Raw genomic sequence first — 70,317 nt, forward strand, 5'->3', positions numbered from 1 at the left:
ATAGAAATAACCTCCTAGGAGACGTCAAAATGTGAATCATAAACAAATTTTTTCAAACAGAAAAAAAAAAATGTTTTGGTACGGAAAGTCGAAGTTCGAGAATTTCACAATTAAAGTCACACCAGTTCAAAAAATTTGAATGGTGAAAACAAAAATTTAGCTTGAGAAAAAAGATTGAATATCATGCACTCACTGTGCCTCAACGCATATAAAATGCTCTGTATGTCTGTCTGGGTCTTGATGTGAGTAGAGTCCGATAACCGGATGAATTTTGAATGTATTTAATTTAGTTAGGAACTTTGACAAACGAGTAGTCAGGAATGTGAAAAATAGGAAGTTGCGCCTTGAAGATCGTCCATAAAAATCTATTCTATACTAATAAAGTTGAAGAGTTTGTTTGAACGCGCTAAACTGTTGTTGTTGTCGTGTGCCAGCTATGCTGGCAATTTGGGGTGCGCTGCTTCACTTTTCCAACTGTACAGTGTGAAGTCCGACTTCTACAGTACACAAATGCCATAAGGACCCGTTTATAGGGTAGGCAACCATTCACAGCACAGCAACACACTCACACAAAGGAAGGAGAGGAGAGAGAAAGTACTTATATGCCCGAGCCGGGATTCGAACCCGGACCTTCCTGTCACAGTCAGACATCTATGACCACTAGACAAGGCTGGTGACAACGCGCCAAACTACTGGTTCCAATTGAACAATTCTTTTTGTGTTGCATAGCCTAGTCTTCCATTTATTGAGGAAGACTAGGCTATACAACATTTCTCTGTAACTAATAGGCGTGGAGCAGCAATAAACTGAAATTTAATCAATAATAATCATGATGCATTTTTTGTTGCAGCTCGAACATTTGTTGCCCGAATAGCTCAGTCGGTAAAGCGCTAGACCACTAGGGTCTCGAGTTCGAACCCGACTGCGGGCGGGAAGATTTTCAGCATTTACTACCCAGCTCATTTAAAAATTAATAAATTTATAAATAAAGGGGGTTCAAATATTTTTTATTGAATTTGTTTGTCTTTTTTTTTTTTTTTTTCGATTTTCTTATTGAACGGAAAACATGGATGCGGATAAGGGTGTGAAATTTTTAAATTTTTATTAGGGTGTCCCAAAAACACGAAAGTCAGTTTTTCAAGTCGCAAAGCCTCTAATATTTTTCTTTTTGGTCAAAAGAATTGTAAAGAACGTTTCATATAATTTGAACAACGGCAAACCCTTGAGCTTAAACTTCATGTTGATACAACGTTGCCACTATAGCCCCACATGTACCCACAAAAATATTTATCCCCCCCCCAAAAAAAAAATATTGCATTTAGGTATCCAGCAGGAGGTCTAAAAATTTGTAATTTTCTTCAAAAAATGATTTTTTTTCCTATATATATTTTTTAAAAATTTAAGGTAAATTTTAAGAAGTTATAAAGCTGAAAAATATAAACTGTAGAGTCAACAATCATCGTTAAATAGCAATTTTTACTCTCTTGCAATATTTAAGTCCCCCACATGGTACTCAAAATACGGATGTTTTCAATTTTAAGTAAAATTTTTCATTTTAAATTTGTTATTTTTTTTTTATTATTCATTGAGTTATTGTGTGCATAATTCATCAAAATCTTAAGAAAAACGTGAATTAAGCTGTTTGATTTGCATCTATTACCACTCACTTGCTCTCAAAACCAGCCTTAGCAAAATTTTGTAATTTTTTTTGCTGCCGTTAAAAATCCTATGGCTTTTACTTGACGTTTTTTTTTTGCTCCCCCCCCCCTTTTTAGTTCTAATCGCCACTTCTGCTCATCCTACTTATGATCACTTTCATCCTAGTGTGACTGTTAAATAATTAAAAAAAAAACAAAACAAAAACAAAACCACATGTTCCTTGAGAAAAAAAACCCTCCTCATTACACAATTATTATCATGTAATGTTTTTATTCAGGTATTCAGGTCAAGATTGTGAAAACACTGCATATTTATACTTATAAATTAAAATAACTGATACTGATGAAGAAACTACCTAAAGTTGTTGTGCTTCAATTTTCGATTTTTCGCCACCGGTGAACAAATTAAAAATACCTATAAAAAGCATGGGCGGATCCAGACTATGGATTTGGGAGGGAAACTTTTCTAGCAAGTATGTTTATGGGGGTGGGGGAGTTATATGAAATTACTCATTAAAAATAACCATAAATATTGAGTTTTACAACCTATCTACTGCTTCTTAATGCCTCTTATGAAAAAAATGTATTCATTACAAATTCTAAAAGTACAATTCTTAAATAATTAGTTTAAAAAGTTTGTTCATTTTTCTATTTGTATGTGCTTAAAGGAAATAATATTTGCACCAGTGGTTCAGCCACAAAAGTTTTATAGAGGGTGCACTTTTAAAATTTTCACCATCTAATAGGGCGCTTGTTGAAAAAAAATGTTGAAATTTTAGTCTTAAGGACGCAGTTTTAGACGACCTCTGGTGATGTTGCGAAAAAGAAAGGTTTGGGGGCCGCCTGCGGAAATTAAAGTTTTAAAAACGCAATTATAGGCGATATTTATTGACGGTAGGGTCAGAGATAAGATTTTTTTTGGGGGGGGGGGGGCTGCCTCCGTTTTTTTGTAAAATAGATTTAAATCGAAAATCCCTCCGCTAAATTTTCTGAAATTGAATTTCCAAAAACGCAGTTACAGACTAACTTTGACAATACTTCGAGCAGTACGGTTCTGGGGCTTTTCCCAAAAAATGTTTCGAAATTGAAGTCCTAGAAAACGAAGTTTTTGAGCGATATTCGGTGATAAAGGATTTAAACGCTTTCCCCATTAAATTTTTCAAAACCTTAATTTTTTAATGTTCAGATTTTCTACAGGAGCATTCGGACCCTTGTCCGGAAATTTTTCGTTATCGACATCTTAAAAAAATGACTGTAGACCATATTTGGTAACGTCAGGGGTTTGGCAATTTTTCAAAATTGAAGCTCCAAAAAAGCAATTTTAAACGATTCTCGATGTTATTAGAATGCGAGATGTTAGGTAGTTCCCCCCTTTAAAATTTTCAAAATTGAAGTCCTGAAAACAAGATTTGAGACGCGCTTTAAAGGTATTAGCAGAGGAAGCGGACTTCCGACATTATGAAGACTTTCTTATTTTTAGACCGACTAAAAAAGGCGACTGTTTCCAAGGTACGTTCTATTGTTCTCTTTAATTATAGGAAATGTTTTACAAAAACATTCTACTCGGCCTTCTGGGGGATCACGGATCCTGTCGCCCTGTGTCCCCCCCCCCCCTCCAGCCTCCACCTCTAATAGCGCCACTGAATTGCAGTAGCTTTAAATATAATGATCAATCCTTCACCAAATAAATGCAAAAAACAGTTTCAACAGGTTTGTCTTTATTTATTTATTTATTTTTATGCAGGGAAGAGGGGAACATTCTCCAGTTCTCCTCTTTAGATCTGCTTTTGCAATTCTCTCCTATCTTTTTCTTGCGCCTTTCTTCAAGCAAAAGTTCTATATAACTGGAGAACTTCGCTGTAATACGTTGTGAAAATTTTTAGGTACATATGAGAATTTAGAGGAAGGGGAACGTTCCCCCAGTTCCCTTCCAGGGATCCGCCTCTGCTATTGTTTGATCGAATTTTCTGGAGCTTTTCCTCGAGTTTTAAGTTCTATAAAACAGAAGATTTTTTCTACACTCTATTGTGAAAATTTTTAGGTATATATGGGGGTTTTGAGGGGAGGAGAAGGTTCCTCCAGTTCCCTCCATGGATCCGTTTCTGTTGTTGCCTAATTGCTTTTCCTGGTGCCTTAGTTAACGTTCTAAAGTGTGTGTGTGTAGGGGGGGGGGGGGACATTCCAGCAGTTCCTCTTTTTAGATCCGCTTTTGTAATTCTCTCCTTACTTTTTCTGGCGCCTTTCTTATAGTTCAAGTTTTGAAAAACGGAATTATTTTCCCGTACTCTCTTTTGAAAAATTTTAGGTACACTTGGGATTTTGGAGGGGGAACGTTCCCCCAGTTCTCCTCCCGTGGATCCGCGCCTGATAAAAAGAAACAACATTCCTGTGGAGAAATAAATATCAACAGTGAAAAATGAAAACTAATTTAAAGTCAAGATTAGAAAAGGTAAAAATACATCAAATGCTTGTAAACAGTAAAAGAGCAAAGGAATGAACGTGCAAGTACTTATACCAGTACAAGAAATCAAAATATGAAAAGAAAATCCATGAAACTAGTTTATCAATAATTAACGCGTTCAGGGGAATGAAGAAAAGAAAAAGCGGTCAACTATGTACACTTATCTATTGGAGTTTAGGGCTAATTCACTCAGACAAGTAGGTTTCGTTTTTATCCTATTGACAGCGCAGGAGTGCACCGTGGTGTCCGTTACTAACCAGGCACGTAGCTAGAAATTTGTTAAGGGGGGGGGGTCCAAGGTTGAGCGAGCTTCAAAAGAGGAAGCATGCTAAAGCAAAATTAGTAGCTCATATTCACGTTAAAAAATAAATCCAATCAAAACTAATTATTAAAATATGATAATTAACTAAAATTAATTAAATAATTGAAATTGATGGAGCAATTGTTAAAATTAGTAAACAAAAATTTTACATTAAGTGGCAAAGAAATTATTGTCAGTTTATAAAATTAACGTTAAACTAAAAGTTATCCCATACTAAGTTTCCAAACATGGATAGAAAAATTCCATCACATAAGCTTCCTCTGTTCTGATGCTTTGAAAATGAGGGATATAATAATTCCTATTAATAAAAAAGTCACAATAAAAAAAAATCGGAAAACGAAAACTGTTCTAGGGATTACTTGGAAAATGCAGGTGAAAATTTAATAAAATATTAAAGCTTTGTAATATATTTCAACAAAATATGTACGAGTCATTTTATTTGAAAAAATAAAGATATCTATATCTATCGCGTCGAATGTATAACTGTATGAATGCTAAATAACGTAATTCCGCCACCCTGCCCGATTTGATCAAGATTTCTGGCAAAATTCAACCACCCTCTCGACGAAAATATTAGCAAGGTTTCATTTAAAAAGCTTGAACTAGTTCTTTATTTATCTACGTTTATAACATTCTTTTAATAATACGAAATTGAATGAAATTTCTAATTTTATCCGTTTTCTAATTATCATTTCTAACCATCATTTAAAATCTTGAACAAACAATTGTATCTCTTTGATGGACGGAGACTTTCTTTGCTGGTATCATTTTTTTAAAAAAAGGCGTATTGCCGTTTCTTTTTTTTTTTTAATCGTTATTATTATTTTTTTTTTTGCAACGAATTGGTAAAATAAGCTATCTTAGGATCCGCTATGGTATTATTTTTTCTAATGGGGCTTCGTTAAGAGGCTTTAGCCTTTTCGGACCTAGTGCGAACCACCGATGTGGCATCTAGTCTTTCAAATGCTACCATTAAGGTGCAGATGTGACTGGCACAAGAAATTTTGATGCCGAGTTTCCACCAGATGGAGACTTGAGCTCTCTTCGATGCGAAACTGCACTAGGCGTTCAATTTTGTCAAGCCAAACGAATACCTGAGAGATCTTTTAACTCTCGAGTAATGGAATGTATAATGAATGAAACTAAGCATATGTGTATTTTTATTTTAACAACATTTTGGAAAAAATGCAAATGATTGCTTTTTATAAATGTTTTTCATAAGGTCATGAATGATTTGAACATTATTGGCGATTTTCCTCTGATGTTTTCAATTTGATGCTTCATTTAAAAGATCAAGAGGAGGCATCGCACCCACCTATCTCACCACCAAACACGAGTTCTGTTTATTCTGCTGATACAAAACAACTTCTGTACAAATCAGTCTTTTTCAAATTAAAAATATAATTGTAAACAACTACAGGGAAAATGGCAATACGCTCTATTACGAATTATCGTGACAATATTTGATTATAACCAGGTTACTTTACTGTCTTTATTAGCAGTAAGCAAGTGTCAGACTCGAAAATTTCATAATTTGGAGTCAAACGTCAAATTTTGATCATTAAGGTAATCTTCGTCCCGTTTGAGATTGCGATAATACCGTAACATTAACTTAGATACATTTTCAACTATATGCAATATGAATAAAGCTAGCCAATTTTTGGAATCAAAACTTATAAGTTTCTTATAGCCTCTGTTTGTAAATTTTTTGCTCCTCAGTCATCTGATGTTCCAAAATCTAAAGACAATCTTTTGTAAAAAATTCTTAGAATGATTGTGGTTAAAAATCCAGTAATGATTTAAATCTACCTTCCAAAATTCATATAACAATAATAACACTTCTGATTCTTTCATTTTCAAATTGGTATAACTTCCATTTTAGAAGCAATTTTGTAATCATCCTGTATTCTCAAAAGCATATCATATTTTATAACGTAGGTATTGACTTTTTTTTTTCTTTCTTTTATGTCATGTTAGTAAAACATATTCTATTGCAAGAAATAGCAAAAAAAAAATTTTTACTTGAAGAAATTAAGAGTTAAAAAGAAATCTAATATAGAAGTGAAAAACACAAGAAAATTTACCTCGCATTCACCTTTTTTTAATTATTTGCTTGTAACTCAGTAAATAGCAGAAATTTTCACCAAGTAATTTATAGTTAAATGCACATGTCCGTTTTTTGTTACATTTAATGCTACCATCGCAATTTACTACAATGGCGGTAAATAACGATCAAATAATTTATTCCAATGAAGCAAATACAAATATGCTTCTCTTGAAAAACGGAACAACATCGAAGAAAGATTTTTTTTCTTCAGTTAAAAATGACTAACGGCTCTTCTCTTGGGACCATAGACTCACAATTCAGTAAGATTTAAAAGTACGAATTTCAAATAACTACTTTTAAATTACATGTGTTAATATGGCCGAACTTGCAATTTCATAAACCGATCACAGTAAAATATTTGAGTAATTTTCAGTTTCATTCTTTGCTTTATAAAATTTTGATACAGCGAAAAGTAATTTCGTTGCAACAACTTCAAATTTTATTTATTCACTTATTTTACCTTCAAACACAAATACTTTTTGGACATTTAATATGTTTCACGATCATGTTTAAATATTAAGTGGAAAAACATCCGTAAAAATCTAGTTTGTGCTAAAAATAAAACACAAATGTTCAAAAAAAAAAAAGAAAAAAAATTCAGGATTACAGTTTAAAAGTTGTAAGCTTCCGGGGAGATAATTAATCTATTATTGTTAAAAATAAACTAAAAGTTTAAATAAGATTATTAATCAACTAGCAAAAGTACCCGGCGTTGCCTGGGTCAGTAATAATTATTAGAAAAAATCGTTATTTGCTTTTATTTTCTGTTTTAAGTGAAAGAATTTAAAACACATCTTTTTGACGTGATTAAAAATCGAGTTTCTTCCTTACCCATAAAACTAAAATAGCAATAAGTATAAAGAACAAAGTAGTATTGATTTAGAACCGAAAGCACTATATTTAAGCATATACAAATTTAAAAAACATGAAATTAATCTTCTCATGTTTAAAAAGATTAATCTGTTGATACTTTTTTTTTAACATGGAGTCTAAAACCTTCTCTGTATGGCTAATGAAGTACGAAGTGATTAAAAAAAAGTAGCTGCGCTCGTAATCCCCTTATACTTGCTTTAGTTATTTCGGGAAATTTCAATCATTGTGGCTCTTGGTGCGATTTTGCCGAATTTGCGAAAGTCGTTTCGAGGTACCTTCGATGATGCTCCCCCATTCTTTCCTTACTTTATAAAACGGTATGATATTAATTTTCGTTACAGAGATATCGTCGCCAGATGCTGAGATATTTTTGGTCACCATAAAATGGCGCTAAACAGTTTCATCCGAAATGTTACCAAAATAAGTAATAAAATTTGGTGATTGTTTGAAATTGTGCAAAAAGAAAAATTAATGGAAGTTTTTGCGCTGTTTATGGATTTGCCTAATTTAGTTGCTGGATTATTTAACACAGTAAAAAAAGTCTTTTGAAAATTCTTTGATTGGCGATATTTCGTTTACATGGTGAAAGCTGAGAAACATTATGACGTAGTCTTCGGCTGCAAAAACAGCAACGTTGAAAAAGCTGCCAAATGCATCAGCTACGGAAATCTTTCTGCAAAAATTTTGGCGATCTGCTGGTTGTTTGGATAATGAGTAAGTGTTCAATCAGCATAAATAATAATAAAAACTATTAATTACATTAAAGTTCCGTTTAAATGGAAAATCATCAGCCAAATCATGTTTTATTTGCCAATCTTGTGCAAAAATCTTACTTCAAGATTTGACTTGAGAAAAGCCTTGAACAATCACGAAAAGCAAAGAAAGTCAACAATACAACAATTGTCGCTATCGACAGGGAGTTGAGATGATACACTAAATACTGTATTGAGTTGAGGAAAGCCTTCGAACATGGATCTAAAAAGCTCATAACTCGTTTTTTATTCTACTTAGAAATTTCGAACAGGTGCCATCTTCAGCAGAAAAATCAGAGCTTTCGATGGACATATAATGTAAATATGTGCAAGTATTTTTTCATCCCAATATTAGAGAATTTATACAAAAATTGTGTTTTATTGCCCCCCTAAGGGGATTTTGCCCCCCATAACGGGACGAAAACTACCCTATGTGTTATTCTGATGCATAAGCTATATTATTGTAAAGTTTCATCAAAATCCGTTCAGTAGTTTTTGCGTGAAAGAGTAACAAACATCCATACATCCATCCATACATCCATACATCCATCCATACAGACAAACTTTCGCATATATAATATTAGTAAGAAATATAAAATAAATCTGAAATGAATCATACCAAAAATATAAAGAACAAAAATTAATTAATTAATAATTAATGTTTATTTTTTTCTCATCCTCAAACACGCGAAATGTGTAGAATTTCTTTTTCGTTGCTGTCTGAACTTAGTTTTTAAATGGGAAAACAAATTAACACATAAAATTGCTCGTATTGTTAAGAAAACTTTAAAAGGAAACACTACAACTTACCTAGTTTGTGTAAACTTAATTTTATTCTGATTACAATTTCGTTCAAGATATGTTTCCTGTAAGTGTGTGGTAGAAAGATACTGTGTGTTAAAACAGAAAATAATAGGAATTTCAATTACTGATTCACCAGGGATGCACCTCACTCTGGCTGTCCTTCGTGCAGCATGTGTCTGGGAAATCAATTCCAAACGGGAAAAGAGTCGAAAAAAAAAAAAAAAAAGAAAGAAAGAAAGAAAACCACCCCAAAGAGACTGAGGAATGTTTGTTGACAATTACTTTGCCGATGGCAATCTGGTGGACTGAGGGAAAGGGGACAAATTTCAAGTTCACAACCCTGCTGGGTTGAAAGAATACGGAAATTCTTCGTTTTCGGACGCAGTACGCAACACAGTAAAAGACAGGCGGCAACTGGGAACCTACAGTTATTGCACGAGGTTCTCGTGTTCTGAATTGACTCGGATGCGGGAAAACTGCTGATTAATGGGAATATTTAAGGGGAAAATACCGGGTTTCATAAAATTTCTCTCTTTGGAAAATTTTTGTTGACATGAAGTGCAACAACCGAGAAAAAGCAGACAATGTTCTTTCGGGAAGGGGGGGGGGGGGTCCGGACCCCATGGACCCCCCCCCCCCTGGCTACGTCCTTGTTACTAACACCACGGTTTTGGTCGATTATACTTATTCCGCACCCTTCTTTTTTTTTTTCTGCAGCGTTTTCGTCTAGCTCTACTTTTGAGCAAGATTTCGTGAGCAAAATTAAGAAATTAACACAAGCATTTGCTGCCAGACACACACTCATGTTTAGGTTTTAATTTTAAAATTACATTTGGCGCGATTGCACAATTAAAAGAACAGCTTTAAGCATTAGGCCTCTCCTCTTAACTGTGAAATCCAAAAAAAGCTTTCATGACAATTTCATTGCCACATTTCTTTTTCTTTCTAACTTAAGATATAAAAATTTCAAGTTTTCTCATTGGATTTTGTAAGGAACAATATCGTTCACAATTTTGTTTCAACTTTAACCGTGACTATTTCAAATTACGGGAGGGGGGGAGGGGGAAGGAATAAAATTTTCATCTTCATCGCTATCGTCTGTTTTTTTTTCCGCTATGGCCGACGAAGGTAGTGCTTCATTTTCGTATTGCATTATAGAATTAACGTTACTTTTTTGTTGTAAATTAAGAAAACATTTGTTACTACTCAATAATTTAGAAGTTATTCAAATGTATTTCAAACTACGGGTTTCTCATTTCATGTTTTCTCTATAACATTGTTTAATGCAGATTTCAATTGTAACATAATTTTTACTGTGATCAAAATTTGAAATTTTTATATTTGTGTTGACGGGAGAGAAGACGGAATTTTAAAAACTTTTTTCGCTTCGAGAATCGTTTTGAGACTTTCCCAAAAATCTCTTTCGTAGTGATTTTTTTAAGACTTTAATATTCTTACCTTTTTTTACTCCCCTGTAATTTAGATTGCAAGAACATTTTGTTCGAAGGTTTTTTTTGAATGTGGGAAACAATTCGTACTTTTTGCTTTATTGCGGTAACATTTGGAGTGAGAGGAGAGGCCCAATTTTAATTGCTAAATTTACAAATTAGACTTCATAAAATAAACTAAATATACAATCGAACATGTCTATCGCGAATTTCACGGGTCGGAAGAGAAATTGAAATAAAGAGGGGGGTGCAGAGGATTTAATATTGTTTTTAAAATTAGCCATCCGAAAAAATCGAAGAATTAACACATTCATTAGATCAGAACTCTTAATTTGCAATAATATTAATGACCTTATTGCTGTACAATTTAACAGTTTATTGTGCAATCATAATTTCACATTTTACTAATTTTTTGAAATTACATCGAAAACAAGTTTACATACCTTCAGGGAAAAATTTATCTTTCAATGATTGTCTCTCAAAAATGTTGAAATTCTTATTTTATTCTTCATAGAAAGAATTTAAGCACTTAAACAGCATACATCCTAAGAACACAACAAAGTAAAACTTAAATTAACTACCCTTCATCCATGTACCTCCTTCCCCCATTTTTTGAATGTTTAGAAAACTTGCTCCTTGTAACATTGTTTCCTGGGTTCCATTGTTCCTCAATTATCAGAAATAATAAGATCTTCATATAGGGATTTTGAAATATTTGTTTCAGAAAATGTTGACTTTATGCTACAAGTGATGGAAATTTAAGAATATTCGTGATAAACTGGTTCGTCTATTGAAATGTCAGTGCCATGTTGCATTTTAAAAACTCGGATAAGTTTTATGTTATTCTTGAGTATTAGCATTTATATTTACTTATTAATGTTTTATGTGAAGTGTTCCAAAACTTATTAGTTAATTTTAACTATCAGATCACATCAAATGAAAATGAATTTCATTCCAAGTCAAATAAATTTTAACACTATATGGGACAACAAATCTGGAATGCTTTGATTGTAAATTTTTGGTATTTTAGATCCTGATTCGAATAGTTGAAATTATCTTTATGCGCAATATGTGACTTAGTTTTCAAAAGTTTCCAATGTTTGTGGCTAATTACTCCCCCCCCCCTTTATTAATCTCATTGAAAGCATACTTTGGCATGCTAAAAAAAGTCCAAGATAAATGCTGCAGTAATCTGCGGATGTTGCTATGCACCACGAAATATGCTAAATCAATACATTAAATAAATTTAATTTCTACTAAAAAAAGAATTGTAGCTTTGTTCAATGTTCTTGTATTGTACACCTATGAGAAATAAAAAGAAGTATTGTAAACCGAAAGCAGATGCTAAAAGATTGCAATACAATCACAACAAGATGCTGATATGCATAATAGAAGGCATGGAAGAAATGTAAAAATAAGTTGTAATTATTGTCTTCAATAAGTAATCGTAGAAATGTAGATTTTGAATATTTAATGTGTAAAAAAGAAAAGCTTTTAAACTTAATGGAAAAAGTTTTGGATTTCAGAATTTGAACTATAATACATTCCATACTGTATACTTATTTTCAAAGTCTGACAAAAATTATAAACACTTAAGAACTAAATTTTTTTATATACGCTATGCATAAGAAATATTTTTTAGAGTTAAAAATCATTTAATTAACCCTTTAGAGAAAAAGTTTGGCATGTCTTGGCTTGTCTATGCATTATTTTGAAATAAACAACTTGTCTATTAAAGATTAGGATTGATAAAACTTGATAAAAAAAGTAAAATCCTTACCTGAAAATATTTAAATGCAACACTTTTTCTGAGATCTTGAATAATAAAAAAAACTCAATCTAAAACTCTAAAAAAGTTTTTCTTGTTCAGTTCAGAACGCTTTGAAAGATATTAGACATACTACAGTTAAATACGAAAAAGAACTATTATGTTTTCTTGTAAATTGACTAGTTTTAGTTAGTGGCTGAATGCATGGGTGCAAGACCTTCCGTCTCAGGACGGATTTCTGTCTTGGACAAAATTTCCGAGACGGAGATCGGGACGGAAAGAAATTCGATGACTTTCTTCCAGTTTTTACTTAAAAAAGAAAAATTGAGTGTTTGAAAAATATGCTTTAATATATTACAGGGTTCGTACGGGTCATGGAAATCCTGGAAAGTCATGGAAAAAAGATTGACAAATTTCAGACCTGGAAAAGTCATGGAAAATTAATATTTTCATCAAAAGTCATGGAAATTTATTTTAAGTCATGGAAAAATGTTTTGGGCAGCAATAAAGTAACAACAGCTAAAAGAGCATTAGAAATCTTGAGTGATTTAACAGTAGTGCATGTAAAAGCTGTTAATACTTGAAAAATGAACATTCCCAAAAACAAATCTGAGTTTAGGAATCTTATTGCATCTTCTTCTGTGTTACAGCCACTCGTCTTTTTCGTAATGTAATTTTACTGCCGGGACATCACTAATTTTGTAATTCAACATTATTTTCAGCACTTCTTACATGTTATATTCTGTAGTAGTAGACTTGCATGTTCTTGATTTTTCCAACACCCATTCAGAAAACGTAATTCAATTACATCCGAGTTTATTTCAACCACTTGTAAAAAAAAATAATAAAAAAAACATTAAATTTATCAGAGTTTCTCTTAATCATTTAAAAGCTTTCCAAAGTAAAGACTTTAGTCATAGAAATAGGGATATTCTAATAGTCAAGCAGTGATGCCTAACATACAGCTCTCAAAACTGACCCCCCCCCCCCCCCCCCATGTGGCCAGCTGAAATATCTGATTTAGAAAAATGAATTTATTGACACTGTGGCTTTACTCCAATGAACAAAAATGGTACTGTCAAGTTACATGGATGATTAGAAGCACTATTGATACCAAAGGGCAATATTTTATGAAGTAAATTTATTATTGGAAACTTAATAATGACTCTCAAACTTTGTCCTATTCATTACTTTTTATATAATTGCCATATTTATTAAATATCTGTTAGGCAGTTAAACATCAGTATATTGTTTCACTATATTTTTACTTTGCTTAAATTTATATAATAAAGACAAAAAAGAATAGTTTATTAGTTTCTGCAGTGTGCACTGATATGTTTTCAGTCACAAGTAAGTGCTTCGATGAAGTAGTTGTAGTCATGTAAAAGTTTTGCTAATGCTCATTTCCGAAAAAAATTGGCAAGTTTGACATTAAATAGTACTATTCTCTTTGTGTAACAAGGTCATGAAAATTTTTATGAAGTCATGAAAAAATCTTGGAAAAGTCATGGAATTTCTTCATCCGAATAGAGTATGAACCCTGATATTACTTGACCGTTCCATAACCACGAATTTACATCGACATTCTCTCGGTTTTCCACCATGGGCTTGTTTTGCTTGCAACGTGCTTTTGAAGGAGTGCCTTTTAGACTAGCGCCCGTTTGATTTTTTTTAGGTATAGCTCTGTTATTTCCAACTCACTGCATTGCAGACCGAGGAGTTGCTCGCTATTTTCCCTGATTTTTCAAAATAAACGGCTCTAATTGAAAATTTAGCTTTTCTCATGCTATTTTTGATCATCCTTTCGTTTTTTTCATTTGCGGTTTTTTTTTGAAAACTTTACACGCATAAATGAAAATTATGTACGCTCTTAAAATGTCTTGAGTTGAATCTGAATCACCGATTGAGATCAAAGGACGTCCACATGACAGGTAAAACGGAAACTATCAGAGATTTTGAAGATTTTAATGAAAACGGGAATTTTGGAAATAATCGGGGGGGGGGGGGGGGGGATTTTAAGCTGGTTGGAAACGCCGATGGGCGAACATTCTTGCATTTTTGACAAAGACTTGAGGAATCACTAAATTCCAATGTCAATGAATTAACTTAACATTCGCTAGAATGGAAATATGGGGTGGGGGGGGGGGGAAGAAGGAAAGGAGGCAGCACGAGTTTGCGAAGAAATGATGCTCTTGCAAAGAGGGTAAGTCAGCAAATTAACCCACGATACTGAGGTCTCAAAACGTTTACATCTTGGACAATCTAAGAGGGGGCGGGGGACTACTCAAGGGGGGGATCCAGTATAAAATATCGAAAAACTGAATTGAAAGCCATTTTTGAAGCTAGGAGTGATTTGATATTTCTCCTCTGCAAACTCTTAAAAATTTTAAAGTCAAAAAGTTTTAGGCTGTCTTTAATGATGTAAAAGTGAGGAGGTTTTAAAAAAAATCGAAAACTGGAGTCTTAAAAACACTAATTTAGGCAATCTTTGGTGAATTAATGAGAGATGGTATTGGTGTTCTAACATGAAAATGTTTTGTAGCTGATGTATTTAAAACTATTTGAGGCTATACTTAACTGACGTAAGTAAAAGGGCATTTGGGACCCTCTCCCAAAAAGGGCTGAAAATATTTTCCGTCTTGAACGCATCACCAAACTTGCACCCATGGCTGAATGATAAAATGTATCTATTCTTCCTGGAATTAGTTGGACCCTGCTATTTTATAAACTAATTTAAAATTTTCTGCTTTTTAGCCTACTTTCCCAATAAAAGTCAGAAAAAGAAGAAAAAAGCATGAAAGAAGGCTTAATGCATCTTAAAAATATCGCAAAAAACAAAAAAAAAGTCAAAAATAAATAAAATAATTAAATAAATATTGAAAAATTAAAAATTGGAAAGTAGGGTATTGAGATAGGGAAAAAAGTCTGTCAGTCTGTCTGTCCCCCCCTTCCCCCAATAACTTTTGAACGAATGGTCCGATTTGAAAAAACTTTTTTTTGTTCGAAAGATCTCAACGAGGACACCTCATTCCCATATTTCACTTTTTGATTTGAACTATTTTTTGTTCAATTTTGAACAGTTCAAAAAACTTAACATTAGCGCCTACAGGGAAATTCAAGGCAATTCCGAGCTGTGAGGCGAATTTGCTTCAAACAAACTTTGTAGGAAAAAGCTTTTGATGAAAAACTTGTATATAAAATATCTTTTTGATTTGAACAATTTTCGTTCAATTTTGAACTGTTCAAATCCCTTAACATTAGCGCCTACGGGGAAACTGAAGGTCAATGTAGATTCCGTACTTGAAGGCGGATTTACTTCAAACAAATTTTGTTTGAAATAGCTCTTGACGCCAAAGTCCAGACATCGACTTCAAGAATTTAGGGGCACCTGTGCCCGATAATTAATCGGATTCCGACTCCCCGACTTCGACTCTGACTTTGTAGCTTTGGCAAAAATTTATACACGGAGGACAAATGACTGACTCCGATTCTTCAATATTCAACTCCGACTCCTTTACCCCAAAATGAGATTGACTCCGACTCCGCAGCTATAGTTTTGACTGTAAAATAATTATTATTGATGTGACTTGTTTTTATTTTTACGCTAAAGTTTTAATTTAGGTATTCAGTTTTCAGCGAATAAACTCGAAGTCATTTATGTTTCTACATAAAGATATGTGCAGATGATTTTTATTTTTTTGACAATGAAAATTATTTCTTTAAGTTGACATTTTATTGTTTTTATTTATTTTGGTAAGTGCATTAATTAATTTAAAAAATTGTTTTTGGCAACAGGGGAAAAAGAAACTTTTTTTTTGATATGATGTATTTATTTTAATGAGCTTATTAATTTTAATTATTGTTTTTTCATTTTGAAAGCTGTTAAAGATTTTTTTAATGGGAAAAAGAGTATTAGCTGCTTTGTTTAAAAGTTGCTATTTTATTTTTTATTTATTTTTTTTTTGTACGCATCTAATTTTTTTTAGGCGAGTGAGGAATATTTTATTCCTAGAAATCAGCTTAAAGTATTTTGAAAATATGTTTGAAAACATTTGCGATTTTAGCTATTTTTGAGAATATTGATCAGGTACTAGAAAGTAGTACGGGTATACTGGAAAGTAGGCTCGTCTAGTTCTAGACAGCACTTCTTCTTGTTTATTTGCTAAGTAGTTCCTCCTGGGTTTTATTATTGAATGAATAAAATGCAGTGTGCTGTGTTTCAAATGTTTAAGTGTGATACTAATTTCTAATTTGGATTAGAAATTTGCTGACTGGAAGCAAACAGTACATTATAGGACTCCAAATCCAGAATGCTCGTTACTGCGACCTTTCTGGATTTTGGATTCTGACTAAAAAACAGTGCGAACTCTCCTGTCGTGGAAGCTTTTGCCTATGTTCACGTTAAATTTCTTTTACTTTGTAATCAATCTGAATAGAAGTTTACTTCATTATGCTAAAACGAAAGTCGAGAAAAATTTGCAAAAGCATAGTGTCCACGAATGTTGCTTGAGCTGATCAATACAATAAATAAATCATATTTTTATCAAAAAAAAATTTGGTACTTTTGTTCAATAGCTTTGTATTGCATACTTGTGGAAAAAAAAATCATTAACCAAAAATGGATTTTAAAAGATTGCTGCAAAATTTCAGCAACGCTTATTTACGCGTAAAACGCGACATCAAGAAAACATGAAAGAAAAACTGAACTGAAAGTACGGTGTTTTCAATAAGCAATTACCGAAGGTTAACAATTTTCAACTTTTAAAAATGAAAAAAAAAATTTTATTTAAAGGAAAAAGTTCTGAATGGTCTCATGTAATTGTAGTGGACGTTATTCTAAATGGAGTGATGGTTTGAGTGGGGTTCCTCAAGAATCAGTTTTAGGGCCTGTTTTGTTATTTCTATAAATGATATTCATGAAGATATTTGTGGAAAATAAGAACTGTTTTGCTGACAACTTCAAAGTTATGGAGATTGTAGAAAATGAAGAATAAGTAAAACAGTTGTAAGAGGATTTAAATCATGTTATTAAGTGTGTAAATAAGTGGGGTATGGCAGTTAATGTTGAGAAATGTAACAATTTTCTAAGCTCAAAATTTAAAACCAATCCAAAAAAGTTTAAATTTGATTGATTTACGTGAGCTTCCTCGTATGAGCTTTCAAAAATTTCACTGTCTGCAGAAAATGTTGCTTGAAATATCATTGATGGTTTCTTTAAAAAATTTTTTTTTGACACCCTTTGGTTCTAAAAAGTCAAAGTGACAGCAGATGTGTGTCTCTGAATCTTTCCTAACTCCTCAGAGATAATGGAAGGTCATCTCTCACCTACTCTTTTAAAGAAACATGCCTGGATTTGCTTTGACACAACGAGCCGTTTCTGAAAAGATGAATCTTTTACTTCAAAAATGTTCAACATATCAAGGTTTTGAATGAAAACTATTTAAGATAAGAACTAAGAATAATATTATAGACTTGAATTTAAATTGTAAAATCGAGGCAACAAAGAATTTTTCATCATATTGAGTTTTTTGAAATATTGAGAGCACTGTATAAGTTTAAGGAAACAAGCTTGGCTTGGATTAACCAGAAACTCAGACAAGCTAAGTTCAACTTTAGGGTTCTTCTGTACATATATTAATTATGTGTAAATGGCAGAGATATATATAAACTTTAAACTTTTATTGTTTTGAAAGAACATTTTTCTTTCAGGGGCATCATCAAGCAGTACTTCTTATGATGAAGTAAGTTATAGTAATTTCAAATACCTCTTTAAGTATTTTTTATCTGTAATCAAAGTATACAGTCAATGAAAAGAAATTACTTTGCATTGTTGCTCAAAATATGCAGTTAGTAAAAAGAAATTACTTTACGTTGTTGCTCAAAATATGCACAGTGATATCACTCTTGGTTAGCCATGATTAGTTCTTCTGAAAAAAAAAAAAAAAAATCATAATTATTATGTGAAAATAAGGGTGCTTTTAAGTTATATGTATGTATGCCACTTGGCTTGGCGACTTGTTTAATTTCTACCTTTGCAAAAATAGAAAATGCAGCGGCAAATACTATGATAGCCATACAGTTGTTGAATGTCTCTGACTATAAAGTTTTTTTTGCAACATTCATAAATGCATCACAAGCAACAAGATTAAGAGTAGATTATACACTCTAACATGGGGTTGCCATCATTTTAAGTAGTTGTTAGTTCGATTACTTGTGTGTCATTTAGTTATTTATTGAATATTTAAATAATATGGGGGGGGGGGGGGGCATGTTAAACCATGTAGCTGAAAAATTTTAATTGATGCATTATTATTTAGGTAATTATTATAAATCTTTAGTTTTTTTCAGTTTTTATTTTCTGTAAGAACTTTTTAAAAAATTTAAATGAAGCCTTTTCTTGTTTTTTGTTGTTCTAGGTTGAAGAGCAACAAGAATGTCAACCACCTTCAAGCTCATCTAGTAAGTATTTATCTATGCCATGTTTATAAATATGACCTTCTTTGAAATTTTCATATGTTGTAGACTTCAGCCCTGTAGCTTGAAACAAAACAAACAGCAACACTGAAATAAATGAAAATGTAGGAAAAAAATACTTAAACACATTTGGCCTAGCAGAAAAACAACTTTTGCATACTTCAATCTATCATTTTCAGGTTTAAAGAAAAATATTTTTTAATCTATAAAAGCTCAACAATGATAGTTCTGATAAAAGGTGAGACATACACACAGAAAGATTTCCCTCTAGGTCAACAGTTCCCAACCCATGGGCCGCAGGCAGTGGTGTGCTAGGCCTAGTGATGTAAAATACCCTAGTAATACATCACTAGCTAGGCCGTACATGCTGTTTGAGATTCAAGACAAATCTTGGAAGTCTAGTATCAGTTTTTCGGGATGATCCACTTGTGAGATGGTTCAAGCTCTACGTTGACCACTGTCAGTAAGAAAGACTAGCCGGACAGGGTCTTTCCCTGAGTTAAAGTTGTCAAGTAATGAACTGACTGCCACCTCTGATCTCACCGTCTGGGAATTTTTTTAGTTACTTAATGCTCAGTCCAACTTGTTGGAAAATAGCAAGGAAAGTAAAAACATTTTTGTAAATATGATCCTGGTTTTTTAAAATGTGGGTTTGTTTTTTCTGGTTCTGAGCAAGAGCCTATGACTCAGCGTGTGATTTGTTTTGAAATATCGTTCAGTGATTGTGACTAAATCCACTATGAAAAAGTCTTCAAAACAGAACAAACTATGACAAAGTTTCTTACTAGCTATATTTGTTAATTGCATAGACGGGGTCAACTCGCACCCCCCAGCTGCAGAAAAAATAATCAGTACTGAAATTTGATGAAATTTTTTCAAAAAAAAAAGTTATCAAGTTCAGCCATGATATTTTTCGCAGCAGCTTGATGACAGTGCTAACATTGTTTGCCTGACCAGTTTACCGGTTTTTGATCATTTTAATGGTAGTGTGGAAGAACTATCGTCTTTTATGTCCTTGTCTACAGAAACAACTGGCGAAGAAATTTTCAAATCTTTTGACAATTTTATAAAGGAAAGTGGAATAGATTGGTCAAAGTGTGTAGGTTTGGCAATTGATAGGGAATGTACTATATGTAGAATTCATTTTGGTTTAGTCGCCAGAATTTGCTTTGTTTCAACCTTCATTCAGTTAATCCAAGATAGGATATATACAGAGACTTCTAGTAATGTTGTAAAAATTGTTGACTTTGTCAAGGAAATGTGCAGAGACTCCAGGTGTCTGATGAAATGGGCAGTCAGTGCAAACAGCTTCAACTTCACTAAAAGATTCTTTGGATGCCCAGAGGTAAAAAGTTGACAAGTTTGTGATTCAGTTCAGTGTTTCTTATGAGCCGAGATTATGATGGAAAACTTACCTATATTACTTCTGTATTCATTGTATGATATTCATTATCCGTGTATTGATCATCTTCACAAAAAGTTATTTTGTAAGAGAGATTTGCTCCCAGAGGACCTTATAAAAGACACTAATTTGTGAACGACACTTACACCACAAGAAAAGTTGAAAACTTGCTGACCCCTTTCAAATTTGCAAGGTGCTGTGCGTTTAGTGAGCAGAAATAAACTGCACTTGGCCAAACACTGGCTTTTGTTGTCATACTTCAAATTACGTTTCAGCATGAACTGATTTTCACCTTGAATGGCTCCGAAAGTACAAACTGAGTTTTCAGGTTAGAACTTGTGAAAGTAGTTTTTTTAAACCGAAAACAGCAGTGTGAAAAATATTCTAACTGATGTTGAGAAAAACATTTCGTTGTAACGAATTTTCAAACAAAAATCCCTTGGTTAAACACGATTTTTTATAAATTATCTTAATGGGTTTTAAAACGAGATCAAACGTTTTGTTTTTTGTAAAGGATGTTTCATTGTATCAGTATTGGTTGCAATGGGATTTCACTGTATAAGATTAATATAATATAAGACAATAAAGTGTGCCAGTAAAAAGAAAAACAGCGTTCAAACTAAATGCATTTACATTACTTATGGTTGTTTGAGTTCCATTTTAATTGGTATCTCAATTGAATCTGGTTAAAACATGTTGTTTAAATGTGTTAGTTTTGAGCATTAGCTATTTAGTGAATGTTACAATTTTGATAGTATTATAAAAAATATTTCTTGCATTTTAGGTTTCACCCCTTACACATCTAATGATAGTTGCACTAATGTAAGCAGTTCAGCCCATGTATCGTCTGGGGCGCAAGGTAAGGCTGCACTATTGATGAATTTATAAATTAAGTTCTCAGGGGTCTGTCCAGGATTTTTCACAGGGTCCGTTTTTTGTGAAAAATCAAATAATTTTGTGAAAAATGAATTAATTTTGTGAAAAATCAAATAACTTCGCAAAAAAAAAAAAATTTTTTTTTGTTAAAACGAAATTTTAGAATTTAGAGATGGCACGAACTGCATCAATTCAACTTAAAGTTAAGTGTTTTCCTCTTCTATGTCGAGAAAATCATTCTGGAGTGTTTTTCCGATATTTGGCCAGGGGGGGGGGGGGGGGCATCGCCCTTTCAAGTATCAATATTTATCTACCCTTCTACATTATGTCAAATTATACTAGAAATATTTCTGTACAGCATTTAAAATAATTGTAACAAAAAGATAAGTAAATAACATAAAGTTCAGAATAGGGGGTTCAGCATTTAATTTTTTGACCCAAGACACTCTTAAAAAGCACAGAATTTCGTTTAAAACTTATAAATTCCTTGATTTTAACAAAAATAAAAGGATATTTTAATTGTTTACCTCTTAACAAAGCGTAATAATCATCAAAAATTCGAAAAATCGGATTCCCATAGCGGATGCAAAGAAATCACAATTCTCAAAGTGAAGGCATCAAAAGTATAAAAACGGCTTGTAAAAAAATATTTTTGATAAAATTATTTTAAAATTGCATTTTAGAGACCTATGATAAACATTTCATTAATATCTGTGGACACAGTTGACGAAAAAAAAAAATAAATAAATAAATGAAATAAAATAAACCATCTATTCATCATTTTAAATTTTGACTCATAACAGAAAATGGAATTTTGCTTTACAAATTTGAAATGAGAGTTCTAACAGAAATAAAGAGTTTGTGAAAGATCCGATCTTGTTTATCAGAATTTTGTGAAGGGTCCGTTTTGTTTGATCGGGATTTTGTGAAAGGTCCGTTTTGTTTGACCGGGATTTTGTGAAAGGTCCGTTTTGGTTGATCGGATTTTTGTGAAGGGTCCGTTAACGGACCCAAATATCCTCTGGCCAGACCCCTGGTTCTATTTATTGAATCTTTATATTCAAATTTATTATGTATAAATAATGCAATAAAATAATAATTTTCAACAGCAATTTCAACAATGATAGCTGAGATGTCAACAATAATGATGTCTCAGATTTTGAGAATTTTCTTTGGTTTATTGTTTGTTGCTTTGTCGGTGCACATCACTGTGGTATTGATCCCGGAGCACCTTGCTATGCTCACTAAGCTCTAAAGAGAGAGAGAGAATACTTATTCTTCAGTTTTGATTGATGTTTGTAGTTATTTTTTTAAAATTATTTTATGCCCTTATCAGGTAAGGGTTAATTCACTCGGTTGTCAAAGTTGCATTCGATATGTTGACCAATTTTATTGTTTTGGTTTTTCAATTTTTATAATATTGATAAATGTATTAGTTCAGGGCTTGCCAATTGACATTTTTAAGTGCTAGTCAGGCACATAAGGATGTCAGTAAGATCAACTTTTAGGTAGACAAATGTCCCCTGGATCTGCTAGTACTACAAAGAGATCAATCAGTAACAAGTTGGAGCCTTTTCTTTTGGAAGGATATATTGTAGAGTAGATGTTGACGAAAACAATCTTAATAAAACCTCTTATGTGAAAATATTTCAAACAAGGACAAATGTAACTAAAGCACATTGTCTAGAAATCATTCTGCGGTTGACTTGTTGCCCAGTTCTGTATTGGAGCAATATTAATTAATCAGCACAACAGCATTGTTAAAGAATTAAAAGGGGGTCTTTCCCCTGCCAAGTTTTCTGAAATCAAAAAAGTGGTCATTGAAGAGAAGATTGACATTTTAGCCGTCCAAGAAGCTAATATTTCCGAGGAAAAAATTAAATACTTTAATTTAAAAGGCTTTTCTACCCACGCCCTGAATGCTGCTCATCTCCACTCCTGCTCGAAACTTGACCCAACTGGTCAAAAGTTACTTGGAAAGCTTTATTGGTCTGCAAGGTCTATCATGGACTCCCTGAGATGACTTTCTCTTTATTTCTGCTACAATTGTAAAATCCTCTACCTTACAAATTTCTTTTTGATTTTAAATTTTTTACTTTTTTTATATGTTCAATTGTTTATTGTAGTTGCTTTTTCTGTTCTTGGCTGCCTTTTACATGGATTAATATCTTCCTAAATAAAGCCATATAACAAGAATTAAAAAAGTAAAATTATAAGTTATTTTTTCAGTTTGTATGGCATTGAATTGTGTAAAGATATCTTACCTAACTTTTCATGTCAAATTTCTCTAAGTTAAGAAAACTTACTTCTCTTAGTAAAGAGTAAGAAATGGTAAGTAGCAATTTTCTTCAACTAAGTATTCTAAGTCTCTGATACTTAGTCTCAGATGATAAGCCGGACTGATGAGTGCAAATAAGCACGAAACTGCAGTCCTTGGCTGGAATGACCGAGTTGGCGGTGTATTTCATGTATGAAGCTATTTTGTTGAAATATAGAATACTGCAGTTAACCAGGTGTGCCCCCCTAAGAGCAAGGGTGCACCCATCCCAAAAAACCAAGGGCACCCCCCAAAAAAAATGAGAAAAATACCTGTCAAAACAGCTCCCCTAAAAATTTCAATGCCGCAGTCTGCGCCATGACCCTCCTTAGGTTTGCTCCCCTGCAATTAACAAACAAGGAAAAGGCGCATCTATAAATATTATTGTGTATTTTTTAAAAAATTATTTATTATGTTTTATAAGTATGCTTTTTTCTATTCTAAAATTTTCTTCAGAATTCATTTGGGACTTCGTTGTTTAACAATATGGCCGTTTTTTGCTACATATACACTGAACTGGCACAGAAACAAATTTTACCAAGTTTGTTTATTTTTCTTGGTGTAACGTAATATGAGCTTGCCTAGAAGACTTGAACTTTTTTTTAGTCAAGCACTTAAGAAACAAGTACTTTTCACATTTAATTATGCGTTTGTATTATAGTTCATGTCCAGATTTCAGCTATACTATTTTATAGAACAAAATCTGTGTCAACATGGCTACCGTATAAAAGAAAAAATTGTCTTAAATGCTCTACATCAGTGGTGCTCAACCTACAGCCCACGGGCCAAATGGGACCCTTGAAACTGACCCATGTGGCCTGTCGTTGTGTTCAGTGTTTCAAAACGAAAACTATATTCTAGAACCTTTCAAAACTACTAACCATCTTTTTTTGGTGTTATGAATTTTGAAGCCAAATAATCATTGAATTCTAAATACAGATGCAATAAAATAAGCATGTAGTAATAATTACAGCAATTTTTGTTTGAAATTATCTTTCCTTTCCCTTGTTTTCCCATGCATGGTTTCTATCTAGCAAAATTTAAATCATAGAAATAATACAGTAAACTCCCGATTATCGGCAGTCGGTTTATCCGCGGCTCGGATTATCCGCGGGTCTTTTCACTATTTCTTTTCAATAGTCATTAAATGTTTTTTAAACTTTTGATTGGGTTATTGTTCGTTTTAAACTTTTACATGTGTATATTTTTTATATCCCATATTAGTAGATGGAATATAGCAATGTTTTTAGCTATAATTTAAATGTTTATGTGAGTGTTTTTCATATTTTTTAGCTATTGCATACAGTAGTAACATTTTTTACCTATTATTCGGATTATCCGCGGTTTTCGCTTAACCGCGGTCACCGTGCCACCCTATTCCGCGGATAATCGGGAGTTTACTGTATTATATTTGTTCTGGCCTGCGAGTTTCCTATTAATGTGAGTTGTAGCCCGCAGGTAAAAAAAGGTTATTTTCCACTGCCCTTCAATCCTACATATATAGCTAACATGATTACAAAAATAATTTTTTCTAGTACAACAGTTGTACCAGAGGGTATACGTTAATGGCATTATACCAAAAAAAGAAAAAAAAAAGCAGTAAAATTAGCAAAGGAAAATCATGGAATGTTCTGGAACTGAATTTCTATATGACTTGGCAGTATAGAGCGTATTATTGAATTTATAGCTTTCTTAGTCAAGGACTCAATATTCATCACCATCAGTGTTACAATCCATGATGGGCCAAGGCTTTTTCAGAGCATTCGTCTGTTCCAGTACTAGATCTAGGGAAGAGCAAGCCAGGGCCCTTTACTCAGGCGGCAACTTCTATATCGTTATTCACCCTATTTCTTGTTTTTTCCCCTCGTAGAAACCCAATATAATAAAAGGGGTAAGGGAGGCGGTTTCAAGTTCAAGTCTCGAACAATAGGAGATCTGCCTCTGTTCTGTCTATTGCTGGCCGGGTTCTTCCACTTTTTGACATTGACTGTTTCAGAATCATTCTTTACATAGTTTAACTATCTTAATTTTCCTCAAGTTTTGTATCTTTTGGTTTGTAATTGAAATTTTTTCCTGTAGTTGATTTCTCTGTGTTCATTGTTGAAATCCGACTTTTCTCCCAAACTTTGTACCTTTCATCATGAATTTATCTCTGCTTCTGGAGCCCTTGGACTGGTATACTATAGTTGGTGCAATCCTAAACTGGCAGCATCGCAATGTTGTGATTAGGATCTGCATAGCCTTCACTATGCTGCTAACTTAGGTTTGCCCCAACTAAAGTTACCTTTTTAAGAGACTTTTAAGCCTTTTAGTCTATACTTTGTTGATGAGCATTACGACAGCCCAGAAAAATGCTTGTCATTTTGCTGAATCAACAGATTGTTGTAAGTTGTTGTCAGTCATCTTGGGAAAGAGTGCAATATTTATAGGTTTTATTTGAAGATGATAGTCTTATTTGCAGGTTGCTTAGTTCTATGTTTTAAATTTTATTTGTTTTGAATGTGATTATCAATGAACAATTGAGACAGTGAGACACGAAGGGATGTAAGTGGTCATTTTAAAGGTTTGAGTAAAACCCGCGCTTAAAGTTCCGGTCCTATGCAGGCTTTCATTAAAACTTTTCTAAATCATGCTGTATAGTAGAACACCCCAGGGCTACCAGTACAATCTCTTGCACCAAAACAGAGGAGACGTTCACTTACTATTTTCTTTGATTATCTCTAAATTCTTAATTTTGTTACTTACATCCCTTTGCTTTTCACTGTCTCAATTTTCTGATTGTATTTAAGTGTCAACTTGTTGTTTTTAGCCTTTAACTATGGGTGAGTATGAAGTTACTCTGCGTTTTATTTATGATTTATTGTTGATAACAACTTTAAAAGATTATGAAGAACTATTTCCAACATTTTTCTTTATAAATCTACTTTATGAATTAGATAGCTTTATAAACATATTTTTTCATTAATTTTTTTTAGGAATTGTTGGCATGTCTCGTTTAACATACAATCCATTTGCAATTAAAACTTCTACGCCAACTAGAAGTATTGCTGATAGCACTGATAATAAAGGTATGTATTAAAAATATCATTTCTAGTTATTTTAGTGTTTCTATTTTATTTTAAACTGTATTATAATTTTTAGTATTATTAGTTAACAGTATTTATTTTATTTTTTAGAATCAAGGCCTCTCGTTGCTCCTCCAACATTAAAATTAGGAAATTCTGGTAATATAATCTTTTACACTTTATATTACATTTTTAGAAACTTCAATGAATTTCATTTTATGTCTTTGATGTTTCAGATGCTAGTGGTATATCTACTTCAGCTCCAAAAATAATTCTTAGACCTTCTGCTTTATCAGTACAAACAGACAAATTAAAATTAATGAACAAACATGAATCTGGTAATATATATTATAGTTGCTCTTACTCTTATTGTTGTCATTATATTGCTAATCTTTTACTTATAAAGTAGAGGAATATAGGGCAAAGTCAAGTGGTGAAATATGTACTTTGCTTTTAGTGCCACCTATCTGGTAATATTTTAACTATGTAGTAACAGATGTAGCCTATTCCAGTCTGGAAAAAATTACCTCTGAAAATCAAAGCGTATGATAATGCAAGCAGTTTTCAAAAACTGATACTCAAGTTGTAATATTTTTTTGTAAGTCTAAAATTATTTTTTATATTATCAAATGATAAAGTTCTTGTTATTATAGCATTTTAAATATTGACTGGGACCTTCTAATATTCAGTGCAGTATTTATTTAGTTAATATTAAGTTAATTCGTATATTTAATACTTTTCACAATAAGTCGAGTATTGCGGGGCAAAGTGGCATAGTTCATTTTGTTTGCTCATTCAATCATCTATTTCTAAATCACATACATATTCATTTATTAACAAATTTATTGGCATTCCTTCATTTAATAATTCACTTAATATCAATATCCTTAATTCACACATATTTTCTTTTTCATTCACTATTTTATTCATTTATTTTTCCTCATTCATATATTAATTAATTTATTTATTTAGTAGTTTCTTTATTCAATTATCATTTTATTTACTCATTCATTTATTAAAAAATATTTTTTTTAATTGAAAAGAAAATATTTAATTTGAAAATTATTTCATTTTTCACTTTGCCCAATGAAAAAAAGTGAAGCTTTTCCACTTTTTTTTTTTGAAAGAACAAATGCACTGTCAAAGATAAAAAATGTTTCAATGTAAGTTTTATTTTAAAAACATTGTTCTTTCTTTTTGTACTGTAATTTTCAAAAGAAATTTGTTCACTTTGAAAAAATTAAGTCAATTTAACTGTTTTACTTTGCCCCACATTCCCCTACAATAGTTATTTTCTTATTACTTTCTCTGTCTAAAATGATTTAAGAAAACGTATATGATGATCCAAAACAACTCTTTCCTTCTTCTTGTAACTTCTTAATCCTTCATCATTTAAATCAGAAAATTGTAGCTTTTTTTTTTAAATACGTCTAACTAAAATCTTTTTAATATACAAAATGAAAAAGACAAAGAGAAAGCACTATTATAATGCTTTTAGGCTTTTGCATTGAAAGTCTTTCTTTAATATATTCACTACAACTTGACCTGAAATCACTCAAATCTCCTAAATTCAAGCAGAAAAATTTATGAGATGTAATTTCAAGTGAATAACATTTCCAATGAAATGAGGCAAGAACCAGGTTTTTAGGACAAATGGTTTCAATTTCATTGTAGAATTCAATCAATATCTTGAATACATGCAAACCTTTTACATTTTTGTTAGTTAAAAAGTTTGATATGAAACAACTTTTGATAATTTATATTGAAACGACCATTACCTTGGTTGCATACATCAATCAAGCAATTCGTTTGAGTGGTTTTGCTTATATACTGTGGAACCAAGATGTGCTCATTTATGAAGAATTATTACATTATTATGCTAAAAATAATTTTTAAACTTTGAAAGACTACTTTCGGAACGATTCCCTGCATTTGGTGCCTATTTTGACTGCTATTTTTCATGTGGCAGGCTTCTAAAGCAACTATTTTCTGTAGCGAAACTCAGCGGAAGCCCTGAGTTTTCTTTTTGCAAAAAATCATTTTTTTTTCCTTTTACCCTCTTTGAAGAGCTGGTAAATATTATCCGATTCCGCTAAAACTTTGCAAATCACATTTTTATGGCACGTTTCAGGGGTGTGTCCTGGTTGAGCTATAAAAATAGATTTTTTATGACTTCTCTTAATATGGAGTGGGTAGTCTGCTGGGACTCTCCCCTGTTAATTTCTTGAAACTCAAATGTTCAAAATGCAACCATATGCTATTTTTTGTCACTGTAACAAGGTCATGACCATCCTGACTTCCTGTATCTATACTTGTTTATAATTCTGTGTTTTAGACAAAGAAATTTATTTTAATACTAATACATATTTTTTTCATACAATTAGGTCAAAAGCAAGAAGGAAAAGAAAACTCATCAGATGAAAGTAATGTTCTAAAAGAAGCACGTGCAGCTTCGTGTGAAAGTAATGGCAAGCTTTCTAAGTCAGACCTATTTTCATCAGGTATTTCAGGGTCAGCAACTGAATTTAGCAATACAATGTCTCCTTCTAAATCTTTTAATGTACAAGACCTACTTGACAAGCAAAAGAAGAATCCGGGGGAACAGTAAGTAGTGAATATTTTGTTATTTATGTGTATACAATAAAAGCTAAATTATTCAGGAAGTGGGAAATATTAATTCCAGGAATACAAACTTTCCGGAGTCATGAAAAATTAAATTCCTATTCGAGCTAAGTTTCAAAAATTCACTTTTTCATGATTCTGTACTTTTCTACCTTGATATTAATTTGTTAACTTTATCAACAGCTAGCTGCATTGCCTAGCTTTGCGCGGTCCACCTCGAAAATTAAAGTTGTGTCAAGTGAAATCATTCTTAAAGAAAGAAAACGGCAAATCAAAAATTCCCGAACAAATTAAACGCAACTTTCCTGATTAGCTTCTTCTAGCAGTACAAAAAGAAGAAAAATCACCAAATAATTATCTAAAGGAGAAATTTTTACCTCAAAACAAAAACAAAATTTTATTTAATCATAGTTGAGGAAAAAAAAAAAAGTGGCAAACTACTGAATGGTTTTATTCGTGCTAATTTAAAATGAGGTGATGCAAACAATAATTTTCTGATAGAAAAATGCTGTTCCATATTAGGCTTGAAAATGCTTTTAACTTTTTTCCCGGTGATTTTACGGCCTTTTTTTTTTGTGAAATTTGATAGAAGAAAATCAATTTAGGGTTATTTTTCGCAGGCTTTTGAATGTAACCTGAATCAAGAAAATCTGATAATTATTTCGGGTAGAAAGAGCCATTTAATGCCATTTTCATGTCCTAAAATTAAAATTTGAACTGTTCGGTACTTTTTTGGCATTCAAAAACCCCCTACCTTCCTTCTCGGGTGCCCAAGTACCTCCCTGCGAAATTTAGTGGAGATCCGACATAACTACGGATTTGTATAGGGAACATACACTTACATATATAAATATATATATTCTTTGTTTTATTTATATAGATTAACTTTATAATTGCAGTTATTCATTTATGTGTTTGGCATCAATTAAAAAGCTTGAACCTTTTACCCACCCAAGCAAGTATAATTAAAGTGTTATAAATAAGCAAATATGGTGACATAAAACATGAAAAAGTTTTTTTTTTTTAACTTAGACTCTTTCTATAGGCTTGGTAGGGGTGAAAGTTTTTCAATATTTTGGCGGATTTCACTCTTAAAATCAAGACTGAGTAAAGCAAAACAAGAAATTATTTAAAACTTAAAAAATAATCAGTAAATGGGTTAAATCTGGGAAATTGAGCCAGTACCTATTTATTCAAAACAACGAAATTTGTTAGATACGAGGTCTGTAAATTAAGTAATGAGACTGATTTTTTAAAATTTTTTTATTCAAAAACAATTACAATTCTATATTGTCACCTTCAAAACAACTTCCTTCTGAGGCCACACAGCGCTGGAGACATTTCTTCCACTCCTCATAGCAGTGCTGGAACTCCGATACTGGAATAACCTTCAGCTGGTCGGTTACAGCCGTTTGAATGTTTTCGACTGTCCCAAAATGATTTCCCTTGAGGTGATTTTTCAACTTCGGAAAGAGAAAAAAGTCACAAGGACTCAAGTCAGGCGAATAAGGAGGCTGAGGAGCCATAGGAATGTTTTTACTGGCCAAAAACTCAAACATTAAAATTGCTGTGTGACAAGGAGCATTATCGTGATGCAACACCCTCTTGTTCTTGATCTTTGGTCTCAGACGAATGACCCTTTTTCGAAGTCTTTCAAGAACCTCTCGGTAAAAGTGTCGATTGACCGTTTGACCTTGTGGTAGAAACTCTTTGTGGACGATTCCGTGAATATCAAAAAAACAAATCAGCATGCATTTGATCTTTGACTTCGCCATCCTTGCCTTTTTTGGCCTCGGAGAGGTTGAAGTGCGCCACTCCATGCTCTGGCGCTTGGTTTCTGGGTCGTACTCAAACACCCAAGACTCGTCACCAGTAATGACACGTTCCAGAAAATGGGGGTCATTTTCAATTGAATTCAAAAAGTCAAGGCACCTTTCCTTCCTGATGTTCTTCTTTTCTTGCAAAAGGTTTTTTGGAACCATTTTTGCGCAGATTTTTCTCATCCCCAATTCATTGGTCAAAATTTGATGAACGGTGGTGTGAGTCAAATTTAACTCTTCCCCGATCATTCTGACTGTCAACCGATGATCTGAACGCACAAGATCCCGGATTCTGTCGACATTTTCATCGGTTCTTGAAGATGAAGGCCTTCCGCTTCGTGGTTCATCCTCAATCGACTCTCTTCCTTCTGAAAATGCTTTAAATCACCGAAAAACCTGGGCTCTTGACAAAACACTATCTCCGTAGGCCTGCTGAAGTTTAAGAAGAGTTTTCGTTGCACTGCGCCCAAGTCTGAAGCAAAACTGGATTGCACACCGTTGCTCGAAATTGATGTCATTCATTTTTAGAACACAATAGAAAAAACTTTCAAAAAACAATCGCTACGCACAACCAAATGACTCGAGCGATGTCAAACTCGTACTGAAGGTGGATAACATGTTCCTCTGCCACCCCACCAAGCCCCGTGCTTCCAGTGTTGCCAGATCAAACGCAACGTTGCCAGTCTCATTACTTAATTTACAGACCTTGTATTTATTACTTAAAAAAAATCACAATTCTTGAGTGTGTTTGCTAATATTTCCTGTTTTTGAACACTTTTTGTAGAAAGTAAGTTTTTTAAAAAGTATTAAGTGATGTATTCAATCTTATTACTTCCTTAAAAACTAGATTAGGACATACCCTATTTAAAACATCTCATTTTGAGAATTTTTGCAATTTTCATCCCAAAAGCTTTGTTTTCATTAAAAAGTATGAAATAAAATCACTATTTCATACTTTATAGTATATTAGTACATGATTTCACCAATAACAGAGCAAGTGTAATTACTAGCAAGCAATATAGTGAAAAAACTTGAAAATGCTTTAAAAAACTGATTATGTGAATGAAGAAAAGTCTAGAACATCTATATCTGCTGCCCTGCTCAAGATGTAGCTGATGAGAGTAAGGGGTTTCACTGAAAAACACTTGCTGGATAGTGAGCCACAGTGTAGAATAAACTTTGATCATTAAATACTTGTTTAGTTTACTCTTATTTTTTTCTTATTAATGAGAAAATAATAAAATATGTTCTCTTCTTTAGGTCTTCAAATGGTGGATTTGTGTTTGGACAAAATCTTCATGAAAGAGCCCTTGTGAGTAAAACTTCCTGTGCATAAGTTTTTGTTTAAAATATCTTACATTTTTGTTTCCACCTTCAAAACTTTCCCTAGAGTATTTGTTAAACAATATTTCTGTACCTCAGGGAGCCAGACTAATGTAAGTCACATAATCGCTACTTCACATGAGAGCAGAAAAATAGTTTCTTAGTGCATACAAAGGATTGCATTCAGGCTCTTTTAACACAAGTAAATTATTACAAAGGATTTTTGTTTTAGGATTACATTCATATGACTTGATGTGAAATAGGATTCTGCATACAATGCATTAATAAATGGAAAATCGCAATTTTTGAACCTAGATTAGTCTAGTTTTGAGGTAAAGATTTATGCAAAACACTTTATAGCTTGAGGGCTGGTTTCAAATTGTAGTCGAAACTGATGGACATACATGAAGAGCCTCACACAAGAGGAGCTTTGAAAGAGTGTTTCGCACTTTGGTGGACAGAAAGGTTTCAGATTTGTCCTAAAGATTTGCTCTTAAGTTTTATTCAGTTTGTGATCTTGATTTGTTCATTATGTATTTTGCATATTTCTGAATTGCATTGTTCATTTTGCTCAATGGGGTAAAGCTGACACCTAGTGAGTGCATTCCTATTATTTTGTGAATCACTTTTTGTAAACAAAACACTAGTAAGCATTCTTTTTACCTCCAATATATATATATATATATATATATATATATATATATACAAACACACATATAGACAGTAGACTTATAAATCAGTATCATGAAAATCCGGGCTATGGAAAATCCATATACCAATAATCAGAAATTTAAGGATTTTTTCTTAAAAACCCACTTGATTATTCTGTTTAACATAAATTGCATGTATTGTGTACCTTTGGACACTTCATGTTCCAACAAAATTGACGTCATTTATGATTTGGCTTTTTTCTCTTTTATAAGCTTTACTGCTATTGTTCAAGAACTAATGCAATGATTCAATTTTTTTGGGGGGGGGGGGGGGGGAGGGGTGGAAAAAAAGGAAGATTTTTTTCACTAAGCTCTACAGCTGTATCTTGAGGAGTAATATGATGATTCACAAAAAAGAATTGGTATACTGGAGTGGAGGAACAGGTGTTTTATTAGATTTTGGCACCAAATGCTCCAAGAGAGGGGCTCTCTTTGATGCTTTTAAAAGACAGTGTTCCCAAAAAGGACATCGAAGAAAGTTTAATTATCGGCACAACATATTCTGTGACTCATTAGAAATACTCGAAATGTTCTTATTATAAGAAGTTAATTATTGAAAATTAGTTGAAATTTTTATAATTATGTAACTGTTACTTGAGTAAAATTAACTATTTTGTTCATTAAATTCAGCAATAAATAAATGTTTAATGCTCAAAAAACTATCAACATTTTATACATCTGCTTTAGGGTTACAAGTTTCATCAATTTTTACTTTGATAAGTTTCATCCAGAAGTGCAAATCTTAATGCATTAAAGGGCTCCTTAGAACCCCTTGAGTTTTTTTATTGCTTTGTGTGTGTTTGATGATGATTGTTTATTATTTCTGCAAAAAATTTACCTATTTATATGAATTCAGCACTTTCAATGACAACCAAATAAGTTTTAATTTTCTCTTTCCACTAGAATTATGACTCTCATGTAGAACAGCCTTCATCTCCTACAGATGCACATAATTTAACCTTTGAAGAAGCTGCATTACAGAAAGAAGAATTGGAAAAAATGGAGCAACAAAATCAAGAAGGTATTTTTTCTTTTTAGTGCATTTAAAAGATATCATCAGCCAAACACTAGTTTGGCTGATGCTTTTGAATTTTTTCTTGCCAAGTGTGATCAAAACTAGACAAAGTGGCTAACATTAGCCAAGCCTGGAAACCCTGAACAGCAAGATTCCCCCTTTTCGGCCGATGAGTAGAAAGATTTTACACACCAGTAGTTAAGTAATCTGATTGGCTGAAATCTCTGAGAACTTGCAAGGGCCTACTGATATTATTGGCAGGACCTAGAAGAATGGATTCGCCAAAATTTTAGCATGTATGTACCGCTCCTCACTTTTACTTAAAAAACTTACTGCCCTACAATTGGACAAATCATTGTTTTCTCCAGGACTGAGGAGTCGAAGTCGGATTGATTTTGCGGTAAAGGAGTCAGAATAGAAAGTTTAAACTTCCCAGGAATCAGGATTGGTCATTTTCTCTCCAAGTCTATAACTCCGTTAGTGTTTGCGGAGTTGGATTGATTTTGGGGTAAAAGAGTCAAAGGTTCTAAAATTTTTGGAGTCTGTCATTTTCCCTCAGACTCCGAAGCCCTGGTTTTTCCCAACTATATTTGGGGGGGGGGGGGAGGCAAAACGCTATAAATTAAATTGTACTAGAGATAAACAAATTATACTATTCTTTTTAGTCATCAGTGCATTCAGAGATGAGTGGATGCCTCAGCACTGCTGTTCTCATAGACGGCAGCATGTCCAGGGGCATGAATATTTGGATGAAACCACCTTGGTCACTGAAAAATATTCTTCTTTTGACAATGGAAATAATCTTTAAGCTGACTATATCCTTCTGTGAAGTTTAATCACATCCCTTTCTGTTTTTTCCCTGGTTAAGGCACTGCAGATAGATAAAAAAATAAAAGATAATTTTCAAAACATTTATCAAATGAAGTATGTGGACATTTACATGCAAATTGTAAAAGGTATTTTGCTATTGTATGTTTAATCAGTGAACAAATGTAAACTGAAAGTTAAAGACGTGTCTTTCTGTTCAGAGTATTCCCTCAAGAGTAATTGGGGGTGGGTCAGCAGGGACATTTCCCTATTTCATAACCACCTGCTTGGAAACAATAACTTGTTTTATTTAATGTGTTTTTATAAAGTTGTTGTTATTAATATTGTGACTCATTCACATTATTGGGTTTTGTTTTTACAAGATGTTATGTACCCATAACTAGATATTATAGACGCACGCCGATACATTCGATGCTATGCAGATACCTTTGCGGTAAATATGTGCACTGGCTGAAAATTGTTAATAATAATTATCCATATTAAACACTGATTAGCTTCAAAATTTAAAGATAAATTAATGAAAAATGGTCATTATTGCTTTCACGAATACATGATTGAAAGCAAAAGGCATTTTCTTCTAAAAAATTTTACCTACACACTGCATGCTGACTTTTATTCCTGCAGATAGTTTTGAGCTATGTGTGCAGATACTTAATATTTTTATAGGCTAAGAAAAGAGAGCAACTGTCTGATTCTAAGTGATTTTTTATGCCCAAAAATAAAATTTATTCCACTCCTGTGAGGATATTTCATAAATCTTGAATTCCAAAGGTGAGCACTGCAGCTGGGGTGCAAAACTAGTTGGGGCAAATCTAACCTGGCAGCATTTTCAAGGCTACCTAGATCCTAATCCGGATCCATTATGACACTGCCAGGTAAGGTTTGCCCCAATTATAGTCATTGTTAGTCTATCCCCAAGACTTTGTTTTCCACAAAGATTGTCATCTTCATCCGTGGTTCATTTCTTTTGATCTTATGAAAAGAGGTAAAAGGAAAATATATGCAATGTACAAATATTTCAAGATTGAACATACTTGGGGATCGCTCCTAATGAGAACCTCCCCAAATCTATTTTTTGGGAGGGGGGGGGGGCAGTCCATAATAAAGTGGACAAAAGCAGCAGACACATGTTCAAAATTTCATTGTTTGTGTTTGTTGATCTTTGATATTTATTGTCCTAAAATTTTGTCTGAATCATGCCCTCTTTTTTTTTTTTGTTCTAAATCCCCACTCTGACCCCTGGTAATTAGTTGTTTGTTAATGAGCAATTGTTCTTCAAGTTATTGTAAATATTTCTGTTAATCAAAGTCATTATGCTACAAACCATAGTTCTGCTGCTTCAAAATTAAGATTTTTGCTTCTCCAAAACCGTAATGTGCATTGTTGAGAATGGTATTCAAGTAGTATGATTAATTTCATGTCATTTTTGTGTTTTAATGCTTTTAATTAAGTTCTTAAAATTTTAAAGTCGGGTACAAAGTAATGTATCAAAACATGCATCCAAACCGTAGAGACAAATCCGATTGAACCTTAGTTCAGGATGTAGTTTACAGTTGAAAAACAGATATAATTATATTAACAATATTTTTTAATCAATATGTTCATGACTGCTGCTTTAAATGAGTTTTTTGAATGATTTTTTTTTCCAAATATTTTGTTCATATCTGTACAGTTTCGAAACAAATGAAATTAATGTTAATATTTTCTCCTCTCATAGAAAACCTGACTAAGAGTTTAACAGAGTCAGCTAAAGAGTATGAATCCAAGCAAGTTAAAAGAAAGTTTGATGAAGTAGCTATTGTAACCGGAGAAGAAGAAGAATCTAATGTCCTACAGGTAAAACTTTGGATTTTTTGACAAGTGCTAAGGGGAAAAAATGTTATTGTTTGGTATTTAAGCCAATCAGCTCTACTTGAATGGAATAATATTGCTTAACTAATGTTCTAAACTACAGCTGGAGTGCAAATAGACATTCACTTGTCATCTGCTCAAATATATGTCTATTGGGGAATAAAATTAGTGAAATTTATACTTGATGGATTTAATGATTTTCAAATGAAAGATCTATCCCTGTTGTGCCATTGGTCATAAGAGTAACAAAAAGTTTATTAAGAATAATGAACATTTACAGTAAACCCTCATTTTACGCAGTTTAAGATTTGACACCTTTATTTCATTTTACGCCAATGAGTTTCGGTTTTACGCGGATGCGGCAATGCAAACAGGTAACATTTTCTACTCTTTCAAAATCTAAACTCCTAAAGATTGCAGATTACACACAATAAACTGCATTTTGGAGTGCTAATAATCAAGGTTGGGCCACTGGAAACATTTTATGTGATTGGTTCCAAAGCTCTTTCCAGTAGTTATTAAACTCATGCAGTTCAGAACTCACTGGAAGAAGAGCTTTTAACTGTCACAAAAGATGAAAACATCAACGAGGATATCAACATCAATGATACACAACCAAAAATGTTCACATTAAAAAATTTGAGCCATTCTTAGACAATAGAAATGATTTTTCTGATTTGTTAGTGAAAAAAGATTCTATCATGGAAATGATGCAAGTGATCATGGATGCGTTAATGCTCTGCAAAGAACTACAGAGAAAAATTCTTAATGACTGCCAAAAGCCCAGCTCCTTTTTATAAACAGAACACGAAATTAATTTATGTTTTCTTTATGCATCTTGTGCATAGAAATAGATTAAGTACACATTAAACTTAATTATACAATTAGTCATCACTATATGAAGTATTTTTTTATCTACAGAACCCAACCCCATTTTAACACTAACATTAGGTCTCAGTTTACGCGGTTTTGATTTATGCGGCACTTCAGTGGAACGTAACTCCCCCGCGTAAAACGAGGGTCTACTGTATTTACTTCAGACTTAAGGTAAAGCGGAACGAGCAGCAAAAATGAGTTTTGGATACCTTACCAACAATAGGGAAATATTGGAATTTGATTTTTTTTTGTGCTGTATTTTCATCATAAATTAATTAAGAGAGCCTGTAACAATAAAGCTCAAGTAAAATAGATGACAAAAATTAAAAAAAAACAAAATATTCCCTAATGCTGCACTTTACCTTCCCATGGCAGTTAGACAATTGAATGGGTCTCTAGAAGAAGGGCATACTTGATATCTTTGCTACACTTGATCTTCATTAATATTTGGTCCTTCCTGTCCTAGAAGGGCATAGGTTACAAATTAAAAATACAATTTAAAATTTAACATATGCCCTTCTTTTAGGGACCCATTCAATTTTGTAATGACTTATCTGCAAATCTGAAGAATGCTTCCCAGTTTCCAGGTCATAAAATCTGCTTGCCATTAGTAAGCTTGCTAGTATAATCCTCTTTTTCTGTTCTTTAGACAGGATCTCGGATGGTCCAAAAAAGGTCCTTTTTAAAATAATTTTGATTTTTACTGGTCTTACTCTCCTGTTTGGTTTTATCTATGTAAAAATAATTATTGTGAAGTTTTAACTTATAATTTTATTTTTAAGAAGTTTTAAGCTCAACATTCTCAAAGTTGGGTATATTTTAATTTTATGCAGTACATGAGAATTGGAAAAAAAAAAAAAAACATGCTAGGGAAATAGTTTTATTTCTCTGAAAAATCTATATATACAATATAATAATGCAACAATTATTTAAAGATGTTCTTGTGCTAGTACCTTTCCAACTCTTCTTGCCCTCGGTATAAGATCAGCAATGTTTTTCGACAACCTGCAACAAGAATTGTGATTGATCTTTAATGTGTGTTATTTCCCCATTAAACTCTTTTATGATACATTAATTCCTTTCAGCAAGATTATTAACAACTGGAATTCCGTCAATAAATTTTAGTGCTTAGTGATAATCCTCCCAAAATCCCCAGATTTATTTGATCTCCCAGACTCGACTCAACCTGGATGAGCGTATCTGGTAAACTCCTACTTTCGAATAATGAAACTGATCATGTAGTTAGGAAGTCCTCAAATTTCATAAAAATGTTTGCCTAGATACTTGGCAGCATTATTTTTCCATTCACTTCTTTCACAGCTTGAGCCAATTAATTATCTTTTATTATAGCATGCTATTTTTTAAAAAAAACTTTTTATCAATATTTTTACACTGCAATAAAGATTTCATTAAATAGAAATCATTACATGGTGCATTTTGAGACATAGAAGCTTGTCATCCAAGCTTTTAATTACACTCATGCAGCAAATATATCTTTTGCAATCCAATTTCTTCTACTGAAGTGATATTAAACTAGTAGTTAAACATCTGTATTTTAAAACTACAAGATTTTTAACATCCTCTGAGTTTGGTGAATAGCTCCTGGTAAAATAAATCGGATTCCACAAAAAGGGGTTTTATGCAGACATATTATTAAAATCAGTTCAAGATAATCATCATGTAACAATTTTTCAACTAATTTTATTCTACTAGCTGTGTCGCCCAGCTTTGCACAGTGCACCTCGAAAATAATAGTTATGTCTAGTGACGCGTGTTCAACAATCAGGCTTGAACGAAAAAAAAAAAAAAAAAAAACAGAAATTTTGCAGCAGATTGCGTGAAAATAACCAAAAAGTAAACATTTTTAAAAACCCCGATTGCAAGAAAAGCCTCAAAACAAAAACGAATTTTTTTTGTTTGTTTATATTCAAGAAAAAAATGGCAACAGATCTTTCACATATAACGATTTTCTTCACCCTACAACTACAAATTTTAATAAAAGCACTAGCAAAAATACCCGGCGTTGCCTGGGTCAGTAATAATTATTAGAAAAAATCGTTACTTGCTTTTGTTTTCTGTTTTAAGTGAAAGAATTTAAAACACATCTTTTTGACGTGATTAAAAATCTAGTTTCTTCCTTACCCATAAAATTAAAATAGCAATAATTATAAAGAACAAAGTAGTATTGATTTAGAAACGAAAGCACTATATTTAAGCATATACAAATTTAAAAAACATGAAATTAATCTTCTCATATTAAAAAAGATTAATCTGTTGATACTTTTTTTTTAACATGGAGTCTAAAACCTTCTCTGTATGGCTAATGAAGTACGAAGTGTTTAAAAAAAAGTAGCTGCGCTCGTAATCCCCTTATACTTGCTTTAGTTATTTCGGGAAATTTCAATCATTGTGGCTCTTGGTGCGATTTTACCGAATTTGCGAAAGTCGTTTCGGGGTACCTTCGATGATGCTCCCCCCTTCTTTCCTTACTTTGTAAAACGATATGATATTAATTTTCGTTACAGAGATATCGTCGCCAGATGCTGAGATATTTTTGGTCACCATAAAATGGCGCTAAACAGTTTCATCCAAAATGTTACCAAAATAAGTAATACAATTTGGTGATTGTTTGAAATTGTGCAAAAAGGAAAATTAATGGACGTTTTTGTGCTGTTTATGGATTTGCCTAATTTAGTTGCTGGATTATTTAACACAGTAAAAAAAGTCTTTTGAAAATTCTTTGATTGGCGATATTTTGTTTACATGGTAAAAGCTGAGAAACATTATGACATATCGGCTTCAAAAACAGCAACGTTGAAAAAACTGCCAAATGCATCAGCTACGGAAATCTTTCTGCAAAAATTTTGGCGATCTGCTGGTTGTTTGGATAATGGGTAAGTGTTCAATCAGCATAAATAATAATAAAAACCATTAATTACATTAAAGTTCCGTTTAAATGGAAAATCATCAGCCAAATCATGTATTATTTGCCAATCTTGTGCAAAAATCTTACTTCAAGATTTGACTTGAGAAAAGCCTTGAACAATCACGAAAAGCAAAGAAAGTCAACAATACAACAATTGTCGCTATCGACAGGGAGTTGAGATGATACACTAAATACTGTATTGAGTTGAGGAAAGCCTTCGAACATGGATCTAAAAAGCTCATAACTCGTTTTTTATTCTACTTAGAAATTTCGAACAGGTGCCATCTTCAGCAGAAAAATCAGAGCTTTCGATGGACATATAATGTAAATATGTGCAAGTATTTTTTCATCCCAATATTAGAGACTTTATGCAAAAATTTTGTTTTATTGCCCCCCTAAGGGGGTTTTGCCCCCCATAACAGGACGAAAACTACCCTATGTGTTATTCTGATGCATAAGCTATATTATTGTAAAGTTTCATCAAAATCCGTTCAGTAGTTTTTGCGTGAAAGAGTAACAAACATCCATCCATACAGACAAACTTTCGCATATATAATATTAGTAAGATTGTTAGGATAGTTGAGATGAAGCACTGAATAATAATTTGAATGGAGGAAAGCCTTCGAAAATTAGGGATTTTATGTCGAAATCCAAGCTTCATAATTATCAGAGGATTAGCCAGACATGAAGACGGGAAGATTACGAATCCATCGATACCTGGTTTGATGGTCAATTCACTGTCGTTCGGGAGAAGAAGCTTGGACATACATAGATACTCAGTTTTTAATTATATAAGAAATTGCTCCTTACATCAGCCACTTTTCCATATTATTGAATCTTGTAATGCATTTATCCTTGGTGGCGGAAGAAAATCTTATGCATTTATTAAAAACAGTACAAATAATTAAATTCCATAATGGAGTGTTTACATTCCTGAGACTATGAACTTCTTTATTTTTTGTTCTCGGAACACAGGTGCTATTGCTTTTCCCAATATTGATGCTTGTTGGGTCAAAGCACAACACTTTTTGTCTTCCAATTTTTTTTTTTTTGTCAACTAAGCCCTAATTCTGAAAAGTTGCACAAACTTCCTACAAATAAATAAATAAAAAATACAGAATATATTTTATGGCTTATGTTGGAGCAGTACATATAAACTAGCAATTTTATAATGTAATTAATTTCTGTTTAAGAAAATAGCAATAATATTTCTGCAATTTGGTCCTTTGTCAATACATTCCATTCAGCAATGATGCAATCTTCATCTTTGAGCTACCTCTAAGTGCTATTGAAATGTTATGACATTTTGTCACATTTTCAAAGGCATTGGAACTAAGTGGGAGAGTAAGACTCAAAACAATTTCTCCTTAGAAGTTGTAGACCACTGTTCATGTCAATGTTTAAAGTATGTTAAGATTTTTTTCTAAAATTATTTTAAATATCTTGATTCCAGATCAATTGCAAATTATTTGCTTTTGACAAAACAAATATGAACTGGTTAGAAAGAGGTAGAGGAATTTTACGGCTAAATGACAGAGAACATAATGGTTATCTGCATTCAAGAGTAGGTAAGAGACTGAATTTGTTATTCTTCTACATTGCTGTTAAAAAGGTAATCTCTTAATATCTATGTGAATAAAATCATGCTGACCACTTTTTAGTGTATGTTTGAACCAGTGTTAAAATAAGTGGTCGCTAGTCCTATTATGCAACAAAGCATTTTGATTTGACACCTAGACTACCTATCCTAGGTGCTAAATTTAATGCCTGAAGTTTCTGTCATATTGAAACTCATATCCCCCCCCCCACACTTGACTATGACCAGAAGGATAAATTTACAAAAGTAATTTAAAAATAAAAACAATTTTATCTTTAAAAAATCATTCTTTTGTATGATTTACAGATCTTTTTAAATATGCTATCAGCAACCTGCAGCCTTTCTATTTAAGAAATATTTTTTTAATACTCAGATGCGTATAAGTTGGATTCGTAAAAAATGACACCTGGGTTATTCATTTTGAAGTGTAGAAACTTATACTAGGCGTCATCATGATGCATAGATTTAAAGTCTTATTTCTAACACTGGTTCAGACTTGAGTGATTTCTGGTGAATTGTCCCACTTGCAGTTGAATTGATTGATGTTTGTTGATCTCATTTTTACTTGGATGCTTGAAATTATGAACATTTTAAATGAAAAAGAATGTTTGGAAAATTTCCTGATTGACAGTTTTGTTGTATTCATAGATCATTCTTGCATAAAAGATTCTGAACCAAAGGTTGTTGGCCTGATTCCGATCATCAAGTATTTAAATTGCTAAAATGAATTTTGTGAACATTTTCCCGAAAATTAAATTAAACTGTAGTTCGACCGCAAACAAATGATCCTTGTCAATCATTTGAGAAAACGGGTCATTCCTTAAAATAGGTAGCGAAGGAAAAAAGGACGTGTGCCATATTTTGGAGTTAGCAACATTTTGGCAATATGAAATTTTTTTTACTCCTAGTATATTTTCTTTATGTGATTATTTAGACCTGAAAGATTTAAGTTGAGGTAATAACCATGTCGATTTGTCGAAAAAGTAAAAATGACAAGCAATAATTCGGTTCCAACTTTTCTCTTCATATCGCCTTTTCACAAAAATGGACAATTCTGAAACTGGGCAGAGCAAAGGCTCAACTTTTCGCGGTCAGACTATGTTTTATACTTACCACTTTTGCAAGTTCCATTTTAAAATTCTGCTGGGTCATTCACATGTCTAATTAATTTTGTACGTTTTTGTAGATGTTTATTCTTGAAAGCTAGGTCAAAGCCCTTGAAAAATGGAAACATAATTATGTGATCTTTTAAAAATCTAATGTTGAGACTCCCCGTGACTTCCTGAATGCATATTAATAACAGAGATGAAACTCAAAGACTACCTCCAGGTTTTTTAGTAAAGCATCCCAAAATTCCCACAAGATTTTTTTTTTAAAGTTTGGCCCAGTTTGCTAATGGACATCTAAAGTGGCCATCATTAAAAACGTAACTTATTACTTTTAATAATGCAGCATAGAATTTATTACTGAGTTATTTTTCGATTTTGGTAGTAGGTATTCAGAATGTTTTTTTTTTTCAATTAATTCATTTCTACTTTAAGTTGCAAAATATAAATTAGTGTTGAAAACTCTGTTTTGAAGAGGGATTGAGACAATAGTAATCTCAGATCTCTTTAGACAGTGCTACTGATTTATCCTAATTTTACTTGCTTGTAAAACTTTCCAGTTTTGTAGTCTAGGTCAGTTTCACCCCTGTAATAACTAGAAAATCGTTTCCATTAAGATCTGAAAACCAAATGCGTTTTCACCTATAAGGCTTCTTAAAATGTGTACAATAAAGTAATACTAATGCACTGGTAGGTTACACCAACATGCATGAAACATTTACTTGGATTACAAGTACAAAAAAGATGACCAGCAACAGAACCCTCTTAACATTATTCAGCCCAGTGCAAGTAACAGCTGCTTTTGGTTAACTATGCCAGATGCCTACAACCCTGTTGAAATATTTAAGTGGACTAAAAAAAAGTCAAGTATTCTTTATCAATAGCTTGAGTTTCATCAGATGTGAAAAGTTTTCCTGAATAGTGGGAAGGAATATTCCATTTTCAAAACTATATTCATACTAACATAAGTTTTATTTTTGCATTACTATACATGCAAGTTGCATAACAAAGAGATATCACCCCCCCCCCTCCCACCACCGAAAAAAAAAAAACATCCTTAGTGAAAAAGAAACTTAGTTCGTTGAGGCATCTCAAAAAGCATGTATCACATAACAACAAAATGGTACTTCACTTCACTCATATGCTTTTTAATATTAAAATAATTGTTTTCTGCTATGATAATTATTTATTTAACATCTTTACTCTTATGAAACTTTCCCGTCTTGAGTTGCAGCACTTAAAGCATTATATTTTATTCTTATAGTTATGAGAACACAAGGAAGTCTTAGAGTTGTGCTTAACACAAAAGTATGGCCAGGTATGTCTGTCGAACACCCCAGTCACAAAACAGTTCGACTAACAGCCTTTGATCCTCAAGGAGTAAAAGTTTTTCTCGTCATGGTAAGATTTTTTCAATTTAGTTAAATATTTTCTTTGATATCAATGCTTTTTCAAACAGAGAAAGGTCGAACAGATTATGGTCAGGAACTTGTCAGATCAACACTAGAAGTTCGAAGATATGCTCAGATGAAGCTGAATGGCATTGCTTCATTTTTTGCAGTTGGGGAAGCTTGGTTTGTCTTCCTCAAAAGTAAAACACTTAAAATAATCCGCAAATCTGGCCACAGGAGATGTCTTACTGTACCAGTTATTTGCCATAATGATTTCAATCTGGATCTTTCATGTCATTTTTTAAAGAAGATAGAACATATACCGTCATACAAGTCAAGCAAGATTGAGTTGCATAAAAAAATTTCTCTTTATATATATTTTTTGAAGAATGCACATTAACAGCCATGTTCACCAGACCAGTTGCATCTGTCGGCACACTAACCGCTGATTGAAGTCTTCTGATTGGGTTTAAGTCTTTCTTGAAACAATTTGGTTGTCTCACACGTTAGGATTAGCTGGTGAATAAGAAGGTTAATGTTACTTTTAAACTGAAGTGGTAGGCCCTTAAAAGTCCCTTAATTTTCAGTTTTGACAACTGAAGTCATTTTTCACCTAAACATTTAGTGCTAAAACAAATTACTCCAATAATCTGGAAATTGAAGCATTTTTGATAGTCCAAGAATTTAACGTATCTTTTGAAGACTTACGTTGCGGCAGACCTGTGTAACAGTGTCGTAATGCTGTGAATAGGATCTGCGTAGCGTTCAATTTTGTCAGGTTAACTTTGCCTATAGTTAGCTACTTTAAATTAAGTGGGCCATTCCACGGAAAAGTCAACTGCTTATCCTGCATGTAATGGTTCATATATTTCATTAAAAAATAATAATTTTAAAGGGTAATGATGAAATTTTTTGCTTGAGATATCACACATAAGTTTGTAACTTGTTGAGCAGAAAAAAAAATTGTTCATTAATATTTTTAAGTATTATTTTGAATGACATATATGAGGGGCGTCATGTGCAGAACAAAAGGACCATTTTCTGTGAAACGGCCTTCGTTAGCAAACTATTGTCTTTTCTGAATGTATCATTCGAGCATAAATTCAAATGTTTTCATGAAATGCTGATTTTCCTTTTTTGTCTCCATATGGAGATTGAATGACATTTTAAAAAAATTAAAGTAAGTGAAATGTATATTAAAACATAAAAATGATATTATTTTCAAAATTTATTTTTCAGGCTCAGCCAAAAGATGCAGAACAGTTATTTAGTGCTTTAGATTGGAGGGTTACTACTCTCAGATCTCGAGAAGAAGGATACCTCAGAAATAATGATAGTTTATCTACTGTTGAGGAAGCAACCAGCTCGAATCTTCCAGATGCCTGCTGTGATGACAGTTTATTAGACACTCCAAGCAAACGAACCTGTTCCTCGGAAAATATTAGCTACGGGGCCGATAGTAGTTCGGAAGCTAGTTTTGTACCTCATGAACCGACAGAAACTGGAACAGATGGTTTGGCAGATTCAACAGATGTGCAATCATGAGCTTAGCTCCTACGGCAGTTTATGGAAACTCATTGAATGCCATCCCTATTTTGCCATATTTTTATGGTTGCTTTTTGTATTTTGAAAAACAACAAATACAAACAAAGCAAAGTGCTGCTTGGTTTGAAAAAAAAAAAAAAAACATTTCATCTCAGCGTTTAGTAACATCAGTAGACTTCATATATTGAACACATTATTCATCTCCTGTCTCTGTGAATTAGACCGAATTTTGATTGGATCCACAAATTATTAGACTTATGACTGGTACCTAATAATTTACTTGTCGCAGTTCGTAACTGACTTTAATGCTGTTTTAGTTATGTAAGCAGACAATTTTGAGCAAGTGTTTTAAGTTTATGCTATTACATCTTTGAAAATAGTTGTTGTTGAAGGCTAATAATATTAGTGTACATCAAACAAGTTTCTGCTTTCATTCAATTTTGCTTCTAAAACTTATTTAGAGAAATGTTTGTGAAACAGTTCCTACATCTTAGTATGCCTTATTTTGTTTTTACATTGAACTTTTTAACACCATAACCATCGAATTTCTATTGTATGAGATAGCTAAAATATGAACTCATGATATTTTCTTTTTGTTGCATCCATAAAATGTTATATGAAAGTATGTGGATCATATTAAAATAACAAAAATTAAAAGGAATTTCTTTTCATTAGACACATTTCTAACAAAACAATTTAACTGCAACTTAAAATTTTATTCAACTGACTTGACAGAAAAGTATAATAAAAAGTTATTAATGAAAACATGTTTTGTAGTTTATTTCTTCGCTTTTTCAGCAATATTGTATTTAAGTTGAATGTTTTGAAGAGTTTTCAATGCTCTTGCCTTTTTTTGCGTCTTTGTTTCAAATTCGCTGAGATGAGTGAAAGATAGTAAAAAAAGAAATATTTTAACTTAATAAACAGTTCCCTTTAAAATGTCTTCCTCCTTTTGTAGAGGAACTTTTTGGTTCCAATTTATTTTTTACTAGTGGTACCCACAAGGCTTTGCCCGTAACAGAAAAGGTGTTTTGGTTCGCCAGTATATTTACAAATAATGTATGGTGAATTTTCTCGCCAATTGGCTTGTACCCATTTTACGGTTCCACGTTATGATCATTTCGTATCTCTCCAATTGGCTTGTGCCCATGTTACGGTTCCATGTTATGATCAAAAATCGTAATTTACTAGTGATATTTTTCTTAAAATTGGAATAAAAAAAGAACCACATCGAATTTTCGAAAAATCGCTTCGAGGTGCACACCCCCATGCTACGAACTAACTTTGTGGCAAATTTCATGAAAATCGGCCGAACGATCCAGACAGAGAGGCTTTCAGCTTTATTATTAGTAAAGATACATTACGAGAGTTACTATTTATATTTCTGGCTTAAAACTAAAAAGCATTTATGGTTGAATTTGATTTTGTTTTTTAAAAATACAATACAACCTATCTTGAAACTTTTGGGACAGGGGAAAAATTCAAGATATTCATGTTTTAAAAAAATTACATTAGTAACTCTCACAATTACACACACGTATGCTATATGCAGTTATATACAGTGGCTCCCAAAAGTCTTCGTACACCTACGACTTTGAACGAAATAGGCCCCATTCCATTGGTTAGAATTAATATTTCGAAATAGGTATTTAATTATAAGATCTATGATCCATTTTTAACAAAACTACATGAAAAGTTTTTAAAAAATATTAAAACTTAATTTTTTAAAAATCAAAAACCAAAAAGTGCCGGAAATTTTATCTCACAAAAGTCTTCGTACACTTTATAAAATGTCTATATATTATTGAATAATCTAACTTTTGATTAAGTTATTAATTAGTGGAATATCATACAGTATTCATAACACCTTTTAAACGTCTGGGAATAGATTTCATTTTTTTTTTTGCGTTATTTCTGAGTAAGTGTTTAACCACACTTCGAGTCTTACTGTTTCTAGCTCTATTTTCGTTTTAACGCCCTATTTTCGTAATCTAGCCTCCAGATATCTCTAAATATGTTACATTAAGTTAAAATCTGGAGATTGAGGGGGTATTTTCTAAATTTTAGGACAATTTTCGAGGCACTAGCAGGGTTCGTACGCCCTTGAAAAGTGCTTGAAAAAAAAAGTTCATTTTCAAGTGCTTGAAAACCTTGAAAAAGTTTTAAAACCTTGAAAAGTTTCTTAGTGCTTAAATTCTCTCAAAAATCAACGAATTGTGCTTAGAGTTTTTAAAAAACTATTTCACCAATGCAATTTTCTGAACATGTGTTCAGTATGCAACATCGCGAAAAATTGCTTCCGTGTTTGGGATTTCAATCCTTTTGCATCTTGTAAATATTTTGATGTTTTTTACAACCGAAAGATATTTTGACATATGGTACCTTAGATTAGTTTATTTTTTGTTTAATTTCATTAATTAACAAAGAAATTAATTTGGAAACCATGACAACATTGAACTTACTCGGGTTTCGCGGAAAATTGCTGTTGTGTTTGAAATTTCTATCTTTTTGCATCATGCAAATATTTACATATTTTGGCTATTCAAATGTTAGTTTCGCATATGCTACCTTAGATTAGTATATTTTTTGTTTAATTTTAATCAAAAACAAATAAATTTATTTCATGGGAAACATGCCACGTCGAACGAACTCAGACTTAGCGAAAAATTGCTTCTCGTGTTTGAAATTTCAATCTTTTTGCATCTTGCAAATATTTAAATATATTCACTAATCGGATGTTATTTTCATATTTGCTACCGTAGATTAGCATATTTTATGTTTAATTTTAGTAAAATATAAGTTTATTTTATGGGAAACATGACAACATTAAACTTATTTCGCGAAAATTTGCTTCCTTTGTTTGAGATTTCAATCCTTTTGCATTTTGTAAATATTTTTATATTTTTGGCAATTAGTAGTTATTTTGACTCTGCTACATCAGATTAGCTTATTTTATTTTTTATTTTAATAACTAAAGAGTTAAAGAATTTATTATTTTGGTCTTGTTTAATTATTTGCTTATTTATTTTTGCAATTTTGAATGATTATCTTTACCTAATTTTTGGTCATAACAGATTTTTTAAAAAAAATTTAAATTTTAGCAGTTGAGCATCTAACAAATTAACTTAAAGTTTGTATTTTAAATATAAAGTTGATTTATATAATTTTATTTATAAGTACATCATTTTTTTATGTCTGCTAAAATAAATAAGGTGTATAACAGGGGTGGTTGTGTTATGATTATTCACTTGAAATCCAGTAGTGTTCGTTTTTATGCTTTTACCTCCCTATATCTCCAATTTTCCCCTTTTCCTCAAATGTTCAAAATTACTACTTTATTAAGGTTGTGGGTACTTGGAGCTTACTGAAAGAGGCTTTAATCAGCAAAGGGGTAGATAGCTTAAGGAGGGTCATTCATCTTCATTTGGATCTAATAAATTGACCAGTACCAGCCTAGCTAGGCCCAGTGCCTGTTGCTGGTTATCAACAGGCCCTGGGCATGGTATTTCTATGCAGAATATTTTGACTTAATAAACTATTTTATGAATTGTATGCATAGCAAAAGTTATTGTTGTACATATGTATATTCAAGTAATAGGGGTCTTAGTTTTAAAAATTATTCCCCCCCCCCTCGCTCCATTTTGCTCTTTGAAACTTTCAGGTAATTTTTTATGAATTCACAAATCACAATTACACCTGAATATTATTGCCTTTCTTAATTTAAATTCTAATTTCAACAATAACCCATTTTTTCCCAAAATAAAACTACTTTTGTCATAATATATGTCAACTTCTTGTGAATCTTTTCAATTTCGAAATATGGCTCTATAAATCTCAACTTGCACATTTATTGTCTATTGCAAGCAAGGCCGGATTAAGGATTCGGAAGCCCATAGGCATTAGAAGTGATGGGGCCCCCTAGAGCCATGGCAAGGTCAAAAAACGGGGGGAGAGGTATGGGGGGGATCTGCAGTGTCTAAATTTTTCACTCACAAACGTGCACACGCATATACTTTTATTGCATAGAAACAGGGAAGGGGGAGGGGCCTTTTTTGAGGAAAATTTAACTTTTTTAACGTATTTTCAACTAAAATATTTCTCCGGGGCCCCTCAGAACCTCGGGGCCCCTAGGCTACTGCCTACTTTGCCTATTTAGTAATCCGGCCCTGATTGCAAGTTAATCAATGAAAGCTGAATAGACTCAAGTTTGCATTCAGAGTATTTATCACTGCTTAAGCTGCTTTTGTATATTTTGAGGTGTAGAGACTGGACTGTGGACTTTCATAAACTTTTCTTACTTCCTAATTTTTAAATTTACTCGAGGACAGTTGAAATGCCTTATTGGCTGAACAGCTAATAAATACATACGAATAATTGATTTGCATACTTATAAATGATTTGCAAACCTAATATTTTTAGAACTTAATAGTGAAAACTGAAATAACTTTCTGGGTAGTGTTTTTGTCCTAACCGCCCTTATATTGTAATAAACCACTGTATAGATATTGGAAATAAATGTTGAAACCCGGGGGGGGGGGGGGGGAGTGACTTCAAAAACTCTTCTCTGGCAAAGCCATTGAACTTGGGTATTTTAGTTTCTTCCCATAAAAGTTAAAAGCACTTATGAAAGGTTTTTTTTTTTAAGTATTAATTTGCTGATTCTAGAAAATATACAAACCTCTGACTGCTGCAACCTTTGAAAAACCTCAAAATTAAACCTCTTGGTATCTGCTTCTCTTTATGACCAAACTTTTCAAACATTTTCAGAAAAACTTTCAACGCAGTAGATCTTTCATCAAAGCGTCTCTCGTTGTAGAAAAAGCAATTTTGCTTTCCTATACTTTTTTGTATTATTGCCTTATTTCTATGTGTTTGTAGTAAATGAAATCTGCATACAATATTTTTAGTACAAATTTATGATATTGCCTTGAAAACAAAATTTTTTACCTTGAAAAGTACTTGAAAAGTGCTTGAATTTTTTTCTGCCTAAAGGGTATGAACCCTGACTAGACGCAAACGTTGAAAACCGTGTGCTTCTTATCGTTATCTTGATAAAAAACAAAGTTGTTTCCAATAACCAAATTTTTGGCTCAGAGTTCAAAATTGGTTTTTAAAATATTTAAAGGAACAGCATAATTCATTATTACATCAAAAAATCACAAACTAACAAGTCCTGATGCTAATATGCACCCTCACACCAGAACACCTCCACCGTCCTGATTAACTGATCCAAATAAGTTCTTAAGATTAAGTCCCTATTTTTTTCTTCTACTTACAATTATACAAAAAATTAACCAAAAATGTTGAATTCATTTTTATCTGTAAGTAATAAGTGATTCTAAAACGTTTTTAGCTTATTTAGCATTGATTTCCGACGAAAATCGTAAGCTTTCTGTTTTTCGCATGACCAAGAAAATTTCTGCGGGAAGAGGTCCAATTTAATCCAGCTAATCAGGGAACTTGGCGAACACTTTTAGGTGAAAATTAAACGTAAAATGTTTCATTTAACTCTGCAGAAACTTTACAGCACTCAAATGTGTATTTTTCATAAATTTTTTAACTTTCAATCTCCGATCACGTTTTGTCAACTTGCCGATTGACCTTTTCTTACCTTGTTTTCGGTCCAATTCCTTTCTTTAAAGCATTTTATCAAGCACTTTACTGTACAAACAAATAAATCAACTAATTTAGAGACATTTCAAACCAATTTACCGCTACTGTGGGAAAAAAATTCAAATTTTGAATGGTGTTTGCGGTTTTTTACGAATACCAGCCATTTTACAGTAATAAGCACAATATTAAAGAATAAATAAACAAAAAAATAAAGCCAAATGACTTAAAAGGGTCAACACAATGCAAAAATATTAATAAAACGGCATATGATAATTTTAATCAGGAATTTACTCGAAAATATTTGAGTGTACGATGACTTTTGTGGCGTGTTATTTCTCTGTCTCTTCTTTTTCTGACCCATTTCAAAAAGAAGTTCCGTCAATATTTTGAAAAAACCAATGGGTTGTATTTAGAATGACATAGGAATGATGTGAAAAAATATTGGACTTAATATTCGAATTCAGTTTCGCGTTATTTTGGTTTTACTAAAAAATTTCAAAGTGTACGAACACTTTTGGGAGACACTGTATGTACTATCGGAGCAAATTTGATTTACAATCAATAGAGCAGTCTTCAATATTTTACTAGGTTTGAAATTTTAAAATTGTCGAAAGTGCACAGGACGAGATTTTGAAATGAAAAATAATTTCAACTTTGTATTTTCACCTAAAAATTTTAAAATTCTAATTTAATCTTCAACCAGTATCTCCCCACATTCAAAAAGTTTTCAGCAGTCATTTTGTAGGAGTTAAAAAAGCAGAATGATGAAAATGAGAAATGCATTTTCCGTTTTCATTTAAACTGAACGGTTGAAAAATCGGTCCCCTTTCCTCAAAGTGGTCTCATGTTCCAGATAAATGCACAACAATTCTATACTCTGGGGAAAAAACAACACTCCCCTATTATCTTGCCCCAATCCTCTATTCACAAAATTTCCAAGAAAAGAAACGAAAAATGTCAAGCAATTGTCCCTGGAACTGGTTTTACTACAAAAATTACAAAAGAAAAATGACTATTGAAACTTGTTTCTGTGAAAAAATTCCGACATATCAAGAGTTTCAAAAAATAAATTTCAAGATAACTATGAAAAATACATAGGGGTTTTTATAGAAAATGCAGGGTAAATTTTTTTTTTCAAGACATCAAGGGTTTCGAGATATCAAGGTTTGACTGTATTCTTCCTTGTAGATCAATGCACTTTTGCATGTATGTGAACTAATTTTCTAAATATTTTTTTCTATTCTGAGAAACTCCAAAACATGAAAACTGAAAGCATCGACCTTGTCTAGGGGGTGTCGAAAATAATTGATCTGCTGGGTTAAGAATAAGTTACCCGAAACACTTGTCTTTATAATCTTTGTCGGAAGTTATGAAAAATAATCACACCAAAATGTTAAGACAATTGGTTGCTTAGCAACTCTTAATGTTGTCAAGGTCAGAAATATGCAGTCGAATCTCGATAACTCGAAGCTTATAACTTGAATATTCGTTTACAGAACAGTCCTTGAGACTGTTGTAGAAACTTGCTCATAACTCAAACTACCAACAGACACTCTGAGACAAAAGAACAAGATATTTTTTTTTCAAAAAGTATTGGTTTTCATGAACGCATACACTGGAAATGTGAAATATATGTATAAAAACAATATCACAATAAATTTAGTTAACTTTTACTTTTATTCGGAACACATTTTTCCTGCCGTTTCCAAAATATAATGAAAGCCACAAAATTTGGGTCCCCATTGCCACCTTTAACTCCCCCCTCGGGGACTTTCAGTATATTTACTTATTAATTCTAACAAATTACTTACTGAGGAAATGCTGGCTTTCTCCACTTCCTCAGTTCATTTTCGTTAAATAAAGCAATGGGTATGGAGCTAATTCATACAGCATATATGTAGTTCTGCAAATCTTCGTCCGATTTCTTGGTGAGGGGCTGTCCATAAATGTTACACTTTTTCTCGACATTTTTGACCCCCTCCCCAATTGTGACAAAGTACTTTTCATAAACTAATTTTTATAAACATATAACTTTTGATTGGTTGAGTACAATATAACAAAGTAGCATAACAAATTGAAGGAAATTTAAAGCTCTACAACTTTGTCATTGACAATTTTCATGAATACTGATCCTGGGAGGCACCAGGAGCAAATGTTTGACAAAAAAAAGAGAATTTTTCCGAAAATCGATTTTTTCATAACACATACCTGGTAAATTATTGGAAGTTTGACAAATATGTGTAGAAAAAGTTTTATAGAAAGTTTATTTTTCTTGAATTTTATTTTAAACGCATTTTTTCCACCGTTTCTGACATTTTCTCGAAAAATCCAAAATTTTCTTTCCTCCTCTCTCCCACCTTTTAGTATGTTTACTTACTAACTATCCCTAACAATATTCTGAAGTCAAAAATTATCACATTCCATGCACTCATTGACTGTACTATAAAATAATTTGTTAGAATGCAGATTTTTTTTTTTCAGTATTTTGACCCCCCCCCCCCCAAAAAAAAAAAAAGGTGCCAAAGATAAGTTGTGACAAATTAGATAAATTTAGGATAGTTACAAGCCTGCCATTTTGAAGGCTCTATCCCCAGAAAATTTTTTAATGGAGGGCATGGATAGTAACCCTTGACATAGTAAATAAATTCAAATCAAACACATTGAATAAACACAATTATCAAGCTTTATTCAAAAACAAAGTACATGAAAATTCACACAATTGAAGAATCTAGAAACTTATTTTTACTTTAAAAATACTTTTATATACAGCCATATTCTGGATAATAGGTACGTTTTTTAAGAACACAACATAGTCCAAACTAGTTTTCCCTGGAATAAAAGATTTAACAAATGCAGTGGAGTCTTGACTAAAATGAGGGATGCATTCCAAGACCTCTTGCGCAAGTCGAAATTTTGCATTGTGAAAAAGGGTATTTATTACACGCCTTTTTGTTAAATGAACACTAACCCTCAAACTGTATAAAACCCCTCAACCACATCTTTCTGTTTCTTAAAAAAAAGCTGTAATAAAAGAAAAACCTGGGTTATTCAGCATAAAATACTGTTACTAGGCACAAAATCAGTAATGAATGGGAAAGAGAGAGAGTTGCATAAAAGTACAATACTGTACATTACAGAATACAACAATAACACTTGCCCAGGGGCAGATACAGAGTACTATTCAGTGGGGGCATGGTGAAGATTGATCCCACCTCCCCCTATGAACAAACCTATAGTTTTAAGTACGAAAATATTTTGATAATGCTTGGGGTGTCAATAAAAGGCATTAATAAGGCACCTAGTAGGGCACAAATGTTATTATCAATTTTATTAGCAATGAAAATAAATTGTGTTTCAAATCTTTTACTTTAAAAACAAAATTTAAAAAGATTACTAAGCATAATATTCTTAACGGTTTAGAAACCCTCATGACCCTTCTCTTGTATCTGCCCCGGCAATAGTTTAAGTTGAAGCCAGAAAGTTTTTTTCAATTTTTCATAACGCTTAATCAAAATACAGGTTTCTCAATTTTTTTTTTAATTTTATGATTTTAAAATTATGTTTAAACTAAAAAATAATAACAATAACAATTGACATTGTTAACAATAACAATTGACATTGTTAACAATAACAATTGACATTGTTATTTCCAAAACTTTTTATCTGATAAAATCATTTTGGTTTTTGATTTCAAATGATACAATGATCAATTATAAGGGCCACTGCAATGAAACTTTTTTCTTGTCTTGAAACATTCATTTCTTTATTAAAAAAATATTAGTTAAAATTTTACACATTATTCTTCAAATGTTATTTTATTATGAAATAAGTTATACAGGGATGAGATTTTTCCGGCTTTTGCAAAAATTCCGGCTTTTTCTGTTGGCTTTTAAAACCTTTCCTCCTTTTTTTTGCCTCTTTCAGGCCTTATTTTTCTTAAAAATAGGAAAAGAATACGTTTATTTTAAATTTCCGGTCCCCGATTTCGTATTCTTTCTATTTTTTCCCCTCGAATCTTCATCCTCTGCGATATCTGCCAAAAATGTATGTTTTGGAATTATGCCAACGACGTCAAACACGGGTTGCGTCGAAAGTTGCATGCCTCGTTTGAGATTTCTATCTTTTTGCATCCTGCAAGTATTTCAATTATTTTTAATGTTGGGTGGTTTTTTACTATATGCTACCTTATTATCTGCTTATTTTATTTATCATTTCAATAAAATTTTAATTTCTTTAATTTATTTTAGAAGAAATACAAAAGTCAGTTTTAAAAAAATGACTGCAAAAACAGTCTTGAATGTTATTGAAACTTGGCATAGTTATTTTTTTTGTGTATTTAAGAAAGTAAAAAATAATTATGGTGAACCTGAAATGGTTCAGGCTTTACAGCCTGTTAAAAGTTTTGGGATTTCATGACTGAATGAGGCAAATGCAAGTTGTTCTTTCGATTCCGAAATCGTATTAGGAAGTTCTTAAAAACAAATTTTGGGTTCCAATACAAGGAAAAAGAAAACCAATCGTTTGTATGTATACATATTTATTTTCAATTCTTGCTATGAAAAGGATGTTCTACCAAATAAGGAAATTTTAGATTTTTCTCTCTGTTGTAAAGTTTTACTTTATAAACAGACCTAATTTTAAAATTTATGTTCTCACTCTTTTAACACTACAAACTCAAATGTTTTTAATTTAAAAAAATGTATTTTGCTCTAAAAATATGAAAAGTTGACACTATTGTATGATGCGGCCAAGATTGATCCCAACCCTTTGTTCAAAGACTCAGGGGTAAGAAATTGTTGTCTCTTTTTCAAAATTTAGATTCATTTAGGAATCAACACACTTGCAAGAAATGGTACAATGCAGCAAATTGTACAAAATTATTACTTATACTTAATTAAATACATTTTACCTTTAAAACTGGTAATTAGCCATTTTTTGTTGAATTTTTGAATAGCATGGCTTCCAGGTTCTATTTTGATGCGGTTTTGGACATTGCCCCTTTCACGAATTTTTTTTTTAGATGTCATCTCTTTTATGAAATTTTTTTGGATTTCCTCCTTTTTGCTCTCTGACCACTCTCATCCCTGGTTATAGAAATAAATACTTATTTACTGAGTCGTCAAATTTTCAAATATATGTTTTTTTCTCCTAATGAATTAACTTCACTCTCCTCTTAATTTAATTTTTCGAACAGCGTAATTTTTGTAAGAAAATACATAATTAAATTCAGTTAGTTGTATACATTAAATTTTCTTTTTTTGCTAAAAAAAGTCTGAATGCATTTGTGATGCACTTCTTTCAGCTATACACTGCATGTAAAATGATTTTGAAAGGAAACCCAACGTGATTGAAAGTAAACAGATTGAAAATTTCGGGATTCAGCACATCAACATTATATAAAACACTTTTATTACTTTAAGCAACAAACAAAAAGTTTGAATCTGCAGGCTAGTGTAATGAAATACAGCATTATAATATTACCGTACAAGCACAAAGCTAGAATTTTGTTCAGAGGTTCGTAGCCCAAAGTTGCAGAAAGTTCAAAAGAGGAGAAATGTTAAATCAGAAGTTTTAACTATTAATTACATTAAGATTAACCCAATTCAAACTGATCATTAAAATATGATAATGAGCAATTTAAGAATTCCAATTTATAGAGCCATAAATTAAAACTAATTAAACAAAATTTTATTTTATTTTAAAGTAGTAAATTAAATTATAGTCAGTTTATAAAACTGACATTAAACTAATAGTTATTTCATACAAAGATTCCAAATGTGGAGAAAAATTCTTTCAGCATGCATAAATGGCATTAAAACATTACACTAAAATGGGCCCAGGGGGGGGGGGGGATTGATCTCAAAATTACCTTTGTTTTAGAATCATACTGATTGTTGACATTATTAAAATTTTCTATTGTATGTATTCTCCAGAAAGATTAAAAAGGTTTAAATTATAAACAAGCTGCTTTTCATAGGTTAAAAGGATCTGGTTAGTGCACAGATAGGTTCGGGGCTTGATTACTGACCAGGCAAATGAGGCAGTGGCCTAGGGCCCCCTATTTATAGGAGCCCCCAAATGGCTAAAATTGTTTTAGCCAATGTCTAAAATTGTAACCTTTGACAACCGGGAACCCCCCCCCCCCTCAAAAAGGGGTTTGTAGCCTTCCAATATGTCAATCGGGCCATGGATAGGCTCCAGTAATAAACATGAAGTCCCCACACACAGTCCCCAAATATAAACATGAGTTTTTTTTAATTACAGGTTTCCTCCATATTATTCTCCTTCATTCTGAATAAGTCGCTGATTTGAAAAACTATAATTTTACTTTAAAAATATATTTACTTGGTAGGTATGTACTTTAAGTCCCTATGAATAGTTATAATCTTTGAACATAATAAAGTCAGACCAAACAACGTAAGTAGAAGCACAAATTTGTAAATTACAGCAGACACGTGTTTCGGCGTTACAGGGAACGCCTTTTTCAATGCAAAAAATAATGAGCTTATGGATGAAAAGACATCCGACAAAAGCTTTGTCGGATGTCTTTTCATCCATAAGCTCATTATTTTTTGCATTGAAAAAGGCGTTCCCTGTAACGCCGAAACACGTGTCTGCTGTAATTTACAAATTTGTGCTTCTACTTACGTTGTTTGGTCTGACTTTACTATTCAGCACAAAGGTATTTATTTATCTTCTTTGAACATAGTTCGAGTTTTAAAAATATTTATAAAAAATCTATGTAATTCCATCACAAATCGGTATACCGGAACAATCATTTATTGGTACACAATGTGTTACATTTCCTTTCTTTTTATTTGTGCATGTTATTAACTTCGAAAAAGTTGATAACAAATTTCTCTAATTGATTCAAAAGGTAAAAGCTCTAGTAGTTGGCCATTTAAGAGATCAGTTGTTGATTTCTGTTATCCTACAAATTTCAGCTATCAATACATAACAAAAACATTGTAAATTCTGATAACGATTCACTAACTTGTTTCTGGAGAAAAACATTTTTTTTTAAACCAAGCCATTGTTAATAGGAGAAAATGCTCTAGTAGTCGGCCATAAAAATCTAGTGCTCGGGCCATGCACGAGCCAAGTAGTCGGCCGTTTCATTTTTGTTACTCTTATGGGGTGTGAGTGAATGAATTTAAACAAAATTGAATGCGAAACTTACAGCACAGCAGTGTACTTACAAAATTAACTATTCCAGTAATTATGAATGAATTCTGCATTCTTGATGTCTTTGTAAAGTTTACTTTTAAATTATCTTTCAAACTGCAATCAGTTTGAATATGCATCACATGCAATACTTTTTTTATTATTTATCTTCTATAACAGTGGTTATCAACCTATGGGGACCCAAGGGAGTAATGTCAAGGGTACTAAGGTATATCAGATAAAATAAAAATTAAAACAAGCAATGACATTTCATTTTAATGTCACATATGAATATTAAATAACAGCCCTCTCATTCATGTTGTGAAAGTGACAATGTGCATGTCAACCTCATCTGGATCCTAAATTACCTAAAAAAATTGTATTTACTTCTTTTCATCTTGGATTTCATATGTTCTAGTAATATGAAGTAGCAACAAATTCAAGTTTTGAACAGTTGAGTTAAATTTTGTGGGTAAAACTATCTAGATTTTTCCTTATTTACTAGTTTTCAGTTATTCATATGAGCTCCAGTTTCCTATTACACTGTTTCTTGTGTTTAACACGTACAGGAGGGGGGGGGGGGTGCAGAGCCAGAAAATTTAAGAACCTGTTCTACATCACTAACTAAAATGATATCATATAGTGTGAAAGAAGAAATTTGATGAATGGAAAAGATCCGGGTTAAACCGGATTTATTTTGTGGAAAGGCATTTAGAAAATTTCCAAAACATGAGAATTTGGATCTCCTCCCCCCCCCCCAAACCCGGCGAAAAAAAGGTTTCTGTATTAACTGTTTATGTCAACATTAAGACTGAACAAAAGAGTCGATAGAAATTCATGACAGATAAAGAGCGAATTATTGATTAATATGATTGACACTTGACTGGTCTATGTTCATTAGAATGAAAATTAAAATTGTAGCTTTGAATATAATTTCATCTCAAAACAATGCAAGAATACGTTTACCTAAAAGATTAGCAATCAAAGTCACACCTAAAACAAAATTTATCAAAAAAGCAATGGTAGGGGAGATCGGGGCAAGATTACTATGCTAACAATTTTTGTGGTTTATTAATTTATTTTTAAGGATAGTAAAATTAATTTTATATGAGCTGTTAGAGTAGTCCTTTGTAGTATTAAATATATTACCATTTAATTTTTTAAATAAAAATAACGAAGGATATTTTTATTTTTTCATAACCTTAACAAATCGTCATCTTGCCCCAGTACTGGGGCAAGATGACTTTGACCTAGGGGCAAGATGACAACGTTGAAAAAGGTTGAACATATTTTATGTTTTGAATATGTTACTTAGTTTTACAAATGATAACTGTATTTTTACATCTTACTAAGTATCAAATTAAACGTAATGCATCATAGCGTAATGTTCAAATATTGCGCTAGTTAAGTTGTGCAGCTAACAATAGACACAAATAAAAAATACCATTTTCATGATTGGAACATTTCTCATGCTACCATTCTTGGCTTTTACAGCTCTGGATCTATTCTTCTGTTGGAGGGTCACAAAATTAAACTTTCCAAGCAAGGCATCTTAGAACACTATTCTTTGAATTTGATGCAACTGTATTGCTTGGCATGAATACGGGCCCACTGGACATGCTTCTTTGGTGTATCGGAATCAGCATTTGCCATAACTTCTGCTTTGTCTGGAGGGTTTATATGTTAGTTTTCTACTCCCAAGGTCTGAGGATTAGCACTATTATTCTCAGTTTCAGAGCCAACAACGTCATAGTCCGCTAAAAACAAGAAAATTATGAGACTTGATACCTCATTCTTTAAACCCTATATCGGCATTTCCAACTGTAGCTGCTTTGAAGTAAGCGGTGCTCAAAAGCTCACCAATATTTTTTTCGGTGATCGTTTGTCCTTGATGAATGACCATAAAGTTGTCACATGCTTGGCTATAGTGTTTTTTTATGGGCAGAAAAATGACGCACCAGGAACTAGAGACGATGCGATGTGTGAAATGGCAACCCAACCATGATAATGTTTTTCATTGCAATATAAGATAGCCTGCAAAGCTGTGTGAGATTTATGAGTGTCAATAATCAGCAGAGTAGGAGATTCTTTGCTTGGTTTAATTCATTCAACTAGTCATTTGGTCAACTAGTTTATAAATAGCACCTGGTCACCTGCTTTCGAACGATACCTCTCTTGATTCAATACGTCCTTTTGCTCCAGAGGAGAAGCGCAAGGTCGCGTGGACAAACACACAGTGTTCACAGGAATTTAATAAAGTAGACAACGTAGTTATTTTAATAAATTGCGAAACACGGGCAGTAGGCAAGCTCGTCATCTTGCCCCGCGTTGCTGCCCGTCATCTTGCCCCAGACTGCCTGTTTGAACGGATTCTTCTCCATTGCCACAAAAAAAGGTGATTAATCGACATTTATTCATGGTAATAGGTAGTATTTAAACTAAGTTACTCATAAATACTCAAGTGACCAGGGCCGATCCTAGGGTGTCGGCCGCCCGTGTGCAAAGACTTAATGTGCCGCCCCTGAAGAGTAATTTGCATGTTTTGACTATAACGCCCATATAAATCTTTTTTCAAATTTCTGTATAAAGTTCTAATTCAAAAAATAAAAACAGAAAAAATGAATTTATAATTTATGTAAAAAGTTTGAAAAAACTCCTTAGGTACACAATTTATATCTTTGAAGAAAGTAATAGGTACAAAAAATTTACTAGTCGTAAAAACGCATTTTATAGCCTCTCTTTGGTGACATCAGAGGAAAGACGGAGGAGGGAGAAATGGGGGGGGGGGATCACCCCCCAGAACATATTCGAAATTGGCGTATGAAAAATAGCTGTAATTAATCTTTGGTTGTGTTTGGTTGCAAGTTACAAGGACAAAAGAGTTAGAAACATTCAAGGTCCATGGAGAAATTTTTATTATTGACGTCAAAAATTGCAATTTTAGGAAATTTTTCGAGACTTGAGGGAAAAGTACTGTTGGAGTTTTTTCCTAAAATTCTTTCAAAACTGATGTTAAGTTGCAGCTATTTTTTTTTAACCTTAGTTTAGAAAGGATCGGCGCTCTTCCAGAAAATTTTCTGAAATGGAAGTTTTAAAAAAGCAATTTTGGGTTATCTTTATTGACGATGCTGGAGGGAGGAAGATTCGGTCGTCTCCTATCGAAAGTTTTCAAAATTAAAGTTTAAAACTCAAATTTCGGCTGTCTTTGGTGACAGTAGGGAGTCTGGCATCTTTCCTCTGGTAATTTATCAGCACTATTGTTTCAAAAACATTTTTCGCTAGATTTGGACACGATAGGGGAAACAGGAAAATATTCCGAACTGAGAGAAATATTTGACAGAATTAAAATCAATTTTAGGCTATTTTTGTGAAGAAAGGGTTTTTTTTTGCTCTAAAAAGCGCAGTTTTTTACTATCTTTGGTGACGTTAAGGAAACCGAGAAGCTTCAGCGGATCTTTCTGAATATTTTCAATATTAATATCTGAAAAATACAACTAAAAACATGTCTCCCATTGATGGGGAATGCCAGATGCCCTAGCGCCATGAAAATTTACGTAAGCCATCCGGAATGTTTTAGAAATGGAAGTCCCAAAATCGTATTTTAGGCATTGTTTGATAACAATGGGACAAAGAGCGATGGGGATTCAGAACTGTTTTTTGAAACTGAAGTCAGGCTAGCTTAGGCAGGAAGGGTTTGGTGGCTTCACAGAACCATCTAAAAACGAAAGTTTGAGCTATAATGATTACGTTGGAGAAAAGGGGGATCCGCGGCATTTCCCCAAAGTTCTTTGAAACTGATGATTGAAAAACGCAATTTTAGTTTGTTTTTGAATACGTTAAGTGAGAGGGGGTAGGATTGGGGGCCTCTCTAGAGGCGCTAATTCAGACCATCTTTGGTAGTAATCTAAGAGAATGAATTTCAGAGCCCTCTGCCGTAAAAATTTCAAAAAAGAAATTCGAAAAATACCATTGAGCAATTTTTGATGACGTTAAGAAGGGCTGTTCCCAGAAAAGACATTTTGGAGCCATCATTTTTAGGCTATGTTTGATTACATTAAGGTAGAAAGGGTGAATAAGAGACTTAATTGGATCCTTAAAATCGGTGGTTCAACCAGCGAAATTTTCCGGAATTAAAGTCCTAAATACGCAGTTTGAAGCCTTCGTCAGTCTCGTCAAGACATCCTTTTGGATCTTCGTTTTGGAGATACACTTAAAATTTGTAACCTGGGGCAAGGGCCCTGTCCTCCTACCTGATCTGAAACCGGGCAGTTCATTTGTGATTTTAATTAGAAAAAAATTGCTGTAAAGGAGGAAAATTAAAAATTTTAGTTCGTTAATTATTTATGTTTGACTCTCAGGGGAGTTGCAATTTTCCATTGTCTCTCCAGTCTCCACGACTTCTGAACACAGAATTTGTTGTTTGAAATACTTGCGAGAGTATTCTATCAGCATAGTTTTTTTTTTTTACATAAAATATGTCTTCATTGTTAAGGGTCAATAACAGCTTGGGAGGCTGGGGATTAGCATTAGTCGCCTTTAGAAGACACCCTTTCATGCTTCGGGGAGGGGGATTTCCGTCATTGCCCCTCCCCTGTATCCATGCCTGATTACCAGTTCTGTCACAAATTTTGCAACCAAATGAAGCATGTGAGTAAAGAGTTGATATTAATGGATAATAGAGCAGCACAATGTGCTCTAACATTCCATTTTTCTTAATATGCTATGCTATTGAAAAATTGGCACTTACTTTGATAATTGAACATTTAAAATTCTGCATAATTTTTCGACTTATCTTAAGAAATTCTTGAGGAATTTTGCTTGATTAAAAGTACTATACGATGCGGCTGCCCCTTGCGTTGGCCGCCCTTGTGCGGTGCACACTCTGCACACCTGCTAGGATCGGACCTGCAAGTGACACGATATATCCTATATGTATATGCAGCAGAGCTTATTTACACATGCATAAAAGTTATATCATGGCAGCGGTAAACAATCAGAGCTTCAGAACTAACACAAATATGGCGATTTCAATGTCTCTATATTATTGCTGAACGAACAGCGGATAGGAGAGCCAGTAGCATGCAGTTACCTAGTTTGAAACGAAAAAATTAAGGCATTTGTCATCTTGCCTCGTTATCCCCTACTTCTTTCTTCTGAACGAACTGCAGTAAGAGAAATTATATAGGCTCGTCCATATTTACAAATTTTTTCCGGGAGGGGGGGGGGCAAAGGGTAGGAATCAATGCATTTTATAGGAAAGAAGTATCAAAATTCAAGCAAAAATGAATAATTGCATTATGTTTTGAAAATTCAGAAGGTTCAGTTGCCCCCCCCCCTGATTGCCCAAATGTATGGCCCCCTAGGTAAATTGAAATTGAGAGATATGGAGGCAGTACAAAAATTATACAGCTTTCAACAAGAATATTAGTAAATGAAGAATAGACTAAAATTGAATAAGTAGTATGATTTTAAGGCAAAGGCAGTATTATATTAAACAAGAAATAAATTTTGATTTCCTAGAGAAGAAAACTCAAGGAATTAAATATTTGGTTATAGAAAAAGCAGTAATATGAAGTGTTACCAACATTTGAAACAATTAGCCTTAGTAAAATCAAACTATTAACATAAGATGGTTTGATAAGAAAGATGATAAATCACGAACTGGTAATGACATGTTGAGCAATAGAACTTTTATTCCAAACTTAGCGATGGACTGAATTTACAACACTTGTTTTCAAGAAAGTTAAGGCAGAATATTTAAATTTTCTTTAGAAGAAGAAAGGGAATATCAACTCAACACAGCTAAATTGTCGCTGTATTTCAATATTTTATTTTAATACTGTTTGATGAACAATAGAAAATCCATATTAAGTAGGCGGCCGATTCTTGTGTTCGATTAACCCAACTACTTAAAACCAGTGGACAATCTGTAATGGCCGACTTTTGAAAATACATCAGAATTCAGTACCCAGTGGTTGGCCACCCCTCTAAAAATAATTAAATCTAAGAAGGAATGTTTTTTCATTGAAACATTGTTATACGCTCCATTAAAAGGAATGTAAAATCAAATTTACAGTAGAATGAAAAAAAAAAGGTACTTAACATTTAAAGATGTGTCTTAACCAAAAAAAAAAAGCAGAATCGCAAACTAGGATAACGAGCACACCATCTTTACTAATATTATAAAGAGAGAGGGCGAATTTTTGTGTGTTTATATATTCGAGGTAATCTCCAGAACCACTGCATCTATTTGAAAAATTCTTTCATTACATGAAAGGTGCTCTCTTACTGAGTAACATAGGCTATAATTCAAAAAAAATCCGATAAATAGTTTTTTTTAAAATTCAAATTTAGGCTCAAATTTCACGAAAATTGCCTATTATTGGCTATTAAATGGGTGAAAAATTACTTGCACATATTAATATTATATATCGTTAAAAAGGGCAGAATTTTCTGCGTTCTAAACAATTTATTTCAATTCTCTAACTTAATTACGGCGGGAGTAATTTGCGTTTTTAGCTTGAACTTGAAATCTATCAGTAAAAAGTGAAGAAATTGTCCCACAGTTTTCTTTTTCACAGCATTGGAAAAAGTCAGATTTTTTTCTCCAGATCTCTCTCGACCTGTGGTCGAAAAAATTAGCTTCTATCTTCAAAGGAAAAAAAGTTACAAGCGTTTTTAAATCAATTTCGAAATATGTCATTTTGATTCATGCTGTCAATTATTTTATTTTCGCGTTTCCATGGTTACGTTTTTTGAATCCATTCTTTATTTCCTTATTTTGCATTTCGTAAAATTTATTTTATTTCATGTTTCCATGGTTACGCTTTTATAATCCATCTTTCACATTTTAATTTCTTAAAAGTATTTTAATATCTGTCGTCATTGTTTGGAAGGGTAATTTTGCATGGTGTTTTGTTTCTTTTATTTAAGTTATTCTTTAAATTATTAAGTTATTCTTTTAATTAACTGTTGAATATATGTCACTTGACACAATTTTTGTTCTCAAGATAAACCGGGCAAAGCAACTCCTAATATGTGAAGATTTGAAAGCTACTGTTAATGTGATTTTATACCTTTTTGTTTGTTTGGCGAAACATATATTATTGCAAAAGAAAAAACATCCGCTTCACTCGCAAAAGGGCTGTGTTCCGGTAGCGTGGTCGCTTGGCACGTTAGGTGCTGAGCAGTTCAGTCTAGGATTATTGTTTTAAGGCAATCGTTAATGTAATTCATTGTTTTGGCGATTTGTTTTTAAAGAAAAGATACTTTTGATTTGTTTTTATCTGAGTGAGATGTACGACATTTTCTTCTTTTTTTCTGACGATGATTTTTGACTGTTCCACAGGATGTTTTTTTGCTTTTCGTTAGACGCATGGATTATAATAGCGGGGTTGCTGGGCAAGTTTGGCAATAAACAATAGAGCTGTGGAATTATTTTTACATTTGAACGATATTATTTGATTTTTTTTTTTGTTTATTTGGCGAAATATTTTAAACTGCAGTAAAAACCGCTTCACTCGCTAAATAGAGTTTTAACGCAAGTGTAAATCTAATTTAATGATTTAATGAAAATTTTTAAATTCCAAAGAAACTTCAGTTTTTTTGTTTTTTCTTAAAGGTGTGTACGCATTTTATACAAAGAAAACGATCATTTCACATCAGAGGGGGAGGGGGTGTCACTTTTTTTTATTCATCGGACTTCCATCAAATTTTTAGCATGAGCATCACTGTGCGGGTACTGCTAGCTTAAAATAAAAAAACTCGTTACTGCTTAAGAAAAAGTACTCTCAACTTTCCTGTTATTGGATGATAATTGGGGATACGTAAATGAATGTGGGAATGCATCATATCCGATTTTGAGTTACACATACTATTTATAAACAGTTTTATGTGCTTGTGGTCGACTACCAGAGCACTTACCCTATTAATTTTAAATAACTACTTTAAGTTTTTTTATTATTCTAAAGGAAACTTTCATTTATCACTTTGCATTATTTAATTTGAATTTTTAATAATTTTATCAAAATTAGCTTTTCTTCAACCGTTTGAAGGTGCTTAATAAATTGATTACTGAAAATTTAGTTCTAGCACTAAAACTTGTTTTAGAGTTTAATATAAAGGAATATACAGTGAAGCACCGTTTATACGTTTTTGAAGGGACTGTATAAAAAAAGCGTACAAATGAAAAAACGTATAGAATAATGTGTATTAGAAATGTATAAACAGTGTTTCACTGTATATTAAAAAGTTCGATGTTTCAATTTTGAACATTGATGCCGCACCGCTAATAAGTATGCAAAACATTTTCATTTTAGCCTACTTTCCCAGGAAACGTCAGAGAAAGAAGAAAAAAGCATAAAAGAAGGCTTAATGTCTCTTGAAAATATCACAAAAAACAAAAAAAAGTCAAAAATTAAAAAAAAAAAAATAATTAAATAAATACTGAAAAATTAAAAATTGGAAAGGAGGGTATTGAGATGGGGAAAAAATGTCTGTCGGTCTGTCTCCCCCCTCCCCCCAATAACTTTTGAGTGAATAGTCTGATTTGAACAATTTTTTTTGTTCGAAAGATCTCGGCGAGGACACCTCATTCATATATTTCACTTTTTGGTATGAACTATTTTTCATTCAATTTTGAACAGTTCAAAAAAACTTTTTGAAAAGCAGGCGATTTAAAAAAAATTTTTTTTTTAGGACTGAAAATTATTTCTTTAAGTCGACATTTTATTGTTTTTACTTAATTTGGAAAGTACATTAATTCATTCAAAACATTATTCTTCAGCAACAGGGGAAAAACAAACAATTTTTTTTATATGATGTATTTATTTTAATGAGCTTATTAATTTTAATTATTATTTTTTCTTTTTGAAAGCGTTAAAGAAATTTTTTTAAACGGAAAAAGTGCGTTAGTTGCCTCGTTTAAAAGGTGCTGCTATTTTATTTGTTCGATTATTTATTTTTTACGCATCTAATTTTTTAGATGAGCGAGGCTTATTTTATTCCTAGAAATCAGCTTAAAATATTTAAAAAAATATGTTTGAAACAATTTGCGATTTTAGCCATTTTTGAGAATATTGATCAGATACTAGAAAGTAGATATGGGTATACCGGAAAGTAGGCTCGTTTGCTTCTAGACGGAACTTCTTGTTATTATGATTAAATGTACAGCCTTTGAATAGTAAATTATGGTAATCTCAAACAACATGACTTGGACTGTCAGCTCAACACAAGTCCAGCTGATTATTCAGATATTCGATTCTCCGGATTGCCGAAAGTCCCAGTTAGTCTGGATAAACCAGGTTGTACAGCATTCTATTTTGTCAGAATGTGTATGAAATTTTATATAATAAAATGTGGGGTAAATACTCTTTACTGGGAAAATCTACTTCCACCTTAACTATTTTTAGTGTTTAAGAACATTTTCACACCCATTATGTTTTATCTCGTCATGTCCCACGCAGAATGTTAACTCGGGGATCTACTGCAAAAGCAAGACAGAAACAGAAGAGATTTAAAAAAAAAAAAATATATAGCAAAATATACAAACATATTATGGAACATTACAAAAAAAAAAAAATTTTGTCAAGGTGTACAGAATAATTACATTAGATCATATGTTGTCATAAATTTTCTTGATATAGAGATAAAGGAATAAAAATATCGAAGAAATATTTAACATAGTAAAAAATAAATCAGTTCCCAAAATGTGTTGAAAGAATTTGTTTATATAACTCTGTCGGATCTTTCAGTTGTCTTAAATCAAAATAACAAAACTAAGCATTCTTTTTTCTTAAAGTTGGTTTTTAAATTTACTTAAATGCAACATTCATTGTTAAAAACTAAATTTTACATATTAAAACTAATGCATTTCGCCGAACCTTCAAAAAAAGGTTGGGGACATAATTGTCCAACAACACAAAGTGTTGTGAAATGCTGGGCTAAATAAAAAGTAGCCACTTAGCTTTCCTAAACCAATGGAAGAGAAGGTTTTTCCTTCACTGCTCGTTGTTAGTATCCAGGGATCAACTTCTTTCATATAAAACTGCACAAAATTAAAATAGTTAAAACTCTTAAACTACACATGATTAACAGTGCAATATAAACTTTTAATACAGGGCTGCAGGATTGCAATAAGAATAATTTTGAAATGAATTTTACATAATGATCAAGATCTTTATCCCAAACTAACTTAGTAGTCCCTGCAACCCTGTTCAATAAAATACAAACAGGGACATTTCAAAAAACATAAAAATGTACAAAGATATAAAACCGAGCAGCCACCTAGTTCTGGGGAAAAAATTCCCAGTGTTCTCCCCATATGAATATGCATCATTACACAAGAAGCGACGAAACTGATTGATAATTGAAAAGATGATTAGTATTCTGATAGTTTAATACCAGAAAAAAATAAAATAAATAAATGTATAAACAAATAAAATTTAAAAATAATATAAATGGGTGGAAGTAAATAAAAAATTCATTAAAACTGAATAGTATGAAGACTGAATATTTATACTTTTTAAAAATCATTACTTGGGCCTCATAAGATTAAAAATGCGTAAGTTAAACAGAATAAAAAACATTGATGACTAATCTCAACATTAAAACAAATAAAGCATTAAATAATTTTTGCTTTTATGACACACAGTTAAAAACTTACTTTAACAAAAAAAACTTTACAGTAAGTTTAACTTTTCTTTGGTAGTTATGTATTTGGACACTAATATTTCTAATCTGCCTCCAGTCATAAATTTTATTTATTTTTTTAAATAGTTAATTTGCATTCGCTTGGCACTTTTTCTTTTTTCATCATTCTTCTGCTTTTTTCAAGCTTTCTGACTTCATACATGTTTAGTGCACTGAAGTAAATCTTTTGAAATTGGAACATCTAAGACTCCATCACAAATACATACAGTATTGTATTATGTTCGTAGGCTAATCAAGGAATTAATTAAGATGGAGTAGTCAGACTGAAATGAAATTTTACATATGCGAGGACATAATTGACATAAGAAAGTGATTACAAAATAAAAGTAAATTATCATTTATGACAGGAAAAAACACAAATGAGTAGAGGTCTTAGTGCCGTATTGGGCCATCTCTATCATTACTGCACTAGGCAATACTGACGAACATTGAATCCTAAAAATACTGTACTATGTTCTACGCCACCTTGTTATACATTTACCGTAAAGCCGATGAAACTCATACTGTCCAAAGTCATCCCAGATATGCTCAATTTGAGACAAATCAGGAGATTGGGCAGATAATAGAAGATGACAATGTGGTAAAAAAGACTTTCGACACACTTGATGTATGCAACTAAGTATTGGGTTGCTGAAAAATAACTTCTGGAAACTGCCATTAGTGTCAACACATATGTTAGAAGCAGGCCACAAACATATTGCTAGTGTGTTATGCTATTAGGAATCAATATTAGACATAACCAACTTTTGTACATGATAGCATCCTATAACAGCACCTCAGTTGTGGATGCAGTGTGCAGCTGAAAAGCAAAGGCACTATTAGGGCATTTACAACGGGGTTCCTACAAGCATGCAAGATTGTCATCATAGCTAAAGATGATCAAGATCCATTCA

General features: G+C 32.4%; 1 protein-coding gene across 1 annotated transcript; it reads left to right on the forward strand.

Annotated features, from left to right (window-relative positions):
- The first annotated feature begins 10,054 nt into the window (after positions 1–10,054).
- LOC129225819 (ran-binding protein 3-like) lies at positions 10,055–46,681 on the forward strand. Its single transcript, XM_054860334.1, has 14 exons — positions 10,055–10,105; positions 17,903–17,934; positions 18,610–18,652; positions 20,854–20,928; positions 26,238–26,330; positions 26,439–26,486; positions 26,564–26,665; positions 28,712–28,931; positions 32,030–32,081; positions 33,706–33,823; positions 36,363–36,481; positions 41,752–41,866; positions 44,266–44,402; positions 45,632–46,681. The coding sequence occupies exons 1-14, from the start codon at positions 10,093–10,095 to the stop codon at positions 45,935–45,937; spliced, it is 1,473 nt and encodes a 490-aa protein (XP_054716309.1). The 5' UTR covers positions 10,055–10,092; the 3' UTR covers positions 45,938–46,681.
- Positions 46,682–70,317: the final 23,636 nt, after the last annotated feature.

This window comes from Uloborus diversus, chromosome 7 (genome assembly GCF_026930045.1).
Source record: "Uloborus diversus isolate 005 chromosome 7, Udiv.v.3.1, whole genome shotgun sequence".
In the NCBI taxonomy this organism is placed as follows: Eukaryota; Metazoa; Arthropoda; class Arachnida; order Araneae; family Uloboridae; genus Uloborus; species Uloborus diversus.

Bases quoted from the DNA above. Each gene is read 5' to 3' on its own strand.
- LOC129225819 (XM_054860334.1), top strand. The intron at 26,666-28,711 runs GTAATATATATT...TCATACAATTAG, and splicing joins AATGAACAAACATGAATCTG to GTCAAAAGCAAGAAGGAAAA. The intron at 32,082-33,705 runs GTGAGTAAAACT...TCTTTCCACTAG, and splicing joins ATCTTCATGAAAGAGCCCTT to AATTATGACTCTCATGTAGA.